The following is a 72,089-nucleotide window of genomic DNA, read 5'->3' on the forward strand; positions in this document are numbered from 1 at the left end:
CCATCTGAATGAATCTGAGCTCCTATTTAAAGGGCATTTTCTCCTATGTCACCTCTCCTAAGTCCTTATATCTACCAATCACAGTAGACGTTTTTCAAAGGACAGACCATTCTTAGTTCATACCTGAGTAGACTAATCTTTTTGAGTAATTCACATCAGGAAAGCTCTGAGTAAGTTTCTCACCTCTTTGTTCCTTGTAAATTCACAAGTTGCTTGACCTTTATAGGTACTTAGCACCCTTTTGTATTAATCCTAAAATGGGCATGGCTTAAGAACTTTTTGTCCCACTCTAAGTATGGGTTTAAGTACTTTTCATTGTTCAGAAAGGAGTTTACAACTTTATCTTCCCCTAAGGCATGCTTAAGTATGGTGAAGTAGAGTTCTCACATTCCTGATCTAAGTAGAGTTCTCATATTCCTGATCTAAGTTACTTTCACTGCCCAAATGGGGAATGGTCCCAATGGAGGATTTTTAAGGGTTACAATCCTAACCTTATGAAGTAGGGTCTGAGAATTTTTAAGGTTCACACAACACAGATTCCTTCTGGGTGTATTTCATTTGACTTGGCTTCTTTTTCTAACTTCTCTTTCCTACATGCCATTTCTACTTTTTCATATAGTACAAGAATATTGAAGAGTATAGTAGAGTACAATGGTGGTTCTGTCTTCAGTGATAATGAAACTACTTATACTAATGGGTCTGGATCTAACTGATCAGGATCCCTCTTCCAGGGATATGGATCTTAACCCTGTAATCTCTGATTATTCTGGGCAATGAATTTCTGTCTTCCTTATATTCATCAATGAACAAACATTGATTAGACCTCTATTTTGTTCCAGGTACCATAGTACCTGTGGCTATAAAGACAAAAATGAAGTGATCTCTGTGTTCGGGGAATTTATGTAATCAAAAAAGGTTAAGTCTTTCAGTATTGAGAGAGAGAAAAAGAGTGGAAACCTCCCTTCTCAAAAGGGGGTTCAGGGGAGATAACAGATGTTTAGGGTTGGCTCAGAGAGAGGAGAGGGTGTTTTGAAGATTTTCCCCCTTCTGCCTTCTCTCCTTAACTATGCATGCACTCCCAGATTTGCTCTTGTCCTCTTGTCCTCTCTCCACTACTAGAGATCAAAGGGTTTCTTCCTAGGAAAATGTCTCTTCCCCTTGATCTATTCACTCACACTTGATTCACAGCTTGGGAAAAAAATGACTACTTTAATGTCAATTAAATCAGAGTAATACAAAGGAATAAATGGCAGGGAAAGAATGGGAAAAGAAAGTGGGAAAAAGGGGTTCCCTGTCTCTATCTAAAACCTTTTTCCCCCTCCTCAAGTTTTGGGGGAAATCAGGCCTTGGCAGCCTAAGACCCCTGAGAGAAAGTCAGGTTGGCTGACCTCAGGTTTGGCCCCTTGGCCACAGTTCAGACCCAGGACAACAGGAACTGAGGTAAAGTCTGACAGATTCAAAATGCCTTTTCTCAGATTTCTCTTCAGTGAGTCTCTTCAATTAGGAAATGTTGGGGGAAGGATTTCCAGTCACAAGCAGGAAAAGTGAGTAAACCTCAGGAGAAAGTCTTATTCAACCTTCTCTCTTTAGCTCTGAGACCAACTGCTCTTCTAGCCAGAAACTTTTGCTCCTCAAGATTCCAATCTCCTGGGGCCCCTCCCTCGATGAGGAGATCAGTTCCACACACTCTTCAGTTTGGCATTTTTCTTATGTGCCAGCCTCTGTCAGACTTAGATTCTTTTTTTTTTTTTAAACCCTTACCTTCCGTGTTGGAATCTATACTGTGAATTGGTTCCAAGGCAGAAGAGTGGTAAAGGCAATGGGGGTTAAGTGACTTGCCCAGGGTCACACAGCTGGGAAGTGTCTGAGGCCAGATTTGAACCTAGGACCTCCTCTCTTTAAGAGATACCCAGCTGCCCCCCGGGAACTTAGATTCTAATGAATAAAATAGAACATATAGATTCTATATAAAGGTCTACTCCTTTATACTCTCTTTGAGGGAAATTTAATAATATTTTTAAAAATTATTAAAGAATTAGAATATGCAAGGTACACTGAGGACATAAAGGTAAAAATGACAGATTTCCTGCCCTTAAGGAGTTTACATGCTACCAGTGAATTGTAGCCCAGAAACAGAATTAATTAAGGGCATCATGGGGACAAATATTTGGAATTATGTGATTTCCTTATAGCCAGGATGATAATGATAATGATGGATGCAATGATAGAGATTTTCTTTTGGTCTTGACCATAAGATTGCAATGATGGTAGGAATTATCAGTCAGAAAACTCACCTTACAAAAGGTTCTACAACTTTTAGTCTTAGAGAATTATTTGGAGGCATTGAGAAGTTTTCATTCTCTGTGTTTATAATAATTACTAGAAATGACCTTGAAATTTATGCTGGAAAACTAGTAAAAGTAAAATTGAAGTTCAAGTTTTTTATATGTAACCAGAGGTAATGCTGGTAAAAGTTTAACAACTGGCCTATCCAAAAAAAAATTTGCCCATGAATAAAAATAAGATGCTGGGAGACCCTTCTGGGTAATGATATGGTTTTATTGTGAGCAGAACAGTTACAGGGCTAGAAATCTGCAGATTCCTCAGCTAAATCTGAGACCCTGAACTGCAAAACACACACTTTTATAGTTTCATGCCTGTCCTCCACCTCCCACAAAAGGTCTCCAACACGTCTCAGAGACCATTTCTGGACCTCCTGGTCTCTATGACTTTTGATGACCTTTTCTTCCCTGTAGCTTCTTACATGAATTAGTTTGGTATAAAGTACATTGTAAAATGGATTTGCAAACTTAAGACTAATATAGTAACCTACTTATGATTAATATAATGCACACACTTAAAATTACTATAACAATACATACTTGAAATTATAACTCAGGTACTACATACACAGACTCTTTCTTGGGACTAAATTCTTATTACAAATCACCTATTTACATCTTATAATTCTAAAAATCACACTCCAAGTAATGATTAAGCTATTAATTGATTTTCTGGTTACAGTTCCTTCTTCAACCATTCCTCAAATTATTGAGGATTGGGTCAATTGCAGACTAATCATAGCACAGATTTTTATAGATTTTTATCCTTTATAGGCAATGCAAAACCAGAAGGGCATTCCCCTGCCAAGGCACACAGATGACAATTGAAGAAGAAAAAAAGAACGAAAAGGAGAGGATACTGGAGACATTGGCATGGAGTTATCAGGTGATAGATGCTGCTGGTATAACAGTTGTTGATTTAAGGTGGTAGCAATGATCTTTTCTTGAGAGTTGTTCATGAGAAAGAGATGGGCTTCATCTAGTGAATAAATGCTGATTCCAAGCAGGAATAAACACCATTGCTGCTAAGAGTCCAGAGTTACAGGAGTGGCCTAGAAAGGAAACTGCAACAATTCGTGCCTATTGTCTAGATGATTCTTCAGGTGTAATGGATGTTATACCTAACCGAGTCACACAGTTGCTGGAACAGTTCCTATGGTCATCAGGGTCAGAGTCAGAGTCCATATATTAATCTATGGACTCGGGAGTTTTGCTTGGTAGTTTATGGTCCCACTTTGGTCACTTTGGAGTGGTAGAAGGTGGTATAGCTGAAAACAAAACTACACAAATGATATGTTGTGAAGTCTATTATGTAACTTCAAGGGAATAGTAGTTTCTCTGGAGTAAGCTGAAAAACAAATAATAGCGAGGGCCTTAGGAAGGATAATGGTGCTCAGGAATCCTATAAGAACAGATTGACAATAATATATTTTCCAAATCAATACAGTATAATTGGCCATGAAGATCTTCTGATGCCTCAGATTCTAATTCTGCGTGGTTGACTTGGAAATTTCTCCTGCTCCCCCTTGTCCTATGAATAAACTGAGAACTATTTATTTCCTTTTTTTTCTTTTTCTTTCAATTTGAGATAGCAGTTGAAAAAATTCTCAACCTCTACCTCACACACATACCCTCTCATAGCCAGCACAATTGCACTTAAAGAGGAGAAACAGAAACTATTAATCTGGGTACTGGCAAATGGGTCATACAAAAATACAGACAGGAGCAATATTAAAGAATATTTTTTCCTAATGTAAATCTTGAAATCAGATTCTCCCCTTATAAGGAGAAGAGACTAGAAGAATTTGCTTTCTCATACCCAGACAAAGATAGGGTAATAACATTGTAGGATTTGATCACACATACAGAAATAAAGTAAAAAGATGAATAGCAGAGAGTTTTATAGTGAGTCAGATTTTTGTAGAGAAATGCTTCTAAATATGCCACTTATAAAAGAAAAGACTTGTAGAGTTATATTTATTATTTGCTATATGAGAAGGAAGAAAGGAGGTATAAATAAATTCCTTGCTTAATCTCTAGCAGAAGGTAGAGAGAAGCAAAGGAATGACAAAATGGCTGAGTCTGCCTCAAAATTAATGTGGATTGATAATTCTGTCAGGATGGAGGTCTATCTGGGTATTTCTCAACTCACTCCCTTGACTGCTCTCCCAGGAATGGTAGAAGCCATCCATATTTTGCTGATATCCTAATTAGTGGTCCAATAGCCTCATAGTAATCATGCCTGAAAGAAGATTCTCAGAAGTATTTTATGATAAAATTCTAAATATTTTATCTCAAATAACAAAATCTTGTCATGGATTAAATATATACACACACACACATATATATATATATATTTATGGTACACCCAACATTATTTCTAACATCTACACAAAATAACAATGTAATTGTCAGAGATCACAGTTACTCAACAAACCACATCTTTTAGGCCAGCATGCAAGATAAAGAAAATAGCAGAGATTGTCTGTAAAGGAGATAGGAACCACAGGTTTTGAACCAAAAAGTATCAGTTTGCATATAGCAAAAGATAGGATGAAAACATGAAGTAAAAAACAATTTTCAAAGGAGTTAGTTGAAAATCTTCAGAATAGAGCTTTACAGATAATATAAGTGTACAATAATTATTTTCTCAAAAAAAGAAAACAGGAAGATCATAAGTTTTCAGAGCAAAGTTTCTATAAAAAAGATTTCATTTTTGGACAGTAATTTCAGCCTAATTACGTGGTACACTTTTTAAAAAAATTAACTCTGATAAGATTTTCATAAGGGAACATTTTAGGCATCATTCTGAAATTTCTCTCAAAGCCTAACTCACTTTTTCCAAGATTCAAACCATTAATTATGTTTGACAGTATCAAATTCCTTTGAGAACTGTAGTTACTACTATACTGATAGATTTTATATTCAATTAATCTTTTGTCATTAACTTATCATAATTTGTTTGATTTATAAATCTAAGATAATTAAATAACATGAGATTATTGAAACATATAACTGAAAATAGGATATCAAAGAACAAAATTTGTTCTATTATCAAACAAGTGGATTTTGGGAGTATTATTTGAATAAACAGCTTCATTAGAGTTCACAGGATCAAGTAGTATCTATAACCCTGCAAAGTCTAATGAGGAGATATTTTGCAAATACTGAATTATAATTTCCACATTCAAAACTTGAAAGTTTTCTAAGTTACAAATTCCAAACACTAAGAACACAATTTAAAATTGAGATTTGTCACTTTCAAAGCAGTTCAATTTTCCTAATTTAGAATTATTAACTTTTAATATATACCTCATTATTTGGAAACACATTAACTTAGAAATTTCCAAGGAGAAATTAAAGCATTTCTCTCTGTCAATTACTTAGTTTCTGATTTTTTCAATTTCTTTCTTTTGTCACAGGCCCCTTTCAACATGGCCAGCTCTGATGGTGGGAGAAAGAGAAAAAAAAACACATTTACGAATGTAAATATATATATTTTAACAATATAAGAAGTTGTTTTTTTTTTTCATGACTTCCTCTCCTAGCTGATCAGGCTGAAAGTAGAGGCATGAGTAATGTAAAGCTTGAAAACATTTGTTAATATGATTTGAAACAGAGTTTACAATAAATAGATGGGAAAAGAAAACACTGGAGTAGAGTATCTCCCTTTTTTTATAATGGAAAAGTAAATTCTAAATTCTCAGTTCCTAACTGAATTTTTCCTCTAAGTAATACCAACATTTGAAGATATTATCAATGTCTATGTGTAAAATTTTAAGGGCAGTCCCCACATATTCTATTACTTGACTATACCCAATAACTAATTAGCTAACTTCTTATAAAAACTCTGTATATATTATCAATCATTGAGTTTTAACATTTGTCATGCCAGGCTGAACAGGAAACCTGCCCTTTCACCACGCTTGCTATAGTTTCCTGAGTGGGTTGTCAGGTGGAATAGAGTTAAGCTTACTTCCCATTTTTATTTCCTAGCAAATTTATAGCCTGTGGAACTAGTCTAAGAATTTATTTTGCATATAAACAAAACAGAAATAGTAAGTTCAGAATCTGTAAATATAGGTGTCTGTGAGTTTGGATAGGAAGCCAGAATCTAACTGACCCTGTATGAGCATATATAAAATATGTAGAGTTCTCTTAGCAATCAAATGAATAATTTTAAAAACTTCTTTTAGAGTAGCACAATTCCTAACAGTTTAAAACCCCCCCAAAAACAGAACAGTGACAAAACTTTAAGAAAAGCAAGTCACAAGTGAAATTATTCCTCCCTGCTGAATAAGCACCTCTCTGTTAGAGTAAAAATTACTTTGAGCCTTTCACTTAAAATATTAAAAGAAATACCCTGTTTTTTTTTCTTTTTCTGCTATTTCATAGATGAGAATAGCATTCCTCAAGGGAAAACCATCCTCTACTAAGAAGAAAGTTTTAATTTTTAAGTACTCATCCAAGTATTCTCTCTCAGAATGAGATAGCTCTTGACTAGAATATGTATGTGTTCCACAACAAAATACCTATTTCCTAAATTTTTCAAAAAAACAAATCAGCAGTCTGTAAAACACAAATAGACTTAACACCAGGACAGTCATAAAACAAACCACTAACGGGCTCCCAAGAGGAAGGAAGAATGATAGGATACTCCTAAAGATAGAGGCTTAACTGAATCCAGAAGAGGAGGTATTTAAGTAGGAGAGAAGTCCAGGACTGGAGTCCCTTGGAGAGGGAGCCCTGGAGGCTCACTTGAGGGTCCCATGTCTAGAGTTCAGGAACCAATCCTGGTCCCATCTGAGGTGCCACTTATAAAATTAGGGTTCTGGGATACCGTTCTAGGTAAAGATCTGGCTTTGTTGTGAGAGAGAAAGGCCTACAGATTCCCCAGCTAAATCTGAAACCCTGAATTGCAAAACACACATATTTTTATATATTCATGTCGGTCCACAACCCCTCACAAAAGGTCTCCAAGAAATCTGAGAGTCCATTTCTGGATCACCTGTTCTCTGTGACCTTTTAATGATCTTTTCCCTGCAATTTCTTACATGAGTTAGTTTGATATAAAATGCATTGTAAAATGGATACACAGTTAGGATTAACAAAGTAACCCATTTATGATTAGTATGATCCACTTAAAATTACTATAATAATATACAAACTTGAAATTATAACAAGTATTATCCTGGGACTAAATTCTTAATCTGGTTACACACACAGACTCTTCTTGCCTAGAACTAAATTCTTATTACAAATCTCGCAGTTACATCTTATAATTTTAAATCACACTCTAAGCATTGATTAAACTATTAATTATTGATTTTCTGTTTACACATGCCACACTTTTTAGTTTGTGACATTTTCATTCCCATTTTTCTTTTCTTTCTTTTTTTTAAGGCAATGGGGGTTAAGTGACTTGCCCAGGGTCACACAGCTGGGAAATGTCTGAGCCCAGATTTGAACCTAGGACCTCCCATCTCTAGGCCTGGCTCTCAATCCACTGAGCTACCCAGCTGCCTCCCCCCACCCCAATTTTTCTTTACCCATTGTTTTATCTCTTTTGTTTTATCTACTGACTGTTGTCATCAACAAGATGCTACATTGAACTATATGTGTCAGAAAATATATGGCCCAAAGTCCAAATAAAAAGATTCCCTGAATACTCCTCTCCCTTGTCTGCATCATACATTGAGAGTTTGGAACACTGCAAAGTGTCATCAGAAATTACACATATTGGTCTAATGTACCAAAAGAAAAAAAAACAAAGTGATGAGAAATATATGTTGACCATATTATAACATGCAGCTAGATAGATATTCCCTCAAATTAATTCATCAATATATATCTAAAGACAAGTGTTATAGATAGCAGGCAGGCAGGCAACAAGTATCATTAAATGTTTTATTATGTGACAATTTCTTTTGTCCAGAGTCAAGTATTCCTGCTAAGAAATTTACAAAATTAGGAAAGGTTTTAGATACCAATTCTCTTTCCCTTCTGCACCCAAGATAGGAGCTAAGACCAGTGCCATAGTCTGGTCTAACCCAACTCTCTTTTATCAACCCATTAGCTCCATTTATATATGCTCCAGTCTAGCTCAGACCCTCATTCCATCATGCCTGGTTTCCCTGGATCTAGTCTTTTCCTTTCTTCAATTGTCAGGCTTGAAAGAATGAGGGTTTGATCTAGGCTGGAGTTTATGTGAGTAGAAATGAAGTATTTAAAAGCTGAGAAGTTGATAGTCTTAAAACATAGATCTGCCATGACATCTCACTATTCAATAATCTTCAATGGCTCCCTATTCTCATAAGATAAAATCTAAACTCCTCAGCCTAGCATTTAAAGTCTCCCATATTCTGTCTCTCACTTTTCTGTCTTTTCCCCATATTATTCCATTTTCTGAATTAAAATGAAATGAATGCTCAGTATCCCCAAGCAACCCCCTTAGCCTCAGCCCCAGCTCCCACCTATTTCACCCACCTTGAGAAAGCTTTGTTCACAAGTTTTCCCAGGATACACAGCACAGAATTTTTCCTTTTGATGATTAAATGAAATGAAAATGTTTCTATTTACCTAGAAGAAAGCCTGGCAGCAGGTGAATCTGACAACAAACTAATTTACAGACATTATGCCACGTTGTATTTGGTGTTCCAAGTGGATTTTTTAGAAATTAAGTTTGACATTTTAAATCAAACATGGGTTAATTTATATAGGGAACTCTTTGAGTGCATAAACTTCCTCTAATAAGGAAGGCCAGTATGTTTTCTGAAATGTAAAATCTTAGACAGTGGTGTCTATAGGTGCCTAGAGCAATGGCATCAAACTTGGGAGAAACCAGGGGTCACTGAACCATACATAAGGATCCCTGTGGGTCACACATTGACTTAATTTTAAAATGTAATATTACTTACGTTTAATTGTATTTTTATTTATTTTGTTAAGTATTTTCAATTAGGGCAGCTAGGTAGAGCTGTAGATTCTGGGTCTGGAGTTGGGAAAGACTCAACTTTCTGAAGTCAAATCCAGCCTCAGACACTTTATCAGCTGTGTGACTGAGCAAATAAATCACTTCACCCTATTGGCCTCAGTTTCCTCATCTGTAAAATGAACTGGAGAAGGAAATGGCCAACTACTCTACTGTCTTAGCCAAGAAAACTCCAAATGGTGTCCTGAAGAGTTAGACACATCTGAATAACAATTTCCAATTGCATTTCATGCTTCACTGGGGAGTTTTGTGGCCCTAGATGAGCAGGGGTAGAACATAATTGATGGCCATCCCAATTTCCAGGTAGAAAAGGAAACTTGCGTTTATTAAGTGCCTACTGTGTCAGGTATTGTGCTGAGCATTTCCTACAGATGTTATCTCATGTTCAAGACAGTTCTCTATTAACCATGCTGCCTTTCGGTTTAGCTCAAAGCAGTCACTTAATAATATGTAAAGTAGGGCTTTTAATTATAGCTAACACTTGAACAGCGTTTACTTTGTGCCTTACACATATTATCTCATTTGTTCTTCACAACCTTGGGAGGCAGGTATTATTATTAGATCTATTTTGCTGATGAGGAAATTGCGGCAGACCAATACCATCATCAAAAGTCTCAGGCAGCATTTGAACCCAGGCCTTCTTGATTCCAAGTTCGGTGCTCTACCCACTGCATTACTCAATGGCAGTTCCCTTAAGGCGTGACTTTTCCCTTTCGTTTTTTCTGCCTCGTCTTTCCAGCTCTTCAAAGCCCGCTGGGACCTACCCCAGCAGGGGGTAGGCGGAGGTGGGGGTGGGGTGGGGTCAAAGAGGCTTTCACCTGTTAGCTTCAGAGCATGCGCAGGAGCCACTCTTTCTTCATTTCCCCCAGCCCTCTCGGCTCGGCCCCGGGAAGGGGAGAAAAGTGGCCGCTTCGGGGACGTCTGACGTCACCACGAGGACGTCGGGCGACGCCGCGTCGAGACATATGACGCGCTTTTGGAGCCGTCGTCTCTTCCTTCGCGCCTTATCCATCACCTTCAAGCCTGGCTCGAGTGGTAGCGGGTCCGAGGATAACGGGACCGAGGGCTCTAGGCCAGGCGTCTGTGCCGAGCACGGTCTATACGAAGGGACGTAGGGATTCGGGGTCCGGAGCTATGTGGTAGGACGGCTGCCGTGGAGGCCTGTGCTCCTGAGGGTCAGGTGACTCTGATGCTTTTCCTGTTTGTCCCCAGCGGAAGGCGGACGGGCGGGCCCGTTGCTATGGCGCCTCAGGCCGCGTTTTTGGAAGATCGGTGGGGCCCGGGTAGCTCTGGCTACCTCTTTTCCTGATGCCGACTAGAGAAACCCTCCCCTCCCCCCGCCTTGGTCGGGTCTGGGAACCGCTAGCTCTTTTTCTTTCTTCGGCTTAATGCCTTTTTCCCTCTTGTTACTTTTCCCATCCTGCTCCCAATCGCTCTTTCCCTTCTCAGCCGTCCTCTTTTTCCTCTCATTACCCAGGTGTGGCCTATCTTACATCTGGAACCGGATTTCAGCTGGGAATTTGGAGAGCCGTTTTTTAATATTATTGTAAGAGCTTCGGTGATCCATAGTATAGTCGGAAAAACAGTTCAGCCTGGAAGGGTGACCCCACAGGGGATTAGGTTGTTGGATGACTGGTCGTAGAGACTCTCTAGTCAACCCTCTGGTTTTACAGTGTTGGAAATTGAGGCCCTGAAAAAAGATAATTTTGCTTCCCGACTATGGGGCTTTTCACTCACCGTCTCCCCCACTATGTGCAATACTCTCTGTGCCCTCTGATGGTTTTTAGAATCTCTAGCTTCCTGCAAGACCCAATTCAGATTCCCGCCCTGCAGGAAGCTTTCCCCACAGTTTAGGGCCTTCTCTTTGAGATTACCTTTTATTCGTCCTCCAGGTATATGTATGTAAGTTGTACTTTAGAATGTGAGAACTGGGATTCCAAGCACCTGTTTGTGATTAGTTCAGTACCTGGCACTTACAGATTGTTAAAGTCCTTTCAGTTGTGTCTGATCCATCCAGACCCGATGGACCTCTCTGCCTGTGAGATTTTCTTCGCAAAGATACCCAATACTAGAGTGGCTGGCCATTTCCACCTCCAGGAGCAAACAGAGGTTGTGACTTAAAGAAGGTCCACAGCTATAATGTTTCTTATTAACTCAAGGCTTCCTGATGCCATATTTGGAACCCTATCAAGAGTCCTTTAATTGCTCTGACACACATATACATACACACAGGTTTGTTTGTTTTTTTAAACCCTTACCTTCCATCGTGGAATCAATACTGTGGATTGGTTCCAAGGCAGAGGAGTGGTAAGGGTTAGGCATTGGGGTTAAGTGACTTGTCCAGGGTGTTAAGGGGTTGTCATTGTCATGTGCTAGCATATGTGGTCATAGGCCATCCTCCTCACAGTTAATCCTTAAATGGGGGTGTATACATTCCTTGGCTGCTAAATTTCTAAGACTAAGCAAAATGTAGAAAATCGAAAATTCACAATAGTCACACAGCTGGGAAGTGTCTGAGTCCAGATTTGAACCTAGGACCTTCCATCTCTATCCACTGATCTACTCAGCTGCCCCCTCACACATATATAATAACTGTTTAATAAACACTTCACTGAAGATGAGAAATGACTTCTTCAGAGATGTTTCAAATAGACACATTTATTAAGCACTTAACTGTGAGAAGCACTGTGCTAACAGCTGGGAATGCAAATGTAACCAATTTCCCATCCTCAAAAGAGCTTACATTCTATAAGAGCATACAACACACAATTGGAAAGGAAGGAGGAAAGAGGGACTGAGGAAATGCAAGCTTTCTGAAGCAATTTAGCCATCCAGAGAGCAAAAGTAGGAATGAATCTGAGAGAGAATACAGGAGTGGGGTAGTATTGTTGGATTCCTTTCTAAAATAGTGGACTTGGAGAAAGTCTTCAAGTGGGAGAGGTCCAGGGTATTGAGAGGCATGTTGGTTGCAGTGGTAATTAATTGAATTAAGGTAGGCTCCAAAGCATGAACTCTACCCCACCTAGAATGACTTCTATCAATCCCTTGATGGCATTATTTTTTTTTACATCTTGAAGGATAGGTATAGAACTGGACTTGTGATTTTACTAGTGTTTTCTAAAATTTAATGTACTTAAGTAGTTGCCTCAAAAACATTTGGAGGATAAATGACCAATTCAATCTAAGTTACATAGCTTGACTATGTCAGAGTGTCAGAGTGAATTTACAAGGTGGCCTAGCTATGTGGGCACCACTCCATCCGCTGGGTCTCAAAGCTAGAGGAGCTTGGAGAAACCTTAGAAATTCTGTTGTCCTGCTCCTTTCTTTTTTTCTTTATTTGAATTAATTTATTTAGTCAATTGATTACAAGAATCACATTATTTCCCTCCCTCCACTAACCTCCCATCCTTCCTGCAGCCAACACACAATTTCACTTGGTATTACATGTGTCCTTAATCAGAATCTATTTCCATGTTGTTGATGTTTTCCCTAGGGTGTTCATTTAGAGTCTACCTGCCCAATTGTATCCCCCTCGACCCATGTAGTCAAACAGTTGTTTTAATTTGGTGTTTCTACTCCCACAGTTTTTCCTCTGAATGTGGATAGTGTTCTTGCTCATAGATCCCTCTGGATTGTTCAGGATCACTGCATTGCAACTAATGGAGAAGTCCATTACATTTGATTGTACCACAGTGTATCAGTCTCTGTGTACAGTGTTTTCCTGCTTCTGCTCCTCTCACTCTACATCAATCCTGGAGGTTGTTCCAGTTCCCATGGAATTCCTCCACTTTATTATTCCTTTGAGCACAGTAGTATTCCATCACCAACATATACCACAATTTGTTCAGCCATTCCCCAATTGAAGGGCATCCCCTCATTTTCCAATTTTTTGCCACCACAAAGAGCGCAGCTTTGAATATTCTTGTACAGGTCTTTTTTTCTTATTATCTCTTTGGTGTACAAACCCAGCAGTGCTATGGCTGGATCAAAGGCCTGCTCCTTTATTTAAAAATTAAAGAAACAAGATTAAAAGGATGAGGTGACATAGGTCACAGAGCCTAGGATAACAAATGAATTGTGAAAAACACCTTGTAAACCTTTTGGCACTGTATACATTCTAGCTATTATGTGTCAATGAGTTCTAATGTTTTGGTTGGTGGTTTAGGTCTCAGTGGCATTTGTAATTTTAATATCATTGTCATTGAAAATTTTAAATGAAATCTATAACTATTTGGAATATTTTGAAATGCAGTGTAGTGCCATGGCGAATATGGAGATCATTTATCCACTTTAAAAATACTCTTTTAAAATTAAAATTAAAATAATTAATATATTTTAAAAGAAATATGATCCAGGATAGACTGACACTGACATCAGGGATACATTGGGGCTAGACAATTTTCTGAAACTTCTTAGTAGTTATTGACGATAGAAAGAGGTGATTATTCTAAGTGTTTTGAAATCAAGAAGAAGAGCATATTGCTTCTGTGAAAAGTTAGAATAAAGCCTATTTTAAAGTTAGTGCTTATTTTAATATTTTTTAAATTTTTTATGCCTTTTAACCAACAGAATTATTTCTTAATACACTCCAATTGAATCATCCTCCTTTGGAGAAGTCAAAGAAATTTGAAGAATATTCAAAACAACAAAAGGAACTTCATAGCATTATAAACAACTTTCTGTGACCATAATTCTTCCTTCATAACTCCCAGATGTTAGCAGCATTTTAGTGACATTTTCATTTACCTTTTTGTGGTCTTCTATTTCTTGAATCTGTATAATGCTTTTTTGGTAGGTCAATCCTCAAATAGTTTGTGCATTTTATGGTTATTTGGAATGGGATTTCCCTATTTATTATTCCTTGTTTGGTTTTGTTATTGTCATAAATATTATGATAGAAATACATTTAATTTCTGAGGGTTTATTTTGTAGCCTCCCAACTTTACTGAAGCTATTTAGTCAATTAGTATATTTGCCAGTTCTCTAGGCTTTTTCCAAATATACTATCATATCCTCAGGAAATAGAGACGGTTTATCTCCTTTTTTACCTGCTTTATTTTCTAATTGTTACAACTATTTCAGATAATAGTGGGGAGAGTGGGAATGTTTGCTTCCCTATGTTATGTTAGAAATTTTCTATTATTTCCATTGCAAATGGTACTGCTTTTGGTTTAATTTTTTATTTTATTTTTGAAAAGAAAAAAGGTGGGGGAGGTGGTACCTCTATTCTAGTATTTTGTAAGTGATTTTTTTTTTTATCATAAATTATTGCTATACTTTGTTAAAGGCTTTTTCTTCTTTTGAGATACCATGCAATTTAGGATTGGATGATCTTTATACACTTAATATAAATCCCACTTTTGTCATAATGAATTATTTAGTAAATCTGACAGGATTTTGTTAAAATTTTTGAGTCAATACTATGATATTGGCCTATAGTTTTATATTTCCTTGGTTTAGGTATTAAGTCTATATTTGTCTCAAAAAAGGAGTCTGGTAGGGTGCTTTTCCCCTCAGTTTTTGAGAGTAATTTGTAAAATATGGGTACTTACTGTTTTAAAGTTTGATAGAATTCATTTGTCAATAGATTAAGACCAGAGGTGTTTCCCTTCTCCCACTTTATCAGTTCCTTTACAGTTAGATTGATTTCTTTTTCTCAGAGTCATTTAAGATCTCTTATCTCTTCTTCTAGTAGTTTAGGTAGTTTATATTTTTAAAGATACTTTATTTCTTTTGTGTTTTGTCTTGTTAGCATATAACTACATAATATATTCTATTATTTCATTTAGTTTTGTGATTTCACATTACCCTTTTGTTATTTAATTTATTTGATTTTATGTCCTCAAATTAGGTAAAAGTATATCAATTTTATTAAGTCTTTTCAAAGAACAAGTATTAGTTTTATTGTTGATATTTTTTGTTTCCTGTTTTTTTACTTAATTTCATTTGTGTTTATTTTAGGTTTGTTTCTTTTTTCTAATTAAAAAGATACGCATTCAGCTCCTTAATCCTCTCCTTTTCTGTTTTGTTATTGTATGTTTGTAGGGATATGTTTTTCCCCTGAGAACTATTTTAGATGCACCCTAGAAATTTGGGTGTGTTGTTTAATTCATCATTATCATATTTTTTCCACATAATTGTTTCTATGATTTTTTTTGACCCACTTGTTATTTAGGATTTCACTGTTAAGTATCCTTTTGGGGTTGGACCTTTAGTTCATGGTTCCTGAACCAATGCTATTTTAATTGTATTATTTTCTATAAGGGATATATTTACTATTTCTATCCTTTTACATTTGTTTTTGATATCTTTGTGCCCTGACACATCGCAATCATGTTTTTTTGTAAAAGTTAAATGTGGTGCTGTGAAATCCCTATATTCTTTTTCAGTACCATTTAGAAGATTCCCTAAGTCTTTCAGATCTAGTCTCCCCAGCAATTTGTGTAGTCCTCTGTTTTCCCTTATATTTATCTTTCTGATAGATTTAGCCAAAACTTAAATAGAGATGTTAAAGTCTCTTTTTGCTATTAGTGTTACTTGTCTATGTCTTCTTGTAACTTAATGTTTTCTTTATAAATGAGCGGTTTAAGGAATTTTATCAGTTTATCACTGATAATCATTTTGTTGTCTCTAGTTCCTTTTAGCATATTGTAATTTCCTTATCTCTTCATTTTTTGATGCTTTTTGCTTTGTCAGATGACATGATTACAACCTTTTTTCATGATTGCTTCTTTGGATTCACTTGGTATATTTCCCCTTCCTTTAGTGTTTTTTTTTTGGTATATATATTTTTTTAATGTTTCTTGTAAACAACTGATTATGGAGTCTTTTCTATCACTTTTATTGGATCATTTAATCCATTCACATTTAAAATTGTGAGTTTAGTTTATATTTTCCTTCATTGGTCTCTAATATCAAGTTTTTTTCAGTTGATATAAATTTTTTAATCCCTTTTCCTCTGTAAACACAATACAGTCCCTCTTCAGTTATTCTAACTTCTTTTAAGATGACCCAATTTCCACTATTTCTCTTACTCTCAACACCCTCACCCACATTTGTTATCCTTTGCCAGTTACCTCAGGGAGCCATAGCTCTGCCTATCCCCCCCTCACCCCAGGTAGGATGAATGGGCTTTTCTAGCCCCAGATACCTTGCTTAATACACACCCAGCACAAGTTCTTGTTCAGATAGGACTTCAATTTGGAGTCTCTTAGGCTAAGTGGTCCTTAGGAGCTTGCAGACAAACTAGACTTTTTCTTTTCTACTTTTAGTTCTTTTCCTTGAGTCATTCTACTCCTGCCATAGTTTAGGTTAGACCCTCTCACTAGTTTGCCTCCTCCCTAGCCAAACTTTGCCCAAGCCTGGTATCAATAAGGAACCCCAAGAATTTTTCTACCACATCCGACTTTGATTAAGAATGTCCATCCTATGTCTAGCACTGATTACCTGTTCTCAACCAAATCCATTTGGGGTATATAATCTTGTCATCTGAATCCCAACTTTGAGTCTGTTCCCTCCCTAACACATCTCCCTCGCCCTTCCTCTGGGTTGAGTTTATTGCATGCTGGGACAGACCTCTTTATATGGCAATTCTGTGTGTGTATGCTTTGTTTATTTGCCTGCTACATGACATAACAATAAAGCTTATGTGATTGTATCATTTCCCTAAGGACTAATTTAAAAACATTTTTTGAACCTAGGTATTTGCTTTTTAACATTGACCTTGAGAGGTCAAATAAATGCACATTTCTTCAGCCATAGGAACATTTCAGCAGAGGAATCCTATCCTACCACAATATAGCCTCCCTCTTCCCTGCCTCCTTTCCATTCCTCCTCCCTTCCTCCTCACCTTCTACCTCACCTTATCTGCTGGCTCTTCTCTTCCTGAGAGACCATAGGAGTCATCTTTCATTGCCAGTCTTTCATTTGACCCTGACACATCATCTGCTCCCTTCTATCCTCCTACTTCCTTCTACTCTTTCATTTGCCTTTACATTTCTTAACCGAGGTCCACAGAAATCACCAAGTCACCTGTAGGTGGTGTACCACCAGGTTCCATCTGGGTTCCAGCCTTCGCTGTTATTTCCTTGTGTATGTATCTTTGGAAAAATTATCTTATTGCTTTTTCTGCTGTTGACTGCTAGAGTTAATTCTTGAATTTCTGTTGTTTGAAGTGTTCAAAAGGAAGTAATTTCTTCAGGCTTGATATTCTTTCTAAGAATGTTTCAGATGCTTCTTTATTATCGAATACTCATTTTTTTTTACTTATTGGCTAAGTCAGTTTTGCAAGGGAAGGTACCTCTTGGGCTTTATCCTGAGTTCCTTGCTTTTGGAAATATATTCCATTTTCTCTTGTGTTTTCTAGTGGGTGAAGAAAATTTTGTCTTATTCACATTTCTCTGTCTTGGTATTTGAAAAACTTTACCCAGGTAACTTGTTGAATTTGTTTCTGAATTAAATTGCTAAATTTAGCCATTATATGTTTTGGAGTTAGTAACTTTGGTGTTTTTTTTTCTTTTCCTTTTTTAAGCAATTTGAATTCTTTCAATTGGTATTTCAATTTCTGAATTTAGAAATTTTCATCAGTTTTCTTGTATTCTACTTGTTGTGGTGCTTAGGTTTTTTGACTTGTTTTCTTTTTCTGGGAGGCCTATAATTTTTAGGTTATTTATATACATCCTGCCATCTTAATCAGTATGTTTTGCTTAGAAAAAGCATATTTTCTTTTAATGTTATTGATTTTGTTTCTCATCTAGATTTCCCTTTACTTCCATGTATTTGTTTTCTTCCTTTTTTTTTGGTGAGATTTGTTATCACAGATTTAAGTTTTTGTATTAGCCACTTATTTTTCCTTTGCATGTCATAAATTCTGCTTTCAATTGTCACTTCTCTTTTAAACTACTCAAGAAAAATGTATTGTTACCAGCTAGTGGATACGAATGCTGGTCTGAAGTAAAGGAGGACCTGAGTTCAAATTTGGCCTCAGTACTTAGGTCTGTCTCTCTACCTGATTTTCCTGAACTGTAAAATAGGGATGCTAATAGTATCTACTTCCCAGGGTTGTGCAAATCAAAAGAGAGTTTTGTAAAAGTTTTTAGTATGTTGACTGGCAAATAGTTAATTCTCCCTTCTTTCTTATGGATCTGTTACTTTAGTGTCTTGCTACTGTTAATAGACTTTTTTGTGACTAAAATAATTTTTTCTTAATTTCAGGAGCCAACTCTAAGAAAACAAGAATGCAGAAATCAGAGAGTCATGGAAGCCTCCAGATGAGAAACAGAGTGACAGGTACATTTGGAACACACAGGAATAATTTTGGCACATTTTCTAATGGTATCATTTTTATGTACATAAGGGTACAGTAGTTGAACCTTATTTTACTCTTTTTTTCAACACATAGGAAACTATGAACAAAGAATATCATCAGGTTCCCAAGAAAAACATAGATCTGTAGTACACCAAAACAAGTTACTACCTTCCAAGAATTCTCCAGATTCTGTAAGGAAACCTCACCCTCGACCAAGTGATAAGCTTAATCCTAAAACTATTGACCCGGTAAGTGGAAAGAATACTTTTAAATTTACATATATATATATTTTTTTTTAAAGAAAAAAATTGAATATGGGACAGTGTTATCTCTTTGACATCTTGATTTTCTTCACCCCGTTTTAAATAGAATATAATAGGGGTATTGGAGTAAAGAGGAGGAATGATTAGGAATACCAAAATAAAATATATCTCAACAGGTTTTATTGATTACCTTGGAAATCTTTTATTTCAGTTCTCTACTGGTTGCATGAATCCTTTCCATACCTGTAACCAGTTGTCATCCAAGCCCTGGGGCTGCACAATTTTAATCATCTGTATATTCTTCTTTATAGTAAGCAGAAATTTATCTCCTTTTAACTTCTCAGTTCTACTGTTATAACAAGTTATGGAACCAGCACAGTTTTTTGGAAGAATGAAAATTATTCTTGTCATGTGACCCACTTTTTGTCTGGTCATGAATTTATCTAATGACATCTTTTATGTCATTTCTCTTTTGCACCAATTGCTTTGGTAATGTGTTTGATTCATACCCAATGTGCACTTCTCCACTGCCTTTGGTTATTTTTCTACCTTAATTCTTCAGAGATTGTGACATTTCATAACTCATAGCCATTAAACACCACAAGAAGACAGATATGAGAGATAAATCTTACTTTCAGACGGAAGCTTAAGGTCCTTAAAAGTACTGCATTCTACAGGTCAGTTTCTTATTCAGTTAAGTTCATTACCATTTTACATAATGATTGGGCAACTCTTTAGGTTGTGCATATTGAATATCATGTATGTATGCCCTATCTGAACTACTGGCATTTGTTATCCACTTGTGTTTTTTGTGTATATTTAGAACAGTTTCTTGAGCAATTATGAATATGCTGTAGGTAGCTATATACTATTTTAGAGCTTGATTCTGTGAAGAGTGAATCAAACTCTCTATCAATCAGCAACTTTTTTCTTTATCCTTTTCTTTTCTTTTCTTTTTTTAAATAAAAACCCTTACCTTCCGTCTTGGAATCAATACTGTGTATTGGTTCCAAGGCAGAAGAGTGGTAAGGGCTAGGCAATGAGGGTCAAGTGACTTGCCCAGGGTCACACAGCTGGGAAGTGTCTGAGGCCAGATTTGAACCTAGGACCTCCCGTCTATAGGCCTGACTCTCAATCCACTAAGCTACCCAGCTGCCCTCAGAATCAGTAACTTTTAATCAAAACCTTCACAAGTCACTTGCTTCAGTGGGTGAGAGGCCACTACCCACTCCCCCACCTCCCAGGCAGTGCTAGGCAAATTGAAAGATTGAGATTGGTGCCCATAAAGTGGGGAAGGGACAGGAAGTGACATGGAAAAAAGGACTATAAAAAGTCCTAAACTTCCTGTTAAAGGGACTTTTCCTTAAGGCTTCTCCTTTGAAGTCTCTGCTCCTTGGATTTTCTCCTTTGGATTTCTTCTTTGGAGGACAGCTCCTTCAACTTCGACTTGGAACTTTTGGGCCTTTCAACTGGAATTTTTAACTTTGGGACTGCAACTTTTGGCTTTGGAGCTTCTTGGAGTCAGGGACTTTCTTGTTGGGTTCACTGCTGCCTCGGTGAGCTTAGCTCATGAGGGTTTTTCTGCATTGATACTTTACCTGGATCCTGCCTGGCTTGCTGGCGGGTGACTTGGATTTTGAGGTGGATATTGGAACTCTGTTGAGGAGCAAACTTCATTTCACCAGATCAGCATTTAGGGTAGGCTAGGCAGTCTACTTACCTCTTTCCCTTCCACATTTCCCTCTTTTTACTAATATTCCAATTAAACAAAATTTTTAAAAAGCTGCTAATAGTTTTCCTGACTTAAGGGATAATAATTGGTGACCACGTTTTAGAATTCTCTTATTTAGTCAAAAATCCCAATTTAATCATAATAATACAATCAGCATAAATGCTTTCTGCAAATGGTAACATCTGATCAATTTTACCACCTATCAATTTCAACTCTGCTAAACAGACTCCCTGACAGTGGTAAACATACATCTTCACTGTTATGGCTGGCTTAGTAGTCAGAATCATACACAACACACACACACAAAAAGTATCCATAATTACAGCTCTTGAAAATAGATACTTTTGATGAGATTATTCTCATAAAATTTTATAGAGATAGTAAAGCAGGTATATAATTTGGATTTTAACTTTATTATATTTAAAACTCATCATTGCACTCCCCAAACATTCTTTAGGGCCTCCCAGATTTTTCTCTAAGCCAATATTCTTCTTTGCTTCCATATTTCTCCAGTTAGCATGAAGACTGTATTGTTTGTTGGCTGAAGTAAGTTGTGGGTTTTATTTCTTTTGTGTTTTGTGGATATAGTAGTTTTGTCTTGACAATCAGCTTATGTTGGTTAGATTTCTCAAGGAAACAGTGGCGCATAAGTGGTTTTTTTTTACCTAATTTCCATTTTTATTGCTGCATACTATTTAAATCAGTCAGGTTATAATTTTACTTTTATTGTATTTTTAATTTTCTGATTTGATTTTTGCTTTGATATGTCTCTCATATAGTAAATAGTTTGTAATCTGCTAAAATATCCCAAAACTCTTTTCTTAGAAACTAGTAATGATATATAGTCATGGAGTTTCTCTATAATATGGAGGCTTCTGACCTTCTTTTTCCTAGTCCTGTTTGAGAGAGAGAGAGAGAGATTGTTTTTTTCCCATCTTTGCCTTGACTCCAGGTTAATTTGGAGAGTCTTTAGCATTAGTCCTTCTCTGCAGCTGCAGATGTTGGTAAACTGCAGTTATTCTTACGGTTGTCTTAGACATGCTCATTATGTGTATTATGATATAAGATATTTGTTTCCTATGAAATGTTTATTTGTTCCCTTGGATGTACAATAAAATGAATAATTCCTTTATTCCTCCAACAAGAACCTGTGAGTAAACCTTCAATTTTAATTGCTTTCAGGCCTGATAATAATTTTTTCCAGTTATATGTTTACTTGTTGGTCATGGTCAAAGATCTCACATTTATTAATAGTTATTATTTGTAGATATTCTATAGGCTATAATAATTATCACTGTGCCTCTTTTTCTACTACTTGATCACACTGTCAAATACATTAGAAAGCCATTTGGGACTGAGTTGAGCAATCTTTGTATTTTTCTTTTGTTTTATGTGTTGCTAAAGAATTCAGGTATCAAGTGATGACTTATGCTCTACTAATAAACTTTCTTGTTCTTAAACTGGTTCTCAGAAAGGAGATATATTCTGTTGCCTGCACGATGTGAAAAAATGTTGTTTAGGATGAATTTCCTCGAACTCTGTCTTGTTTGGAAAATTAAAATGTTTTTTTTTTTTTTGTGAAGTATTATATTTCTTCCCTCTAGGTGACTAGAAAATGTGATTTACTAACTATGTGCCTTAATGAGAAGAATTCTTTTAAATTAAGCATGTATATTTATACTGCATTATACCTAGTTCACATGAAGGGTAGACCCTGGAACTAAAAAATTCATAGCATGGTTGAAATAATGGAAAACTAGAATCTAAATGTTTTTGAAAAATATAAAACCAAGAAAAATCAGCAAGTATTTTTTTAACCAGTGTTGTAAATCTGAAGTGATTTTTTTTCCCCTCTGTTCCTATATATAATCCCTTACTACCTAAGAGGCCAGGCCTTCCTTACATATCATGAAGCAGCAATAACATGATTATCATATGCAAAATTTTGATACGTATATTTTTTTCTTACTTAATTTCATTTTAGTTTGGTGATCAACCACGAGCTCCGTCTGCTTTTGCTGCTATTTACTCTAAAGGAGGTATTCCTTGCAGGTAAAATAATTAGAAAATAATAGACCATATTTCTTACTTCAGTGACATTAAATAATTTTTGCAGATCATATGAAGAATAGCAATTACCTTTGGAATTTAATGTCATCTTTGGAAGGAGTTTTCTATTGGAGTATCCTAGTTACTTGTGCTTGCCTCCATAATATTTAACTTATTTTTTTCCAGTGACTTGGACAAAGATATAATTGTTTCATTCTTATCCAATTTGTTGCTATTATACTTGTAAAATGCCATATTCAGAATCCAAAAAAGGAGCAGGATGTGCTAGAACTTTTCAATGTATTTAATACAATAAAGTTTAACAGGAGTTAATGTAGGTTCTTATATTTGGATTTAGAAAATGAACTTCATGTTTGGGAGGCATAGCAAGAGAACAAGATATCTAGACATACTGTAGAGACTGGATTTTAGTGGATTATGGGTTTTGATAAGAGTCAGCATTGTGATATGGCAACACAAAACTTAAATGAATTCTTAGGCTGAATGATGGAGTAGTATATACCTAAAACCATCAGCAAGTATCATCTGCAGTGGAAATAAGTTAGAAGCCATCTCTATAAGATCTGGAGTGAAGTAAGGATGCCTATTATCACCACTATAATATTTTATTAGAAATGCTTTTTTAGCAATAAGAAAAGAAAAATAGAAACTGAAGGAATTAAAAGTAGGCTATGAGGAAACTAAACTGTTACTCTTTGAAGATGATATGATGGTATACTTAGAGAATCCTAGAGAATCAAATAAACTAGTTGAAATGAATAACTTTAGTAAAGTTGCAGGATACAAAATAAATTCATATAAATCATTGGCTTTTCTATATATTATGAATTAAGTTCAGCTTCAAGAGATAGAGAAATTCCATATATCTAGACAAAATAAAATACTGGGAATCTACTTGCCAAGACAAATTCAGGAATTATATGAGCACAATTACAAAATACTTTTCACACAAATAAAGTCAGATCTGAACAACTGGAAAAATGTTAATTTCTCATGGTTAGGTAGAGTTAATATGATAAAAAAAAAACCCTGACAATTTTACCTAAATTAATTTACTTATCCAAAGAGCTAGAATAAATAACTAGAAAAAATAACAGCAGAATTCATCTGGAACAAAAGGTCAAGAATATCAAGAGAACTAATGAAAAAAATGTGATGGATGGTGGCTTAGCAGTTCCAGATCTCAAACTGTACCTTAAAGCAGTAATTATCAAAACAGTCTGATTGGTACTGGCTAAGAAGTAGAATGGTAGATCAATGGGATAGATTAGGTATACAATATACAGGGGGGTAAATAACTTTAGCAACCTAGGGTTTTATAAACCCAAAGACCTCAGCTTTTGTTATAAGAACTCACTGTTTAACAAAAAATGTTGGGAAAATTGGAAAACAATATGGTAGAAACTAAGTATAGACCAGTACACCAAGATATGTGGTTTAGATAAAAAGAATGATACCATAACTAAATTAGGAAAACCTAAAATAGTTTGCCCTGGCAGATCTTTGGAGAAGGGAAGAACTTATGACCAAACAAGAGATAGCTTTTTAAGATGTAAAATTAAGTAATTTTGATTATGTCAAGTTTAAAAAAAAAAACAAACTAATGTAACCAAGATTAGAAAGGAAACAACAAACTGGGGGAAACATTTTTTAACAAATTGATATGGGTCTAATTTCTCAAATTTATAAAGAACTAAGTCAAATTTATACAAAGAATACAAGCCATTTCTCAATTGACAAATAATGATCAAAGGATGTGAATAAGCCATTTTCACATTAATAAATCAGTTATCAATAATGGTAATATGAAAAATGTTCTAAATTCTGCTTGATTAAAACAACTCTGGGGGTACCACCTCACACCTATCAGATTAGCCAGTATGGCAGTAAAAGATAGTGGTAAATGTTGGAGGGGATGTAGCAAAATTGGGCCATTAATGCATTGTTGGTTGAGTTGTGAACTGTCCTAACTGTTCTGGAGGGCAATTTGGAATTGTGCCCAATGGGCTATAAAACTGTGAGTACCCTTTGATCCAGTGATACCACTCCTGCATCTGATTCCCAAAGAAATCATAGGCTACCTTAAACACTTAATGTCTAGAACTAGAAAGGCTATAATCCAACTGTCTTCTACCCTGGTCAGACCATCAAAGAAGTATTCAGTTCTGGGAATCACATTTTAGGAAAGGACAATGAATATGGTGCTAGACTTAAATCTTGCCTTGAGTATTTAGTAATCATGTGACCATAGATAAGCTACCTGATCTTTTTTATTCCTCAGTTTTTTCATTCATTTGTAAATAAGAATAATATCCATAGTACCCCATATCACATGGTTGTTATAAGGTTCAAATGAGAAAGTGCTTTGCAAACTTAAAATGCACCATATAAATGTCAGTTGTTATTAATGTAATTATTAGCTTGAGAGTTTGCAGGGAAGGGAATCCATCATCGTGCCATATGAAGCTTGGTGTTGGTGGTTGTTTATACTAGAGTTGATAAGGCTCAGGAGGGACATATTAGATAACATCCCTATTTGTAATTAGCATTGTTACCTGTCTTTTCACCATATACCATGGAGATCCCTCAGTCATAGATAAATATAGAGCAACCTATCAGGATTGTACATTTATTGTTTCTTTATGCTCTTTCCAACAGCCATGAGGATTCACTCCCAGGTTAATGTAGTTCGATTCTAATTTCTCAATACCTGAAATTTTATTCTTTGCCATATTTCTTAACTGTTTCATTATCCCTCCCTTAAAGTCAAGTAATCATAAATTGGGGGGGGGGAGTAAATAATGAATTCCTTTTTGTAGTAGTTGGCTTTTTTTTATTATTGTCACTATTATTAGCACAACTGTTGCCCTTGTAGCTGGACAGATGTTCAATTCATGCAGATATTCTTCTTCAGGTTCATATCTAGATCTTGCTGACTTTGTTCATGATCAATAAATATCCTATGGTCTGGATCTTCATATAAAATCCTTTTCAAGTGAAGGCCTACTTTAAATCTTTTCCCTGTACTTGATGGTTGATTTTATTTGAAACTTTGCATTCAGTTTTTATTTAAATTACCAACTTTTTTTGTATCCTTGAATAAAATATTTTTACATTTTTGCTGGTTGTAACAGTGATTTAAATGTTAAAACAAATATTAAGGTTAAGACATTAGGTTAAGGACCCTCTATTTAATTGACTGGAGTTCCTTTATGGCATATCTTAACATCCCCTACAGAGATAAAATTTAGTTGACTTAAATAGTCCATAAGATTACAGATTCAGAGCTTGGAAGTAACCTTAAAGGTCACCAAGTTTCAATCCCTTCATTTTTACATGAAAATGAGGTCTAAAGAGTTTAAATTTCCTGCCTAAGATTACTTAGTTATTTAAACTGAACTCTTTTACTTTGAATCCAATGTACTTTGTACTACAACATAGTACCTCCTCTATTAAATCAGTATTACTTGATCATGAACCTACCAAAAATTTATTAAGGGGGAATTTTATAGTAGAGGGAAAAACTTCTTTGAAAGATGCTCCAAAAGTTCTTTATCAGGGGCATCTGGGTAGCTCAGTGGATTGGGAGCCAGGCCCAGAGATGGGAAATCCTGGGTTCAAATCTGGCCTCAGACACTTCCCAGCTGTGTGATCCTGGTCAAGTCACTTAACCCCCATTGCCTAGCCCATACCACTCTTCTGCCTTGGAACCAATACACGGTATTGACTCCAAAATGGATGGTAAGGGCTTTAAAAATAAATAAAAAATAAAAGTTCCTTATCATGTGATAGCATTACTATATACTAGAAAGTTACAAAGTAATTGCATTTTGTAGAGCCTCTGTGATAGTTAATTGTGTTAAGGAAATTTACAAATATCATTTTCTACTTACCTAATTCACTGCCTTTTATATCTTAGGTTGGTACATGGTTCAGTAAAACACAAATTACAGTGGGATTGTCTTCCTGAAACTCTTCCATTTGATCCTCTTCTTATTACTTTAGCAGAGGTAAAGTACTTTCCCTCAATTATTAGGGAAACTTTTTAATGGTATAATATTTGTTAGGTAATGAAATAAGAGAATTTCATGGAGTTCTTTTGGTCTTTTTGGTATTTAAATAGGAAACAATGACATTGGAATGCTAATACCTTTACTCATTGCTGAAGGATTAATTATAAACTGTTTCATAAACTATAAGAAATTCATTTCCTGTGTAGACATGAATTTATTATAGATGAAGAAAAACAATTTTAAATAGATTTTTTTAAAAATCCAAGTATGTGATTTATAAACAGAAGAAAATACTTCAACTGTACTAAGAGAACTTTATTTAAGTGTCAGGAGACATACTTGATTTGTTTAAAAAACATATGTAGAATTTTTTTGTCTAATGTACCTTATGAGAAACTCATTCATTTAATAAATTAAAAATGTCATTATTCTTTCATAACAAAACTTATAGAAGTTTTTCATAAGATTTAAAGACATTTTTGCAAACTTTTTTGGGGAAGGAGAGTATAAATGCATTTTAGTTAAATTTTGTTTATCTTTTGGCTGGTTCCCATGCCTAGAATTCTTCTTCTCGGCCTCTTGGTCTCTTTAACCTTGTCTTAACTTAAACGCAACAGAAGCAGGAAGTCTCCTTTCCCTCAGAGATTTTTTACTTCCTGTCTGCTCTGTAAGTACCTAATTATTTACATACAGTCTCCCCCCTCAGAATGTGAGCTCATTTAGAGTAGAGTCAGTATTTTTTCCTTTTTTTTTTAAAATATGTCCTATCTTACAGTTTAGCACACTGCCCACTATTAAAGAAGAGGGAATAAATGCTTTTTAATTGATTGACTTACTATAATCATTTTGAGTCAGCTCTATCAGATTAATTATGTGTGATTTTGGAGAAGTCACTTAGCTTCCATGAAATCTGTTTCCTGTGCTTTAAAATGAGAATAATAATAGGCCACTTATGATTATTATGAGTATTTCTGAGTAAAACATTTTGAGGACTATACAAATTATATGTCAGTTATTTTTTACAGTTTAATATCCCTTGTTAAGCAAATGATTAGTCTTAACTTTATGCCTTCAGGATGTAAATATTACTATGTAATACTATAATAAGAAATGATCAAACAAAGAGTTAGCAATCAAAAGATATTTTCAAATAAAAAAGCTTGCCTTTCTATTATCATATTAATGGAAATAAGTGGAAGGCTTTGAGAGGGGATTTTTTTTTTATTAGATGTTTACTATCAAGGAGGAAACTTGCTGAGATGCTCTACTAAATGCTTATAGGCTTATAGAGTTGCCTGCAGCAATGAAAGTTTAAGGGACTTGCTCAGTCACACATACTGGAACTTCAACTCCCAGATGAGTTCTCTCTATTTTACCATGTTGTGCAGGGAAATAGACTGGGGGAAAATGCCTTCTCATTTTATCTATTCTGTAAAGATAATAAATATTTTGTCTCTTTTATGTGTCTGAGAAATTTGCATTTTCATATGAACATCTGTGACAGTCTTTTTTTTTGTCTCCTTTCATGGGATCTCTTTTTGTAAAGTATAACAGAATATGCTGGATCAGTTTGTATTAAAAGTCTACTAAAATAGTTATAGTGTAGTATTTTATAGTGCTTTATATATAAAAAAAATACTTTCCTCATAGCAATCCTAAGAATGGGTAAAGTAAGTATTAGTTATTCCTATTTTAAAAGATGAGAAAACTATTAAAGGTTTAGTCCTTGGTCCCATAACTTTAGCTATTGTACATAAGTGGTGACACTCAAAGCCAAATCCTTTGAAAAGAAATACTATTTCTACTATATAAGATTGCCTTTTTTTTAAACCTAAGAAATGTGAAAAACAGCCATCTTTCAGAAAACTGTTATGAAAAATGAGAATTATAACATTTCATTATTCCCTCCCCAAAGAAAAAATTGTAGTCACTTTGAAAATTTGTTAGTAGAATTTGAACCGTACCAACCTTGGAATAGGTTGGGGTGATTCCTGGAAGAGCAAGAGGTTAAAGTAGCCCCTGAAGGCTATTTAATGATTAATGATAAGCATTTCATAGCTATTGGAACCTGCTCCTATCAGCACTTTCATACATAAAAAAGACACCTGAAGAATTGACAGTTGAAAATCCCGTAATTTCTTTATGTCCATTTTCACTCTTTTTCTGAATTGGAAGACCACCTCCTCTTCCCAAGGGAATATTGTGAACTTAGGGTCAGAAAAAGAGGTGGAGCTGGTAGTAATTGATTCCTATTTTCCTTTTTTGGTCCCAGTTTTAAGTGTAGTTGTATCTAGTTTATTAATAAAATTGTACTTTTTGAATAGGAAGGCATAATAATGATTTCCCTCTCTCCCCCACTCCTCCAAGGAAGAAGAGTGGTAAGGTCTAGGCAGTTGGAGTTAAGTGACTTGTTCTGGGCACATAGCTAGGAAGTGTCTGAGGCCAGATTAGAATCGAGGATCTCTATTTGGATTTGAATCTCCAGGCTCTCTACTGAGCCACCTACATGTCCCCATACTCTGATTTCTGTCATATTTTTTAGTATGACTTTTTAAGTCACATTTTTATATATTTAACAGGGACTAAGAGAGACTAAACATCCATACACATTTGTTTCAAAAGAAGGTTTTAAAGAATTACTTTTGGTTGAAGGTGCTACTGAAAAAACTGTGCCCCTGTTACCTAGACTGATTCCAGTATTGAAGGCAGCTCTGGTATGTTTTTTTTTATTTTCTCTTTAATTTTTTGTTTCAAAGACTCAGAAAATTGAATCAGGGGTTAAGTTTTAATGTTTTTAGCATAGTTGGTTTTCTTCAAATTTTACTTTAAATAATATATATAAGAAATACTGCTCTACCTTTGCACTTGGCATATACTTGATGCTTTCAGAATTACAATCTGGTTTTGAGAAGGTATTTTTAAAGGTAAATAATACTTTTCAGTTAATTTTTAATTTATATTCAAATAGTATTCTTAAGTATTCTCAATGGAAAATACATCACATTTAATAAATGCATTTAATACTTATATACACTTAATACAATTAAAAAATTTGCAGTCTTTTCTGGATTATAACTTTAAAGTCTGTATGTTTGATTGGTAATTAATCTGTAGTTAATGATGTTGATTTTATTTCATCATCCTTTCTTTTCTCCCCCAAAGACACATTCAGATGGTGAAGTGTTTGAACGGGGATTGAATGCTTTAGTACAGTTGAGTGGTGTTGTTGGGCCTTCTCTAAATGATCATCTGAAGCACTTGCTTACAAGTGTAAGTAGCAAAAATATTTGTAATCATATCCCTTTTATGTGCTCTTCTCTAATCTTTTTAGTTCTTTTGGGGTTTTTTCTTTTTTTAACTGACTTGTGATATTATTGATAAAATTTGATTGATTAACTTACACTGAAAATATTCTATCTGATAGTGAAAGTTTATACTTGCCTCTGCCACAATTTTACCTGGGATATTAAGAGGTTAAATGATCTTAGGGTCACATATCTGGTATATGTCAGAGCAGGGACTGTATCCTAGGTTTTCTGTACTCAAGGTTGTCCAATTTTAAATTCTAATCTGTACCTTCTAATACTACAGTAATGTATTTTAGATTTCTGTTCAAGTTAATTCTCAAGAGAAGACTTAAAATTACTTCTAAAGAAATTGAGTGCCTACATGCTTCATAAAATCTCACTGGTATCTTTCCACCCCCTATCCCCCCAGCCTATTTTTAAGGAATGTTGTGAAATTTGGAAAGTTTTTATACAATCAATTTCACTTTTGTCTTTGTGTTCTTCAATGTCTTATACATAATCTGTTGCTTATTGGATGAATATTTTGTCATTTTTTTAAGCTTTCAAAGAGGCTAATGGATAAGAAATTCAAAGAGCCAATCACCAGTGCTTTACAAAAGCTAGAACAACATGGTGGAAGTGTGAGTAGAAATTTATTTTTTCCTTTCATTTATTTTAAGTAATTGTGAACTTCCATATCTTCCATCACTATTTAAAAAAAAAATTGTTTTAGTCCATTTTAGTCCAAAATCCATATTCTCACCCTCTGTCCTCATTCTTTCCCCCTCCATTGAGAACAAAAGAAAAACAAAAAATCATTAGAAATATGTATAGCCAAAGTAAAAATATTTGTCTCATTTTGAGTTTTTCACTTCTTTCTGGAAATAAAACATGTATCATTAGACCTCTAGAGTACTAACTGATAAGAGTTTAGCACAATAATATTCCATCACATTTATATACCATATCCTCATCCATTTCTCAGATGATGACCAGCCCCTTAAATTCCAATTCTTTGCTAACCTCTAAAAAAAAGCTGCAAATGTTTTTGTACATACTTATTTTGTTTTGCTTAAGACTAATCCCTTCTTTAATTTGTTGTCCTTCTAATTTCCTATTCCTTCTGATTTCCCTTGAGTGAAATGTATTTCCATATCCAACTCTTTGTGTATGTGTGTATATCCTTAATATCAAGATATAACCATTCCCAAATCTTGTCTTATTTGAACTCTCTTTGTGAATCCTGATGATAGGAGATTCAGTTTTTATCTGTTTATTCTTTTCTCATTGTTCATTTGCTTGCCTTTTAATATTTTACTTCACTCCTATGTTTGAATTTCAAAGTTTCTCCATGGCTCTGGACTTTTTTTTTTTTATCAAGAACATCTTCTATTTCTTCAAAGTTCCATTTTTTTTCTCTCTCTAGCATTATACTTACTTTTGGGGGTTAAGTTATTTTTGAACAGAGAACCCATATCCTTTTGGAATATTGCATTTCAAGGTCTTCTAAATGGTGGTGACTGCTAAATTTTGGGTCCTAACTATGGCCTCATAGGACTTGAATTCTTGCTTTCTTCCTGCTTGCAGTATTTTTTTCTGACCTTAAAACTCTGGAATTTGGCTATGAAGTTCCTGGGAGTTTTCTTTTCAGGTTTGGGAGGTCACTGATAGATCCTTTCTATTTTTACCATGTCTTCTGGTTCTAAGCTTTCTTTTAAGACTTCTTGAAATATGCTGACTAGACTTTTGTTTTGGTCATGTTATTGAGATGATTGAATAATTCTTAATCCTTTTTTCCTCCTTGTTCTTTTTTACAAGTTGGTTATATTTTTTCTTTTTCAGCCTTTCATCTTTAATATTTCAAGTTACTCTTTAATACTGCATTTATCTCAAATATCCTTGCCATCATAGATAAACCTGAGTATGATGCAGTTTTTTGTTTACTCCTAGCCTGCTTCCTGACTTCAAACTTGATGTGTGAGGACTGGGCTATCATTTCTAAAGGGAAAGTGTAGTGTGATTCTATTGTTGCTTTCATAGGATATTGAGTGTTGTGTCATTCTAGGAGCTCAGGGACTGTCTAGGGACCTGCAGGCTTTCAGCACTCCCAATGTGGTCTGGTCTGAGGTCTGTGCAAGAGGAGCCTGCTGGTAGCCCATTAGCCACTGGGAAACATTCTTGGTTCAGAGTGGCTGAATTGTGGGCTCCCCTTTGGCCTGGGATTTCTGCTTTGGTTATTCTGCAGGCTAATCTAGGTGCTGGCAGTGAGACCCACTCTGAATCACACCACTGTTCTTGCTACTAGCTTCCTCTTTGGGCATAGTACACCAGGACCTTTCTGCCTAGGAATGCTTCAGTCCTTCCCACATCAATGCCCCTGCAAAGGTCTAGGGTCTCCCAATGCTAAGCCTAAGACCTTTTATTTCCTACTGTATTGCCTCTCTAGGCTTCAGAGTGCTTACTGTTGCATCCTTCTGGCCCAATCCTTTTCCCTGTATCCTTACCCTGGATAAATAAATAAATAAATCCTGCTGGGCTGGACATCCTCATCAGGATTTGGTTTGGAGAAGTTTACAGCTGGAAGCTCACCCTGCTACTTCCTGCCTTTCCTCCATCTTGGTTCCACCTCTCATTCTATTCTATGCCTTTTCCTCACTTCTTCATGCCTGAAAAACTAGTAGCATTCCTGTATGATGCCACTTTGTATTGCTACATAACTTTAATTTTTCCAAAATTTCTGTTCTGCCACATTAGAAAAAGAAATAATGTTCCTATATAGAACCATGTCAGATGTCTTAATAGTCACCTTTTTCACATTAAATTATAGTTTGGGATATTACCTCTTTTTTTTTTTTTAAGAGTTGCAGAAATCAGTTGTTATATAGTTAAGTGTGCAATTGGCCTTTTTATTTATAATCATGTAACAATTCAATTGAACTCATTAGAAAGATTTTCTAAATGCTTTTCAAATCATAGGGTTGGCTCATAACATTTTGATGATTGTTATTCCATTTAACTAATAAAACTGAGTTTTGTGTTTTTGAACAATTTAAGTGGTATGTTCAATCTTAAGAGATGCTCCTCTAAAGAAAAGAAACTGGATTCTTTTTGAGATAGCATCCTCAGTTTCCTTAAGGACTTTCCTCAATACTGAACTCTGACTCTTTAACGAAACGTAATACAAGATAAAACGTGATGTAACCATGTAAATTTAAAAGATGGAATTATGAATGTCCGTAGAATCATAGCTCTGGGTGTGTAGGAATTATTTCACCTAATTTTTAAAATACATTATTTTGTATTTTTCTAATCAAAGTTTAAGATTAGACCAGAGGAACTTATGAAACATTGTGAATAACTTTCTTTATTCTTAATCTTTTTATGATTCTTAATGTTCTCTATGACTTAGTGATAATTCCATGAAATTTTGTCTCCTACCATGCCCTTTCTAAGTAAGCATAAAGGAAAAATTTCCTTTACATGGAAATGAGTTCACTGCCCTAGGAATTTAAAAGCAGAGTTAATTTGATACTTGCCCCATACTTAAAATCCAAATAATTTTAGTGATGGTAAAGTATTTGAAGAACTGTGGCATGGAAGTCAAGATTCTCTTTATTCTGCTTGCCTTTAATAGTCAAAATTGTGGCATTTTCATATGTGAGTTCACTGTAAGGAAAAAACTTTGATAAAACTCTTCTAAAATGGAAAAACTGGACAAATGATTATAACTTCCCTCTAAATGAAAGTCTTGAAGCAATGGCTGGATTTAGCTAGTTATAAATGTAGAAAAGGATGCCTTATCAAATTCTATTTAGTTTGTACCTTGGAAAGGCCTTTTTATGCTAAAGTTTTCTATGATTTTGACTTTTTCCCCCTTTCATCTATTAATTTGTTGGGATGATAGGAATTAGACCTGTGATTTTATTAATAGAGACAACTCTCAAGTGAGAAAATTACTTCTGCTATCCAGATCATCATCTTTGCTGCTACTCCTAGCCTTTGAAAGTTGCCTAGACCACTGAAAGGTTAAGTGATTTGCCCAGCAGTCACAATCAGGTGGTATCATAAAGGTGGTCCTTCAACCTCAGTCTTTATGAGTTAGAGGCCAACTCTGTCCACTTTACTAATATTAGGATGGTATCCCAGCTTAATTATGAGATACTTTGCTTTCTTATTCTTGACACTTTTTTAGTATGAGTTTCTTGTGGAAATGACTTTGAATCATGTTTTCCACCCCGCAGAATACCCATCTGTGCATATAATAGCACAGAATAAAGAAATGAATTTTCTATTCTGCCACTACTTCTAAGATTTGTAAGATAAATAAATGTACCTGGTTCTTTCCTTATTTTTACCCCAAATGAGATAAAGGAATTTTGAAAAATATTCTTCACAGGATTACATTTGAAACTATATTTAGAAGGGTTGGGTGCTTTGTAGCAGAATACTCAGAGAATTTGTCAGTTTTAGTTGCCTTCATAAATCAATTGGGGACAGCTGGGTGGCTCAGTTGATTGAGAGCAAGGCCTAGAGACAGTTCAGATCTGGCCTCAGACACTTCCTAGCTGTGTGACCCTGGGCAAGTCACTTAACCCTCATTGGCTAGCCCTTACCACTCTTCTGCCTTGGAACCAATACACAGTAATGATTCTAAGACAGAAGGTAAGGGTTTAAAAAAATCGAGTTTCAAGACCTCCTTTCCTTACCCTTTTTTATGCCTTAAAAATAGTTATAAAAGTTGTTTGAATTAACTTTGCTATTTCAATTATGCCAGTGTACTGCAAGCTTTTGTAATGTTCTCTTAAGCTGCTTCGGTTTTTAAATATAGGCTCATTACCAAAAAGATTAGACACCAGCTGTGGACTTAAAAAAAAAATATCACAACCATTCAGGTGATTTGAAAAGTCATGGTATTGGTTTGTAATGAGTCCTGATGGTGGGAGCACTCATACTATCAGAATCATGACTTCTTTGAAGATTAAAAAAGAAGTGATTTAAGTCCATTTTTTCCCCTCTCTAATTGGGTGTATATTATAAGTTAAAAGAATTTTTTTTGTATGTGTGTGAGAAGCTATAATTTTCTCAAAGATTTTTGACTTACTATATTTGAAGAAAGGAGGCATTAATTGAAATCTGTTTTTGTGACTTTTCTCTTAGGATGATCTTCATGTTGTTTTAATCTTAGGTCATAGGAGAAGGAAATGGCAAACTGCTGTAAGATCTTTGCCAAGAAAATCCCAAGGCCAGCTATGGCCTATGGGGCCATAATCTAAGTGTTCCATATATTTTTTCCCACCTATATCCAAATTCCAAGTTTGCAAGAGCCAACATTGAAAGAACCTACTTTGATAAGATTTGTTGTTCATGATATTTGACTCATATCATAGCTGATGGCTAATACTGCACATAATAGTCAATTCTTTAAAAGAATTAAATTTTTCTTTTGTTTCATTTACATTTTTAAATAAGATTTTGGTAAATGTCTCAGAAAAGTATACTAAATATAGAATCCATGTATCTATCCCGATGAGTACAATAACACTAATGATATAAAATCTTTTCTACCAACAGGGCAGCCTTATGATTATCAAAGCTAAAATTCCAACCTATTGTTCCATCTGCTCTTAAACCAAAGGAATGATAAAACCATTTGACTAAGTGGTGAGAGATGTCAGAAGCTTGTGATGAACATCATAGGATCCCTTTTGGATGTGTTTTTTTTTTTTCACAGCTACTCATTTGTTATTTACATGATAAAAATGCATTCACAAAATTGATTCCACTGAATCATAGTCAAGGAGCATTTGTCAGCATGGGAAAATGGTTAAATTATGGAAAGCTATTAAAAGGAGTTCTATAGTGCAATTTTGTGGGTTTTATTATGCACAATTTTTTTTTCTTCTATAGTTGGTCTGTATTAAGAACCACAATTTAATTTACAGTTTCAGACTTGATATTTATATTTCATTGATTTTTAGTTATATCACTTAAGTGATTGCACTAATTTTTCATAACTACTCTGATACTTGGTAGGGGTTTTTAGACCTATCAGAGTCATAGAAATTAGTAAGAATGGTTAAACTGTTTAGTATCTTAACTCACTGATAAATTATTGCTTACAAACAGGTATTTTTATAATGTTGGAATGCTTGGTGAAAACATCCAGAACATGAATTTTTCAAATAGTGTACATTTTGTTATAACATGTAAATTATTATCATAACTTGCTACTATTGTATAATATGTTATTTTTTCTATTTCCTCAGCTAAAAGAAATGATTTACAAATTTGGATATTTAAGAAGTCATCTCTTGAAATTTGTATTCACATTTTTTTTAGTACTACTTTGTTAACCTTTTTTCCCCTTAAAAATACTTAATAAATATGTTATTGTTCTCACCTATTTTCTGCTTAATTTCCCATGTCACCTACATTAGGCCAGGTTGTAAGAAGAGGTTAAAGAACGTATTGAGAGCCAGGCCTAGTGATGGGAGGTCCTAGGTTCAAATTTGGCCTGACACTTCCTAGCTGTGTGACCCGGGCAAGTCACTTAACCCTTATTACCTAGCCAATAAGCAGTATTGACTCCAAGATGGAAGGTATGGGTTAAAAAAAAAAGAAGAGGTTGAAGAAGCTCAGCCATACTCCAGGGAGAAAATATTCCAGTTATTTCTTTGATTAGAGTTGCCACTAGTCAGTAACCAATTAATGACTACTATGTGCCAGCACTATGCTTAAGTACTAGGAGAGACAACACAAAGAGCTGACTATACCACATACAGGATAAATTTGAAGTAACTAACCAAAGGCACTAGAAGGAAGAGGGTATGTAACAAAAGGCAATCTGTGGAATTTTAGTTGGGACATGAAGGAAGGCAGGATGAGGTGAAGAGGACATTCTAAGGGGAATGCTCTGAACATGTCTAGAGTTCAGAAGTAGAGTGTCTTGTTTGAGAAAACACAAGTAGGCCAATTTTACTGATTTGCTGAGTCAAGGATGAATTGTAGTGGGGAGAGAACTGGTGACAGACTTAACTAGCAGGTTTATTCCAGTAGTCTGTAGGAGCCTGGCCCAGTGTTTGGTATCAGAATTAGAGTATAGAAAGGGACTATGTGAGAGATGTGCAAAGGTAACATTGATGGGGGGAGGGGGAAAGCAGGATGAGAAAATTAAGGTAATACCCAGTTTGTAAGCTGTGGTCATTCAGAGGATGCCCTTGAAGAGTAATAAGGAAGAACTTGGAGGGGAAAGATGAAGACTTCACTCAAGTATAATAGTATAGAGAGGAGAGGGCCCAAGACAGAACTGGGGGACACCTATGGTTAGTGGGTATAGCCTTAAAGGTGTTACTTAATCAGCTGCTTAACCTTCTCCACAGCATTTTTAAGTAAAAAGATAAAAAGAAGTAGGTTTATTACTATGCAAAGATCCTGCAATTTAGCTTATAACAAAAAACACAAATGAACATATATAGATAAGAACACTTCCAGCAATAATGAGAGAAAATGGGGGATTCTCCCAACACATGAGTATTCTTAGCTGGGAAGTTCCCTTTTATGGCATTTCAGGGTCCCATTGACCCACCAAGGACCTTAATTCCAAGAAAAAAGTTAAGCAAAACATCTCAAAATTTTAATCAAGAATCATGAAGACAACAGATGAGAAAAGGGTTAATCTCATAAAAGTATATTTAGTGTTACTCATAGAAGAGAGAATCCACAAGAGGGTAAAAGACAGCTTCAAAGTTTATTAGAGAAGTAGAGAAGGATGAGGATTGAGAAAAAGTCATTGAATTTGCCATTGAAGAGATTATTAATAACTTCAGAGAAAACAGTTTGGGGCAAATGAGAGTAAGAAGAAGTGGAAGCACTTATTGGAGACTTTTTTCTTGAGAAAGTTAGCCCTAAAATGAATCAGATATAGGGTAATAACTAGCAGAGATGGATCAAATGAAGGTTTTTTGGGGGAAGGGGGAAGAAGAGCATTTCTGTATAGGAAAGAAAGCACCCTGTAGTGGGGGAGAGAATGAAGATAACAAAGAATGGAAATGACCAGGGGCAATTTAAACACTCTACCAGGTACTATGCTAATTTCGAGGGGGGAAACACAAAACACCATTCCTATTTCTTCCACATTTTAAAGGCTACTAGGTGGAATGCTGCTGGGCCTGTGGTTAGAAAGTCCTAAATACAAATCTAGCCTCAGTCACTTAACCTTTCCTTCAGTTTCTTCAATAGTAAAACTTCCCAGGGTTGTTGTGAGAATCAAAGGAGATAGTGCTCTGCCCAATATAACTGTGGACATTGAAGATATATACAGAGTTAGTTGTAGTGGTAGGGAATTCCTGTAAAAAGTGACAAAAATCAGAGGAGCCAATGGGAAGAGTTCTGGAAGAAGAGCACGAGGAACAGCCATCGAAAAGACACAGAATTGGTAATTGTGTGGGGAAGACCAAAAGTGCTGAGTGGCTGGATCATAAATAGATGGAAGAGAGTAAAGTATGAGAAAAATGGAAAGAACTATAGGAGTAGGTTGTTTTAAAGGCTTTAAGTACCTTATTTGATCCTGTAAATGAGTCAGTGAAGTCTATTGAGTAAACCAGTACTTTACCTGATAATCATATCTTGCTGTCTCAGCAAGCAAAATTCTTTAAAAGTACCACCAAGGAAATGGAGGAAAACAAACTTGATTCATGGCTTCCAACTATGACTAGACCAAAAAATTCAAAAACATGAGTTATGGAAAACAAGAAAACCCCCACAATTTTTTAGAGGTAGAACACTAAAAAAGCAAACAAATGAGAGACTAAATAATTATGCATCAAATACACCCCAAAGAGTTGAAATCATCTTATTAGCAAAAATAAAAACCAGTAGAGAGGACAGCTGGGTGGCTCAGTGGATTGAGAGTCAGGCCTAGGGACAGGAGGTCCTAGGTTCAAATCTGGCCTCAGACATTTCCCAGCTGTGTGACCCTGGGCAAGTCACTTGACCCCCATTGCCTAGCTCTTACCACTCTTCTGCCTTGGAACCAATACACAGTATTGACTCCAAGATGGAAGGTAAAGGTTTAAAAATAAATAAAATAAAAACCAGTAGAGAGAAACAAGGAAATGATACTTAAAGGAACCATAAATAAGCTATTTATTTCAATGTCAAATACATCTTCCTGAACAGAATAGTCAATTTTTAAATTTAGCTAACAAATATACTCAATATAAATTCAAAAGAAAAAAAATCTTAAAAATTGTAAGAGAAATAGGCAAGTTAGAAACTAGAGAAACTATAAAAATGATAAAGATGGTTCAATTTTTAGCCAAACTACAGAGCAAAATCAAATTAACGTAAGATAAATCACAAGTAGAAGAAAATTCCCAGAATCTACAGCTATGTTCCAACATTCGACTGAGAACTTACAATGTATCCACAAAAAAAAAAATAAATAAATAATAAAATGGTCAAACAGTAAAAACAGAATATAAACAATCCAGTGGCAGAAAAGAAAATTTAAAAATAAAGGACCTACCAAAGGGAGGAAAAAAAAAATTTGTCCAAGTTTGTAGCAAAATAACATCAAACTTTAGAAGTGATTACTGATACAACACAAATGATTCTCAAAAATTGAGAAGGAAATTATACATTTTATGACAAATATAGTCCTAATTTAAGGAAGCATGAAAGCAAAGGCAGACTAATATCCTCTACTCTTGAATCTCTTGCCCTTGTTTTATCTCCCTATGATCCATCCCTTCCCAAAACAGCCTTGGATTACTCTCATTTCCCTCCTCTGTGTTTACATTTGGGTTGCTTAAACAGTTAGAGGAAGCCACTGTGCAGACTTGGGTACTTTAAAAATTCATGTTAACCAATTTCACTACAGTAAAGCAATCCTTCCCCCTCCCCCTTAATTGATCCCATATCTGACTCCCTGAAAAAATTTAGACCCTCTGATCCTAAACTCTTGCTGTCTTCATCTTGACATCCATGGATACCCTACCTCTTCCTTTCCAAGAAGCTCTTAACAACAAAGGGACCCTTCTTGCTGAGGCCAACCCCTCTTCATGCGTTCTTGGTTTGACCCCCCCCCCCCCAAGAGTGGATTGCAAACTTCATCATCCCCCATCCCCTCTCAAATCATCATCTCTATATTCCTGGTTCCTTCCCTACTGCTGCTAAACTGTCAAATCTCCCTCCAACATCATTAAACAACAAATCTTGAGTAGTTTTCCTGCTCCTTTTCTATATCTTGCTTCCCTTTCTCAGTGAAACTCCTGCAAAAAGCTATATCCTCTAGGATAAAATCTAGGGGTTTAGATTTTAAAGCCCCAAAGGTCTTTGAAGCTTGAGACTACCTTTTGCCTTTCTTTGTCCCAGCAGTGCTTGGCACATAGTGGACACTTAATAAATACTTATTGACTCACTCAGCAACTGATGAAAGTTTTTATAAAGTGTGAAAATCAGCCAAAGCATTGTACGTCACACAACAGTGGTTATGTTGAATTTTTTTTAATCCTTACCCTCTTAGAATCAATACTGTCTATTGGTTCCAAGGCAGAAGAGTGGTAAGGGCTAGGCAATGGGGGTTAAGTTAACCTCCCTTCTCTAGGCCTGGCTGTCAATCCTCTGAGCTCCCCAGCTGACCCTGGTTATGTTGAATCTTAATGAGAAACATCAATATTTTAAAATTTTAAATAACTAGTCTTTCAAAAAAATTTCAGTAAGTTTGTTACATTTATACTTCTAAAGTTATTAAAAGTTAAAATTTCACTAAGACTTTTGAAGCATCCTATATTCAATGACAAGACAGCAGAAGCTTTGCCATTAAATAGAGGGATAAAGCAAGGATTCTTTCTGGTGTTGACAGATCTATAAGTACTTGAATCACAAGAAACAAGGTAAATTAAAAGGCATAAAATAGAGATCAAACAACACTATTCCTATTTATTGATGATATTTTACTTGGAAAATCAGGAAAGTAATTGATACAATTTATAGCTTCATTAAAGTTACAGATTATATCATAAATGTTAAAAAATCAGTATTACTATATCAATGAAATCTAGGAAAGAATAATAGAAAGGGAAGTCTTTTTCAAAATACGTACAAAATTCATAAAGCTCATGGAAGTCAGTCTGTTAAAGTACACTTAATACCCACATAGTTTTACATAATGTGCTTTTTAAAGAAGTAAATAAAAACCTAAATATTCAGTGCTTATGCTTAGGCCACACCGAAGTAATAAAAATGGCAATACCATCAAAACATGTATAAGATTTGATCCTATGTCATTTAAAATACCAATTTAATATTTTACAGAGCTATAGGAAATAAAACAAAAATTATTTGAACAATAATAGTTCTAGAATACCTTAGAGAAAGGTAAAAAAGAACAAAGGGTAAAAAGCAAGCACTTCTAGCTTTCAAATGGTATTATGAAGCAGTAAACAATAAAATTGGTTGGTGTTGGTTAAAAAATAGAAAAGTAGGTCAGTAGAACCAAATAGAATAGGAAGAATCAGAAATAACTCAATAGCTCTTTTTGATAGACCATAAAATAAAAATTATTTGGGAATAATCTTTTTATTTAAAAAATTTTCTTGGAAAACTTTGAAAAGTAACCTGGTATTAGAACAACAACAGATAGCCATCATATACCACAATAAATTCAAAATAGGTATGTGATCTGAATAAAGATAATATTTTAAAATTAGAAAGTAAATAGATCAGATATATTTATAGCTATGGCTGAGGGGAGGGAGGAATTATTAACTAAAAAGTGAAGAGATGACTGATCATAAGAACTAAAATAGAAAATTTTAATTATTTGAAATTAAAAGGCTTTGAGTTCAACTAAAATGAACACAACTAGGAACAAGAGAAACATCTAACCAAAAAAAAAACCCAAACCATTTTTGGACCAAATATTTCTGAGAGAAGCATAATATCCAAAATGATGAACTGGTAAATGTGTTCATGATACACTTTTAAGTTTGATCTGTATTATTTACATTTTCACCATCATGTTTTAAAATGTAGATAGCCAACAAAATAATAAAGGACTCATTTGTAGGTTTGCTGATTTCTGAAAAGCATAAATACAGTGAAAATTTAACAATTGTCTCCTAAGCTGGCTCCATCCTACCCGTTTGCAAGCAATTAACAGAAATTTATAACCATATACCATTCCCCAGTATCTAAGAGGTCACAGCATAAATATGAATATGCTGTTCTCCAAAGAAGAATTATAAACTAGAAAAAAAAATGAAAAAATGCTTGAAATTACTAAGAAGAGAAGCACAAATCAACAGAACTCAGATTTTATCTCAATTCCAGAATGACAGCAATGACAAATGATGCAAATAGCGAGCTTGGCAAAAATGTGGAAAGAAAGCTAGATATACTCATGCACGTATTATTGGTGGAGCTATAAATTAGGGTAATTATTTTGGAAAATGACAATTTGGAAGACAAATTGGAATCATATGATGAATTTGACTTCAGAGCTTCTACTGCTATGCAGAATATGCCAAGGAGATTAGAAACAAAAACAAAGGTCACACATACTCACAATCTGAGTTTTGGTTTTTTGTAGATAAAGTAGATGCCATTCAATCAGGGAATGGCTAAACAAGTTGTGCTATGTGAACGTAATGGAATTTTCCTGTGCTGTAAGACATGATAAATATAATGAATATAAAGAAATGAAAAAAAAAAGGCGATGACCATATATAAAGTAAAATAAGCAGAACCAGGAAAACTTACTGCAATGGAAAAACACCACTAAAATAACTGAATCTGAATGCTGCAAAATTTAAGTGACCAAACCTGGCCCTAAAAAAAGTGTATGAGAAGGCACTTCATCCTCGTCTTTGCAAAAGTTGGAGATGATGGGTTTACTATCATTTTACACCTTGTTCAATGCAGTGGTTAATCTTATATAATTTTACTTTCATTTTTCTTTTTTTTATAGTAAGGAATAACTTCCTGAAGTATGGTGGGGAAGCAAAAGGATATATTAAAAGATATATATTGCTTTCACATAAATATCTATTTAAGGAACAGCAGGATAAGTAATATCTTTCACCCCCTTAGACTTCAGGCCAGAGATTTTTGCCACCCCAGGTCAGGATCTTGCCTTGGGAAAACGTTAAGAGAATTTATGGAAATAGTTAACACTACATGCATTTTGATAAGGCTTTAAAAGTTATAGAGGTTTGTTGGTTTTTTTTACTTCAAAATGATCTTATGAAAGAGGTGAGAAGCAAAAAGACAAGAGCATCTCCTCCCCTTGGGGATTTTTGCAGTCTGGAATCTTGGGTTCTGGAATGGAAATTTTACCAATTGTGCCTTAGGTATAAGTGCTCCTGCTCTTGTCCCCATTTTATAGGTGAGGGAAATGAAGCAGAGAAGAATAAGCATTTGCTGAATTCAGGTTTCCTGACCCCAAATTCAATGCTCTTCAGGTCCGTACACAAACTGGAGGCAGATATAGAGGGGAAAGCTATGGATTGAGAGTCAAACTAAGTTCATGCCTTGCTTTTGTCACTTATTTATTAACAATCCCTGTGAGCCTGTTTTCCCATCTATAAAATGGGTTTGATAACAATAATAATGTTAATAACTAGCATTTATTTAGTACATTAAGGTTTGCAAAATGCTGTGAAGTAGTATTCCATTTTAAACTCACAACCACCCTGGAAGTTGGGCACATTTATTTATTTATCCATTCATTCATTCATTCATTCATTCATTCATTCATTCATTCATTCATTCATTTTAAAACTCTGCCTGCTTTAGTAACAACTATAAGACAGAAGGAAAAGAACTAGGTGAAAAGGGTTAAGTGGCTTTCCCAGGATCACACAGCTAGGAAGTATCAGATTTGAATCCAGGTACTCTGACTCCAGTTTATGCACTGGGATACCGAGCTACCCCTAGTCACTAGGTAGACAGAAATTTAAGCAACTTTCCCATTTATCAAACAGCTAGTAAATGTCAGAGATGGGATTTGAACTCATATCTTGCTGATTCCAAGTTTAGCACTTAATCTGCTATATCACCTAGTTGCACTATCCATCTCACAGTTATATTAAAGATTAAATGAAAAAATATAACTTAAATAAGTGCTCAATTTTGTCAACTTTGTAAATTTCATCAACATTTTTGGGTCCCTATAACTGCCTAATTGCCCTTTGTGTGCCACGTATGCATTTTCTAGGTTTATAATGCCTATTTCACAGATGAGGAGAGAATAGTTCTTTGACTACATGTTCTGATTTTTTTTGAATATATAATGACTGTACTTATGTTCCTCCTTAAGACAGTTTAGGGAGCAAGGCTGGAGAAAAGTCATGTTGATGTTCGCAACTATATTTTAACTGTTGCCATGCTGTGAGACTCTGTTCAGGTATCCCTTCCATATCATTGGGATTCTAGGCATAGACTGGACAATCTTATACCAGAGAAATAGTCTGAATTTTTTTCCTTTTTCTTTTAAAATTTTTATGGGTTTTTTTAGTGTTTTATTGTAAAATTTGGGCTAAGTACTTGGCTATAGACCATAGAGTTTCTAAACCTTTTCTTTGTCATCCAATGACTTTTGTGTATAGTCTGCAGCTTCCACATAACATCACCCAAATTCCCATTTTAATTTCTTATACTGACCAGTGGAGAAAGTCGTGATGTGGAAAGGATACCTGTTTATGCAAAAGAATGGGTGTCTTTTCCCTCTTTTCCATGTTAACTTCAGAGATACTGCCTCATTTATCTGTTTGGATGGGAGAAAATTTTTGTTTTTAAAGATGCCTTTTCCTATTCTACTCAATGAGTCTGGAATATAAAAGTAGGGTTTTGAGAGAATGAAGAAGAGCTTACTTTTGTAGTTGATGACTATTTAAACCAATATTTGATTGTTCTTTTATTAAATAGAGCAGATTTACTTTAAAAAAAATCCTTATCTTCCATCTTGGAGTCAATACTGTGTATTGGCTCCAAGGCAGAAGAGTGGTAAGGGCTAGGCAATGGGGGTCAAGTGACTTGCCCAGGATCACACAGCTGGGAAGTGTCTGAGGCCAGATTTGAACCCAGGACCTCCCATCTCTAGGCCTGACTCTCAATCCACTGAGCCACCCAGATGCCCCTGAGCATATTTACTTTTAAAAATTATCCTTATATTGTTTGGTATCATTAGTAATAAGTAAATATTTAAAATTAAAATAAAAATTTTAAATATTTAAATTGACTTACCATATGTGTGCTTCTAGAATTTTATTTACAGTTAAGGGTTCAACAACTGTGAAAAGTTTTGAAGTACTGTTCTTGATAACAAAATTGAGAATATCCTGATAATATAAAACTGAATGAATTAGCTGGCATCCTAGAAAAAGTGTTAAACCACTTCTTATATATTACAGAGGCTCAAAAATGTTGATGAAGATGACAATATCTTACAAAATGCAGCTTATGTATACACATTTAATTCTCATTTTCTAGATGGGGAAACAGGCTCATAGAGGTTGTGACTTAATTGTTAGTAAATAACATAACCGAGATTTGAACCCAGATCTTGACTCCCAATCCATAACATTCCTCTACTAAACTGCCCCCACTTTGTGTTGGGACCCGAGGAGACAAAAAAGTGCCTCTTCCAATAAATCTATGAACATTAAAAAAAATGAATTAGTTATATTTTTAAGGGGAAAAAGAAGACCTAAAACATAAACATTAGGGTTATAAACATTCTACTTTTGTTTATTTTTACTTTTTAAAATACAAAATGTATACATTGAGCTTACACACACACATACTCTAATGGCAAATTTCAGGTGTACAGGTACTGTACTACTCTTATTCCTACACTGGTGATAGCAGAACATCCGTTAACATCTTATCTTTACACCAGAATAGGTCCCTGATTTATTTATTGCAAAACAAAGTTGCAAAATTCCTTCCATCCACAGAAGCTTCTTTGTCTTTGTGATATTTGCAGAAAAACGAGGATGGGTGTATCGTTAGTATTACGGTGAAACTTAATCTCAGTTGGCCCAAGATCACTGAAAGTGACAATGGTACTCCACGTTGGGGGCTTGTGTGCTGTTAATCCATTTCACATCATCCATTTCAATAATTGCAATAATAACTCATTCTCTACTGTCTGATTATTCTAGTTGTTAATATAATCATTTTTCCTTCAAAATGAAATTATGCTAATGTTCTTCCCCATTGTATAGTCAAGTGACTTTAGTCTTTGCATGTTTGTGTCACAGAAAGGCAAGGGGCAAGGTCAGACCAGAGAGGAACCTGATCTTGGGCTGATTGTTCTTAGTCATTAATGGGCCCATTAATGGGTGCTCACTTAAGAGGGAGCCGAAATTTGAAGCTGAGGGAGAGGAGAAGTCCATGTCTTCAATGCAGACAATGAGGACATTTAGGTAGTGATACTCATTAGATCACTCATTTTCTTTCTTTCATGGGAAATGTGAAGCCTAGTTAGGGCTATCCTATTGAGCAAGTCCCAAATTATGCATGTTATGTGGGATTTGGGTTCTAATATGGAAAACCAACAAATGCTTATTAAAAAAAAACTCACTAGAAAGAAGTATGCTGTCATCTAGTCATAAATAATTTCAGTTTTCATGGTAGAAAAATGCCAAATAATTGAATTAAAGGCTTCAACAAAAGGAGACTTCAACAAAAAAGAGGAAAACCCACAAAAACAGGGACTGCATAGTCATTTTTTAATAGCGGTAATTATTTTTGTTTACTCAAAGTATATAAATGGGATTACAGCATACAAATATGGAAATGAAATCTAATTTCTATAAATTAAACACTGATGCCAATATTTTAGAAAAAAACATTTATAGTCCTGGGGCTGGATTCCAATACAAATGGGTAGCAAAAAACACTATCATAACATCACTTTGATGTCCCAAAGCCATAATAATCTCAGGGTTGGAGTATCAATAAAATTATGTGTGTGTCAGGTACCATTTCTTTGAATAGCCTCATGGTAGGAAAGTTTTAGAACATCCCATCAACTCAGTGGCATAATGAAAAGAATGCAAATTGATATCTTAGAAACAAATGATTTTGGAGATGGCTTTATAATAAAACAAAGCTTATTTGCATAATATGCTTCAGTGTAAAGCTGAGCAGTCTATGCTAAAAGTGGTAACTCCAACTTTAAGTATTGTTTTAGAATAGTTCACATTTGTCTATTAAATTCAAGATCTAACCAACACGTTAAATCACATTTTCAAAGAGTTGCATGGAGCGCATTATATTTTCATCCTGTAAGGAGACAAAAATACAGAGATGAAATTCGAATAGTTTCAGTTAAAGATAAACTATTGCCCTAACTGGTCATCCCCTCACTCAAAGCACACACTCACATACAAGCATACATACCCAAACACACACACATATACCAACAAGTTAGACAATGACATAATAATTGCTAAATACTGTTTTTGTAAACTGCTAATACACTAATATAAAAATATAGTTTACCCACAGAATCTATTTATAGTAATACTTTAATTTTCTGTTAGATGTGATATGTTATCAAGACTAGTTATTTTTTGATGAGAATGGAAATCTCCCCAAATTCAACAACATATAAAAATGTAATAATAGTAACAGTAGGAGCAAGAGTAGCAGGTCTCAGCAAAGAAGTCAGGTCAGAGAAAAGCACAACGGGGCAAAATGCAATGATGGCATTGGATTAATTACTCTCTAAAATCTCTTGTAGATCCTCATTTATTTAGGTCTGCTTTTATAAATAAGTGGTTTTACAGTGGCAGAGGATGATTCTTTTTTCTTTCTTTCCTTTTTTTTTTGAGAAGCCTGGTATGGGTACAGAATCTTTGGGTAGAGTTTCATTCTAGGGATTTTTCTCCACATAGGAGAGAACTAGCATGGTGAAGAAAGCTTCCCAGAGAGCCACAAAGCTCTGGGTTCAAGCCTTATTTCTAGTTTACTGGCTACAGGATACTCTAAGAAACTGGGATTTCAGTGAATTTCACTGAAACTGGCGGATTGGTCATTTTGAGGTTGTTTCTAGGAATAATCCCCGTTGGCTTCCCAGCTGAAATGATCATGGTTTCCATAGCTAGTGAATTTTTATTAGGAGATAAATTATATTAGAAGTGGGCATCAAATATTTTTATTTGCCTGGTTATTTTTTGTTGTTTTTTTCATTCATAAAATGTTGAAATACATTAAAAAATGAAATACATTTCTCCATTACTGGAGAAAATTTGGAATTAAAAACAAAATCCCATTTTAAATATAGAAATTCATTTTTTTTTTTAGGTAAATGGGGTTGATGTCACACAGTTAGTACATGTCCAAGACCAGAGTTGAACTCGGGGAGATGCGTCCTCCTGACTCCAGATCTAGCACGCTAGCCGCTGGGTCATCTATCAGTCCCTCAGGAAATCTGATATTCAGTGCCTGAAATAGGCTCATCATAGGTTCACGAATTAGAGCTGGAAGCATCCTTGAGGCACATCAATTCTATGTCCCTCATATTATAGAGATGAGGAAACGGAGGCTCTAAAAGGCTGAATGACTTGGGTTATGGTCATGAAGCTAGAAAGTGTCTGAGATGGGCTCCCTAACTTTAAGACTAGTGACCTCTCTCTTCTACTACACCACCCCTCATTCATACTTAAAGACCAAATAACAAAAATGTGGAATTTTCCCCATTTAGCATTTTCAGAGCATTCCACCATAATTAATTTATCTATAAGCCCTTAGGTGAAGTCGTGACAAATGAAAATACATTTTTATAGAGAACTAATTTTCAGCTCTTGCGCTTGCTTTGCCATTGATCAACATTGAACAAGTTTGTTTGCTTGTGTGTTTCTCCAATGCAAATGAACTGTGAAGCTTGTATTCTTTTCTTAATGCTCACTCCTCCTTCCCTAGCTCTCCCCAGCCTATGGCTTGATTGGGATGCAGAAATATCCACAAACTTAAAAAAATAGCACTGTAGGCAGAGATTGCCCTGCCTAGTGCCATGTAATCAGTCCTGTCAAGGTTACTTGAGTGTATCGTGGTAATAAATAATTATTTACCTTCTCTGTATTGAATACTGCACCCATGAAGAGGTCCACATGCTTTTTTAAAGGTCACTTGCTTTTAAAAATAAATCACTATTCATTAATAATGTCTCAGAAGTTCCCTCCCTTAAAAATGTGGGAAACAAAGGCTGACAGGCAAAGGGAATTGCCATCTTTGGGCTCTTTGTATCTCAGGAATTGGTACAAAGGGAAGAAGTCTTGGGTAGAGGCTTATATCAAAATGCTATCTAAACAAATGACAACTATTTTTGGTATAAACTTGCTATTTCATTCATTCTGGCATGGAGCATCACAATACAGGTCAGCAGCACTTAACTCTGAGATGATCTCTCCACTATACATTCCTGAAAAATCTGGTCTGATTCTTCATGACCTCATTTGGGTTTCTTTTGGCAGAGATATGGGAGTGGTTTGCCATTCTTTCTCCAATTCATTTTACAGATGAGGAAACTGAGGCAAACAAGGTTAGGTCATTTTCCCAGGGTCACAAAGCTAGTTTCTGAGGCCAGATTTGAACATTGTCTCTTTTTTTTAATGAGGCATCAAGCCTTAGAGACCAGTCCCTAAATGAATGGGAATATCAAGTTTCAGGGTGGTTAATTGACACAACTGTGTCTAATTTAGGGTTTGTCTTTACTTAGGATGATACTTACTTTTTGGCAGCTTTCGATGAATTCATCTATGGTAACTACCCCATCTTTATTTTTGTCCATTTTCTGTTCAGAAATAAAACACATTTGTGTTACAAAAGGAGTAACACTATTTGAAGATGTCCAGTGAAAAGAAATCCACTGCTTCCAAAGGCAACCCAATTCACTTTTGGAACTCTCTCCATTTTATCTGCAATACTATGTATATTTCTAAAGCATAAAAATACTATGGAAGTATATAGGGAAGGAGTTCCTAACTCTGCACCCCTATTTTCCTTTTCTGTTCCTACCTGGAAAAATGTTTCCACATGTTGTCTGGGGGCATCCTCTTTAAGAACAGGGTATGTGCATTTACCCATCATATCGTATATCGCTTTCATTATGTCAAGCATTTCCTGAAAAGAAAAAGGTGCTTGAGTAAGACATTACATGGATGGGAGAAGTATATCCCGATTCCTTATTCCCTATTTTTCATTTCATCTCCTGTCCTTTTATATCTACACTATATTTTATTTGACACAGACATTTTCCAACACCCAAAGTATATGTGTCCCCTACAAAGGACATTCCTTAAATATAGTTAAGTAAAAATGATTAAGTTATTACAATGGATTATACATGCTGATTTCCAGTTTTGTAATTTAATGTTCATAGAAGTGAAGAATAAATATTTTAATTTGAATTACCTATAATTTATCTTTGAATTTTGTTACCTTTTAGTCTTATCATTATTAACATTTTTATAGACATTGTATATATTGTCTTTTTGGCTTTGTTCACTCTGTCTCACTTTATATTTGTCATTTCTTTCAGAACTGTAATATCCTCTTAACATCATATTTAGATTAAAATTTATTCACTTTAAAATATTTCATACATATTTTGTTTCTAGCTTTCTATTGTTACAAATAATAGGACTACAAACATTTTTGTACATATTGACTTTTTTTTTTAACAGTTAATTTCCTTGGGGTATAAATCCCAGTAATTGGATTTCTGGGTCGAACAAGTGAATGATTCAGTAACTTTTTGTATAATTCCAAATTACTTTCCAGGAGAGGTGAACCAGTTTACAACCTCTATAAGAGTACATTGCTATGTGTGCCTCCCTCTAGCACTTCCAAAATTGAATTTCACTCTGCTCCACACTTTTTTTCTTTTGCCATCTTTTTCAACTTGGTAAGTATGAGAGTTCTTTTATTTTGAATTCTCAGCCTTGTAGAATCCATAGCTTCCTTTCATAGCACAACTCAGTTGCCTCTTCCCAATTAGTGTTTTTTCTCCTCCTTCAAATTAATTTGTATTTACCATGTATTTAATATATATTTATTTTGCAACCATTGTTTCCTCTCAGGAAAATCTAAATTCTTTAAAATCAGGAATTGTTTCATTTTTCTTTTTATGTCCCAGGTACCTAGCACAGTGCCTGGCACATAGTAGATACTCAATAAATACTGGCTGGCTTCATTTCCATTCAGATGGCAATTGATAGTTTACTTTTCTTCTTTTGAAAATTTTGTTCATGTACTTTGACCACTTGTCCATTTGGGGAATGATGTTTGGTCTTAGTTTCAACTCTTAGACATTTTTTATGGCAGAATTTACCCAATGTGAAGTGCATATATCTTCCCCAGCTATATCTTTTCTGCTAATTCTAGCTGCATTGATTTTGCTTAATTATATATCAACAAAATAGTTTATTTTGTCTTTTATAATCTTCTTTACCTCTTTCCTGATTAAGAATTCCCCCTTTAATGATACTTCTGAATGAATGAAAAATAATTTAAGGAGCAGTTATTTATTTTGTTTGTCTACTAAACTTTTAAGTGACTGCTGCTTTGCTAAGTGCTAGGGATACAAATAAAAATGGAGAAAGTCCCTTCCTTCTAAGAGTTTTCATTTTAATAAGGAAAGATATACAGATAGGTGCAAGGTAACCAAAGAGGGAACTCTGGTCTGGGGATTCACTGGGATGATATATTCAACCAAAGGGTGGTGAATTGGCATAAACTTTCTAGAAGGAATGGCTATGTTGACTTGATTGTTGAAATCAAAGCAAAAAGTAAATATCAGGGGGGAAGTCTGCAAGCTCCTTGCTTGTAATAGTTCCTGCTGCTGTTGTGGGAGAGTGTGGGATTAATTCATATCTTTTTTCTAATCATACCATTGTATTGTCAAAGCAGACGACTTGGTGTCCCTAATAAATGACATTCATCTCTTACCTCTTATTCTTTATTTAGACTGTTCTCTGGGCTAGGAATGTGCGCCCTCATCATTTCCCACTTTTAAAATTCCTGTAACTTCTGCTCAAGCACTCTCTTGCACAGTGCCTCAAATCACATTTTGGAGCAGTAGAGCCAACAAAAGGTCAGAATGAGATATTTTTCCTGCCTATGGAAACTTAGGAGGTTGGCAAGAGAGGTCTGTGACTGGGGCAGAGGTCTGTCTAGAGCTTTCATGATTCCCTCCCACTGCTCCATTGACAGTGTTTCCCCAAAAACATGACTTTGGATTTTAATGTGTATATATTAGATATTTATTTAAATGTGTACATTATAGAATGTTATTCCTGACAGAATCTAAAGCCCTTGGACTTACAGGAATTGAGTTCTATGTAAACTTAAAAAAATAAACATGATTTTTTTTTTTATCAACAGATACAGAAAAAGTCTTCAAAAAGGGAAAACTACTTTACAGTAAAATCATTAAAATGTATTGGCATAGAAGGGCTTTTCTTAAGTATAATCTAAAAGCATTTATTGAAAACTAAGAGGTAGTATAATATATAATGGAAAAAATTCTGGAATTAATTTTTAGAGTTCAAAGATCAAGCAAGCAAATGCTTTTCCCATTACTATTTAAAACAGTGATATAAAGAATAACTATAGCAATAAGATGAGAAAGAAATTAGGCAATAAACACTGAAAAAAGTAGAATCAAAATCACATATGTTTAGACATAACATGGTTTGCTTAGAAAATTCTAGAGAATCAATAAAGAAGCCAATAAAAATGATTATTATATAATTAGTAGAATTATTATATTCTCAAAGCAGAAAAATATTTGTAAATCTGTAAAAACAATCACTGGGAGAAGGAGGAAAGGAGAGGCAGAATGGGAGATAATTCCTCAATAGAAGTGAACAAGGAAAATTTTTGACAGTAGAGGGGAAAATGGGGGAAACATGTGGGCAATGCTTGAGCTTCTCACCAAAATTGGCTCAAAGAAGGAAGAATATAAATGTGTGCATGTGTATTCATAGTTATGATTTCCGATTGGGTATTTTCCTCCATCCTGTGGAAAGCTAATATTAATTTGTATGCCTTTTTGGTCCCCAAAACACACACACTTAGTTGGGTATAGAAATCTGTCTCATCCAATAGGGAAATAGGAGGGGAAAGAGATAAGAGAAATGGAGGGAAAATTATAATAATGAGGGCAGATCAAGAGAGGCAGGGGTCAGAAGCAAAAAAAGGCTGGAAGAGGGACAGGATAAACAGAAAGATAGAACAATAAATAGAAAGAGTTAGGATGAAGGGAAGTACACAGTAATCCTAAGTGTAAATGTAAATAGAATGAACTCATTCATAAAATAGAAGTAGACAGTAAAATGGATTAGAAACCAGAATTTAACAATATGTTGTTTATAAAGTGACATACTTAAAATAGAAAGACACTATAAAGAGTTAAAATAAGGGACTGGAGCAGAATCTAATATGCTTCAGCTAAAGTAAAAAAGGTAAAGATAGCAAACTAATAAGGGGATATTCTTTTCTAAACAAATCAAACTCATATGGAGGAATAAAAGTTCAAGAATATCAAGGAAGATAAAGAAAAGTGTAAACTAGCTCGCCTTCTAAAAGAAACTGCCAGGAATATTACAACCCAAATCTTCTAGGTCAAGGAGAAAACTGCAAGTAGTCAGAAAGAAAGAATTAATGTCCTATGGAGCCAGGGTCAGAATCATATAATATTTTGTAGCCATTATTATAAAGAAAAGGAGTACATGGAATATGGTATCCCACTAGGCAATGGATCTAGTGTTACAACCAAGAAAATTTTACCTATCAAAACAGTATAATCTTATAGAAGAAAAATATTTAATGAAATAGAGGTCTTTTAAGCATTTCTTAAAGAAAGACTAAAGCTGAAGAGATAATTTGACATTCAAATATAAACTCAAGAGAAACATAACAAAGTAAAGATGAATGAAAAATCATAGGGGACTAAACTGCTTGCATTCTTATTATGGGGGAATAATACTTGAAATTCTTTGAAAGTTTATCATCTTAGAAGGTATCTCACTGGACAAGGAGGACTTGGTTATTTTATTGTCTGAATGATCTGAAAAGAAGAATGGGAGGGTGGGCAAGAGGGATATATTAGGAGAGAAATAAAGGGAGAGGAAGAATTGTGAAAATTATGATAAATGGGGTGCGTGAGGAAGAATTTTTACAAAGAAGAGGACAAGGTGGGCAGTTTGTAACACTTAAAACTCACTCTCATATGAACTGGTTCAAGGAGGGAAGAATAAATATTAACACACAGTTGGGTACAGAGACTCATCTTACCCAACAGGGAAATAGGAGGGAAGGGGGTTAAGAGAAAAGGAGGAGAAAATAAAGGAAATGTAGATTAGGGAAGGCAGTAATCAGAAGCAAAACAGGCTCTTTAAGAAGGAACAGAATAGACACAGGAGAATAGGATTGCTATAATGAAAATTCTCACATGACTGACTGTATCTTAATTTTATAATTTTTATTAAATGACAAAAACCAGACAAGAGAGAGAGAAGCATGAGCCCCCCTTTCAGCTGCCTCTGCTGTGAGTGGTGTGAGCCAGCCCTGCATCAGAGCAGGTGCCTTCCTGAGTCCCTGGTTCCAGGAAAAAGACCCCACTTCCTGGTTCCTCCATCAATTGATGCTTCTTTGTGATGACCCTTTCCAAGGCCCCTCTGACTGGGGAACTCAGACTCAATCAGGGCAAGGCGTCCTCTGGACATCAAGATCAACCTGCTGGAGCTAGGGTTCATGTGCACTCTTTCCACACATGGCTCTGCTGAGCTATTTTAGTTATTTCACTACATAAATCTTTACTAAAGACAAAAGATCTAGACAAAAGAAGGAAGGACTCTGCCTGTGGTTTGGGGGAGATAACAGTTTCGGTTTCAGCCCTAAAATCAAACTGAGCTTTAAAACCAAAAGTTTGTTTTGGGAACCAAAAAAGGATAAAAATTAATATTATAATTATTAATATATTAATAGTAAATTATTAATATTACAAGATAGAGGAAAATATACAATTGGAAATCATAATTATAAATATGAATGAATTAAAATTACCTATAAAATGCAAAAGGATAATAGAATGGATTAAAAATCTCCAACATTAAGTTGTTTATAAGAAACACATTTGAAATAGATTCACAAAGAATTAAAATAAGCAGCTAGAACAGAATCTATTATGCTAAAGTAAAAAAGACAAGGGTAGAAATCAACAAAGCAAAAGCAAAAATAGACCAAATTAAAAGAGAGAAAGTGTGAAATTGCATTTTATTAAGAGGTACTATAGACAGTGAATTAATGTTAATACTGAACATATATACATCAAATAACATAGCATCCACATTCCTAAAAGAAAGAATAAGTGAACGACAGCAGGAAATAGTAAAAATTGAATAGTGGGTTTTTTTCTGACCTAAATAAATCCAACCATTTTTTTTTACTTAAAGAGAAAAACACAAATAAATTATGTCAGTAAATATTTAAATTATTAGGCACTGGTTAAAAAATAGAAAAATAGATTAGTGGAGTAGACTATAATCAATACACAGCAGCTTATAAATGTAGCAGCCAATTGTGTTAGAAGACCTTAAGAACAGTGAATGGTTAGGTAAGAAGAAGAATGAATCTGAAAACTAAAAAGTTGTTTAGTAGAAAATATTTATAAATCTTATATATTCGATACAATAAATTCCAAAGAGACAATCAATGTAAATGAAAAACTGTACATTGTAAAATACTAGAGTATAATAATAAAGCTAGCATTTTTATAGTGCTTTTAAGGTTTGCAAACCCTATATTTTGTAGATGATGAAACTGAGGCAGAGAGAGGTTAACTAACTTGCCCAGGATCATATAGCTAGTAAATGTCTGAGGCAGGATTTGAGCTGGTCTTCTTGACAAAATAGATAATTTTGAATATGTAAAATGTTAAAGCTTTGGAATGGATAATATCAGTTACTCAACAACCAGAAGAAAAGCTATGGATTGTACATTCCATTTATTTGTGTGTGCCAATGTTGATTAACCCTCCCCATAGTAAGCATCCTGACTCCCAGCAGTTATTTTAAATCCTTACCTTCAATCTTAGAATCAGGACTGTGTATTGTGTTCAAGGAAGGACTGTAAGATCTACATAATGAGGGTTAAGTGACTTGCCCAGGGTCACCCACCTGGGAAGTGTCTAAGGCTAGATTTGAACCCAGGACATCCCATTTTTAGTTCTGGTTCTCAATTCATTAAGTCACTTAGTGCCCCCCACCCCAGCAGTTTTAATTACTGCTTTTATCTCCAGAACTTGGTTTGTACTTTTTACCAGAAAGGTCTATGGGAAGACCAAGCTGTCAATTCTGGAGCTAGCATCTGCTCCAATTGTTCAGGATAAGAATTTGGAATTATTTGAGAAAAGTTACTAAACTTTTCATGCTTTATGTTCCACTGATCCTATTACTGGATATATATCACAAAGAAGGTCAATGACAAAGAAAGATCCTATAGATACCTGCAAATGTCCATAGTAGCATTATTTGTAATAGCAAAAACTGAAAAAGAATTGATTACCCAGGGACTAGGAAATGAACTAAATCATGACATATACATGTAATATGCATGAAGAAACAAAGGAAAAGAAGAATTCATAGAAAAAATGGAAAATTGACATATGTTGGTGCAAAGTGAAAAAGTAAAATCACATGAACAATATCCACAATGACTACAGTAATGTAAATGAAGATAACTTTAAAAGAAAACTTAACTCAGGTCAAACATAGGAGTCCATATTAATTCTGTTGATTGAAATTAAAATACTTTCCTTTTGGTCAGGAAATGGTAAAGTATAGCATCAGAAAGTTACATGTTCTGTCAGCTGTAATCAATGTATTAAGATAGTTTTGCTTAACTATTTTAAAGGAAAATTATATGGAGAAATTTTATTGGAAAAGAATTGTATCAAAATAAAATGTATTGATATCAAAAACAAAATATCAAAAAAAGAAATATGGCAAGGCAATCTATATGTCATATATACGTAATATACTTTATAATTGAAAGCAATCATATGTCCAGAATCTTTTTTTATGAAGAATTGAGCTCTTTTGTTGATCTATAAAACTATCATAAGACCACACACCAAATTCTTCTCAAAATGTTTTTCCCTAAGTAAAATTATGTCAATACAACATTTTTGATTGCTTGAATCAGGTATAAATTCTATGACTATAATTGTATAATTTTATTTAAAATTCCTTAGTGTTGAAAATGAAATAGAATCTAAATAGAAAATATGAAACAGCTATGCCTGGAAGGCAAGTATTACCTCTTTAGTTATATATCCATCTTTGTTTATGTCATACAAATTAAATGCCCAGTTGAGTTTTTCTTGTACAGTCCCTCGAAGCAAAATAGAAAGACCCATCACAAAGTCCTAAAGAGGGAGAAAATTATGACTTAATACTGAGTATACAGAATAACCTACATAAACTAATCAATCAATAAGTATTTTAGTCCAAAGAGATCAATAACAATGTGCCAGGCACTGTACTAGTTTCTAGTGATATATATATATATATATATATATATATGTATATATATGTATAAATATATGTATATAAAGAATGAAAGAATTCCTACTCTCAAAAAGCTTATATAAGGAAAACAAGTCTACATACAAATATAGAGTATAAATATATGGGTAATAAATTCAAATGAGATAAATGAAATGCAGTTAAGGAGGGAGAGGACTGACTGGTAGGGGGATCAGGAAAAGCTTAAATTTAAAAAATGGTGCTTGCATTGTGTCTAGAAGAGACAGAGTCTATGAAGTAGAGATGTGTAATGGGTACATTCCAATCATGGGGCATGGCAAGTGCAAAGGTGCAGAGATAGGACCCTGGAGAAAGAATAGAGGTCAGTTTGATCATAGAGTTTTGGGGGGAGAGCAGTACACTATGACAGTGGAACCATAGGCAGGGATGAGAATAAGAAGGAGGGCTTTAAAAACTAAGCAGATGCATTTATCTTTCATCTTAGAACTAATCAGGAGTCCCTGTGAAGGGTGATGGCATGATCAAATTTTATTACTTTGACAGCTAGTGGAGGAATGACTGGAGTGGAGAAGTTTAAAGCAGAGACTGTTGCAGTCATCTAGGGGAGAAGTGATAAATATTTAACTAAAGTAGTGACTATATGAGTAAAGAGATGGGGTTAATGAGAGATTATTAATATTAGTTAATTAAAAATTATTTAGTTAATTAGTTAATTATTAATGAGAGATAATGTGGAGGTAAGAAATAGCAATATTTGTCAGAAGACTGGAAGTTTGATAAGGAATTGAGGATGATATTAAGGTAGAAGAGAGGGTGCCTTTAACAGAAATAGTGAAATTTGGAAAAAAGGTCAATTGGAGGGGAGAAGATAAGGGGTTCTTTAGACAGAGTTTGAGATGTTTTTGAGCTATTCAGTTTGAAATATTCAAATAGGCAGTTGGTTATTTGAGACTTTCAAAAGAGAGCTATACAGATCTGTGTATCATCTGAATAAAGGAAAAATAAAGATGTAAAATTCATATCAGCTTTCAAATTCTAAAAACCAAACCATTAAACTCCTCTATGTAACTCTGGACAAGTAAGATTCACTTAGTAAAATGGATGCTACTCTTAGATTTTGATTTCTCAGAGGTTTTTGTTAATACATTTAGCATCTTCTGATCCTTCTGACCTTCAGTGGGTCATTGAATGTAAATAAGCAACATAACTGGTGGAACAGGGAATTATAGAGGAAAAAGAAGATTGGTCAGTGTCATTCTTTTACATACATCTAACGTCTTTTTCTATATAGCCTCTAAGTCATAATATAGAATGCTGAATGCAGTTCTGGAGGAGAATTGCAGAGGAGAGAAGAGTGTGTATGGGTGATGATCTAAATTGTGAGAAGGTGTATACACTTAGATTTATGTGATCTCTTGAAATCTAGAATAAACCAAAATAATGAGGAATGGCAGTAAATATGGCAATGAGATATTTATAAACCACATGTTGATTAGAAGTATTTAAGCATCATACTACATTACAATTTCTAGTTGCAAAATCTGTATCTTTACTAAATTGTTCAGTTCACATTTTTGGTTCATTTGATACCATTTCTTCACTGTTGTTCATTAGAATGTAAACTCCCTTTAAGTAGGGAGTGTTTCATTCTTTGTATCTTGATTTCCAGGGTACAATTCCTGGAACAAAGTAGGCACTTAATAAATAATTCTTGACTGAGTTTAAAAGGAAGGCTTCAAATCAAACAAAACAAGGCAAAGAATATAAAGAGATGTTGAATCATTTCATTTGGGACCAAAATAATATTTTTTAACATTATATCCTAAGGTAAAATCTATTTTTTTATTTTCTTAGTATCTTTTTTTTCTTGCAGTAATTAATAAACACATACTTCTCAATATACTCTCTTCTTAGTTGTGATTGTGCCAGGGACAGAAGGCTCAGACTAGTCATCTCAGAAATCATAGTACTCTCATTGATTCAAATCCCTTCCTTCAAGAAGAATCTAAAGGAGTGCAGCTGAAAACAGTTGTTGGCCATTAGCACAGGATAAAGAATACTGAGAACCAGAAATCTAAATTATCTAAAATATATTGTTAATTACTTAAAAATATAAGAAAATAATGGAAAACTGCTCAACATTCAAACAATGACTAATATTTGCATTGCATTGATCCATATTCTTGTCCTGTCATGCAAAGACAAATTTAAAAGTCTGATAGTGCTCTCTGAAGGAAGAGGTGGGTCAGACCATATCTATCCATGCTCCCACAGGCTACATCTTTCTATTTAGATAAGCTCCATCCATAGTCTTTTAGGTGAATACATATATTATACTTGAAAATCTGTAAGATTTCCAAACTGAAAAAAGTATTCATTGGATCTAACCAGGTGCCAAGTATTGTGCTGACATGAGAATACAAATGCCTTATCAAGAAATTCCCTGCCCTTATTTAGTACATATAAAGGGGATATGTGTATGAAGTAGCATGGTTTGGAAATGTCTAGGAAATGGTATGTTTGCTTGATTCTAAGCAAGTGTCAGAGAAGCTCACTTACTGGAGTCCAGGATTGCAAGGGTGGGAATATGAGTTCCATTGGTTAAAACAAAAGACCTAGTTTACTACTTCTTCAAGTGCCTTCTTTTTCTGTATGCTCTGAAACTAGTTACTCCAGAAGACAAATGTGGACTTCTTAGCACTAACCAGATTTTCTCTTATTTTAATGACATCTGAGGTTACACGGTCTTTTCTGCATGATGCAATCTCCATTTCAATAAACAGTTACTTAAAAATGAATTTCTACCTTATTTTGTGCTGATGTAAAATGGGAACTCAATGTAGCCTATCTCATTTTTGCTCCTAGCTTTTCTGCATGGTAATTGAAATCTGTCAAGCAGGAAGTTGCAAGCACTTGCCAAAAACTCAATTTGCTTTCAAGAGTACTTGCATTTGTACCTTCTTAGTTTTATCTGTGAAGGGACTGGTTCATTTGCTCCCTGATGCACAAAACTGCTGAAAAGCTTTTGGCATCAACTTTACTGAATTCTAAGTTTAATCCCATATTCTTAACCTATAGCATATTAAATAAAAAGGGGAAAAAGTGTGGGGGACTATTTATATAGGTAGAATTGTGGTTGCCCTTTTCTTTTTTGAAGCAGTAGTGAGCATGAATCACTCCCTTCTCTTCCCTTTGAAGGGCAGCCCAACTTGCTTTTCGGAAGCACAAAGAGGTTAAAAACTTTCCTTCTGCTCACTTTTCAGGTTATTCATTCAAACTGGTCTTCTGCCTCCTCATTTAAGCAGAAAACTATTTACCTAGAGAGAGGTGTAGTTGTGTGTGTGGGACAGGACAAGGGAGTATCTTTATCATTTCCAGAAAACACAATAGGAATTAAAAACAAGATATTAGAGAAACTTTTGTTAGAATATAGAGTCTCTGTGTTATAGCCAGCAATATTTCAACAACTGAAGAGAATGTTCCATTAACATATTTCATTGTCAGTAAGTCAAATTTCCTCTCTCTACAAATGTGGCTTCTCTAACATCATGACATGGCCTAAACTCCATCCCCTTTGTAAAGAGCCCCCAATGGGCAAGGTTTGTATTGAAAGTCTCACAAGGTAAAGGTACATAATGGCAGAGTATCTTGAGATATATTGTCAGCCCTCCTTAATTTCTGGAAGAAGAGAGAAAGAGAGGAGCAACTGTTTTATGGTTTACAGAAGCGATGGTAGCCAGAGAGATGATGGAGAAATGGTCCTGACAGAGGGAGTAGGATGGTGGTGTCCAGTGGACGTCTTAGTCAGAAGCCTAATCCACCAGGGGCAGATCAGTCATTAGCGAATGGTCTGAGGGAGGACTCTCAAGTATTGATGAATGTTTTCCAGCTGTGAAATTCAGCAGCAGTGGATTGAACTTTTTTTTTTTTAACTCTTCCTCCCAAGTGTTGGTGCACATTCCCTGGCTGTGAAATACTATGGACCAGTAGAACTCCATCTTCTTATTTCACTTTCTCCTCTCATTCTACATCTTTTTCCATCTCTCTTTTTTCATGCAGATATAAAAATAAAAACCCTTTTCCATTTTCCTCCTCAGTTACTTCCTTTTATCCCCACTACTGCTGCTGGTAATGTAGATGTCTGATTCATTATTATAAATGACTTTATTTCCATTGTCTGCAGTTAAGTCTTCAGCGATGATCAGGAGGTGTGCGCTAGCCTGGGAAAGGCAACTTTGAAGTGATTTTTATTTTATACTGTATTTAGTCAAGAATTTGTCATTCTGACTTAGGAAAAGACTACCTGAAGTCATCACAACCTATATATGTTATAATTTTATATCCATGTAATATATTATATTTATATGACATATATTTTAAATTAAATTTCTATTATATCTGATTTTCTGTGTCATTTCTTTAAAAATCATTTACTGAAGGTATGTGTATGCATGGGGTGGTGGTAGTGGTGGTGATATTTTCATCTCCAGAAAACACACACTCACAGCAAGAGAAGATTCCACTGCCCCTCTGATTTGGAGTCTTTCAATTCTATTATTATAACTAATAGTTGTGGCACACTAAAAGAGTTCCTTAGATTCTAAGCTCCTTCAGAATAGGTCTTTCATCTCTCATTGGATCCTCAGCACTTACTTCCTACACTTAATAAATACTAGTTGACTGAGTGAGAGAGATACCTCACTCTAAAGTTATGCCTAAATCTGAACTTCCCAGACCCAGGAAAAGGGTAGAGGATAAAAGAAGGGGCAGAAAATTAGGAGGCTCTAGAGAAGAAAGCCCTGTCTCCCAAGTCAATCTAGTAGGCATAGAAAGGAATGGCAAATGAATTTTTGATCCTACCTCCTTTTCTGGTTGGGAGGGAAGAAGTGAGGTGAACCTGGAAAGCAGTCAACACAATGACAACTTTGGTTGTTATAAATGGTGTCATAAATATCCCTACAGCCCTACTTATTTTCCATGCCTAGAATGTCCTTCTTTCTCTTCATCATTTGATGAATCCCTACCCAGCCTGTATTTTATTATATTTTATTTTTTTAAAAACCCCTACCTTTCATCTTGGAATCAATAGTATGTATTGGTTCCAAGGCAGAAGAGTGGTAAGGGCTAGGCAATGGGGGTTAAATGACTTGCCCAGGGTCACACAGCTGGGAAGTGTCTGAGGCCAGATTTTAACCTAGGACCTCCCGTCTCTAGGCCTGGCTCTCTATCCACTGAGCCAACCAGCTGCCCCCCCCCCCACCCATCCTTTAAAGACTAACTCAAGTAACATCTTCAGGAAGCATTCTCTGCTTCCCATGAAAGAAGTTCTTACTTTGTTTTACAACTTTCTCATGTTCTAATAATAGTGTGGTGCATATCTATATCTATATCTTTATCTATGTCTATGTCTATATCTATTCATCTCCTTCTCCCGACTAGACTGTAGATTCCTTTAGGTCAGATGCATACACAAAAAGTATTAATTCATGTCTTGTATTGCATTTCAAAAAGTTTTCATTATAGGAGTGTGATCAGTATCCAAAGTCAGTCTATATCTGGATCAATACAACAATATAGGTAGCATTAGAATGTATTCTCTGTCCCATGCATGCAGTGGTGGCACTGCCATTTTTTCCTCCCCCAGCTCTATCTCCATCATCACGCTCCTCCAGCATCTTTTGATTTTGACTGTCAACGTTTCAATTGCTGCCAAGCTCTTGCTACTGTAACCTCCTCGACTGTCATCACCTCCCCAGCTGCAGCTCAGCTCCTGGAACCTGGAATGCTTCCTTGTTTCATCGAGCATCCACGTGTTTCAAGGCTTCGTGCCCTTCACAAATGAAGATATCTTTAAAGATTATGATTAACTTTACCATGAAACTTCAGGTGGAGGGGACTCATTAATTGAGGTTTTAGTATTCTAATAGGAGACTTCTCTCAAATTGTTATTACTAATAAAATTGGGAGACAATGTTTTTCCATGCCAGAGAGATCTGAAGTCCTAGGAATCTAACTAAATGTAGGTTGTAATTTTTATTGCTGTTGAGTGAAATATCCTTTAAAAGTATCTTGAATTTCAGTGCTCAAAAAGAAATCTCTGCATGTCGTTTTCCTTGTTTTTACTTTCACAATCAAATATAGTGAAATTGCTGAATTACTAATACTGTTAATGAATTTTTTAAATTAAAACAACAGTTGTCAGTATCATTTGTCAGATGAAGACCTTACCTCAAAGCTCACAGATCCATTGTGATCCGTATCAAATGCATTGAACAGAAAATGTGCATATGTTGTTGAATCTGAAATTTAAAAAAAGAAGCAAGATAATGCTTGATTAGGCAAGTTTTGAAAATATATATTACAGGACTTTTTTTTTCACTCATACAGTATACAGTGAATCTGTCAAATTTTTTTCTCCTTAACCTTTTAAAAAAAGTCTGCATTATATTTTCAATGAATATTTCAAAAAACAAATAACTAGAAAATGGAGGATTTGGATTATTGAATTCAACCAGGATCCCTTTTAATTGTACCATGTGTAAAGGAAAATCTTTGTAAGTTGATTCTAGTAAAAATTTGGATTTAGACCTGACTAGTGATTTCTTTGGTATAGGGAACTGAGGCAACTCCCTCTACAAATGTAGACTGGTACCTTCTTTCTAGTTGATTCTGCTTTAATTCCCACTGAAGCAATTTCTGAATTGGTCTTCTCTCAAGCTCCTTTATCTCTATATCTCAAAACCACTTGATATCATGATTCATTGTCTTCCTTTTGGTTTATGATGAATGGTTGGCCTTTCTTCTACAGACTCTGGATCCCAACCCTGTTTCTTCCCACTCATTTCCCAATACTTTGCTCTCTGGTTTCTGACTTTATCATTCAACTAAAACTGTTCTCTCCAAAGCTATAAATACGAAATCTGATGGCCTTTCCCAAGTTCTCGTCCTTCTTGACTTTTCTGTAACATATAACACTGTTGACTACCTAATCTCCCTGGATAATTTTGCCTTTCCTGGGTTTTGATGATACTGTTCCCTCTTGGTTCTTCTCTGATATGTATAACTACTTCCCAATTTCCTATATGATGAATCATCATCCAAAATGCTCACTCTAACTATGGATATTCCCCAATGTTCTATCATGGACCCTCTTTTCTCTTTTCATTGTCTAAAAACATAATTAACTAATTAATTTGTTTGTTATATTAAAATATCCAGTTAACTTCTCTCCCTTCCCTCCATTAGAGAAGGTATCATTTGAAAAAAAAAAGATATATGTCGATGTAAATTATGTCTTACTCATTTCTATTCATCACCTTTTTCTCTAGAAGTCTGCATATACAAGTCATTCGATCTCTTAGTGATCTTATTCCATAGGTTCAGTTATCATCCATATGTGCAAAAACACACATGTATGCACATGTATATATATGCATATGTTGTTTCTTTCCTGAGCTCTATGATCCAAGATCACTGACTACTTAGTAGACATTTAAAACTAGATGTCCTACAAGATATCTCAAGCTTAACATAGCTCTATAAATATTATTTCCTTCTTTATTTCTGTCTATGCTGCCATCACTCTAATTATCCAGGTTTGCATTTGTGACCTTAAAATTCACCAACTTACAAACAAAACAACTGAGGCAAAGATCTGAGTCAGTAACTATTTATTAGAGGGACTCAGCCCCCTCCAAGAAATAGGATCCCAGACCTTCCTCACAGTCTGGGATCCCTTCCTTCTCTGGTGTAGCATCCCAAGCATATTCACATCTATGAAATATAAATGACTGTATGATTACTGTGTCTCCAAGCATAAGGTTATACCAATGAGGCTTGTGAATGTAACCTTGAACTGGCCATGTGGCCCTTGGCTAAGACAAACTCATTAACATGCTCGGACTCAATTCCCCAGGAAGGCACGGTTTGCAATCTACATGCCCAAAGGTGTTCCCTCTACCTTGCCACCCAATCTTAAGTGTCTATACTTTGTGATGTGGGTACTACGTCCTTGGGAGTACCGCCCAGGCAGGACAGGAATAAATTCAGAGGCAAACCCATGAACTTCCTCTTGGCCTTTCTCCCCTTCCATGGAGCTCCACTGGGCTCCTCAATGACTATGTCTCTCTCTCTCCTCTTGACCTTCTCCTTCCCGGAGGTTGTAACCATCTCGGTCTGCATTTCCTATCTTAATCTCCTCATCCACCTCCTGTTCCTTTGTACTCATACTCTCCTATCAAGGGAGTATCATAGGGATTGCCTGCCCTATCCAACCACTGACTTGTCCGTGTCTTTCATTTCCACCCTGGTTCTTGGTTCCTACCTCTCCCATCACAAAGGTGAGCCCCTTCCCTTGTGGACCCTGCTGGTCAGGGAAGTCCATTAAGGAAAACCCCACATCTGGAGTACAGCTTTTATTCCTTTCAGGGTCCACACTTGTCCTTACATGCCTGGTTGATCTGGGCACTGGTGCATCATCTCATTGATGGATTCTCAGTTCTTAGTGTGTGCCCTCGGTCATGTTGCTGCCAAACAGCAAGGTGACATATAGCTCATCCACCCCACTTTTATGACACTCTCTTTAACAACATGCTGACACTCTCTTTAACAACATGCCCAGGGCAGCCCAGGGTAGTCCAGTCATGGGCTTTGCACTGACATTATTTGGCTCTTGTCTAGGTGGCCAAGCTTGCCCAGTGAGGTCCATGAGGGAAGCAATACTGGCTGGAGGTTTTTCTTTTTTTAATGCATCATGGGACTTTCCAATGAAGCTTGGGACATCTAGGTGGAGGTCCCCTTCAAGTTATGCTGACAAGTTAAAGTCTAACATGGAATTTATGAAAGATTCTTAATTTTAGAAATTATTCAACAATAAAGTATAACTTGAGCTATGGCTAGTTGCTTTTGATTACTGCTTGTGAATAATCACTATCTTTATGGAATTACATTAAACTAGAAAATAGTGATAATAATTAACTAATCACTTCCTTTGGAATTGTATTATACTATATAATACTGAAAGAATAAAATAATTGATTTAAAATGGACCAGCATCTACTAAAACAGGGTAGGGGTCAAATAATTTCTCACACTGTTTTGTAATAAAGCTTGACTCCTCACTCTCATACACATTTACTAATCAATTTCCAAGTCTTATTCATTTTATATTCATAGCATCCCTTGGATCCATCTACTTTACTCATGGGTGCTAATGAAAGTCCTACTAGTCTCCCTGCCTCTCTCTTGCCTCTTTATAATTCATTCTTCAGCTTCTGGAAAGATATTTCTAAAACACAGGACTAACAATAACACCCTTCTACTCAGAAACCTCCATTGTCTTCCCAATACCTCTAAAATAAAATAAAAACTCTCACGTTGACCATTAAGTTGTTTTTTCTCTTCCAGTTTTATTTATATAATGATTCTGTTTATATACTCTAAGGTCTCACCAAATTGGCCTTCCTGTTCTTTACATATGACATTACATTCTCCCACCTCTGTGCCTTTGCAAAGACTGCTTGTTTCCCATAATTATAATACAGTGACTGCCCATCTGCATCTTAGAAACTGCCTCAAAATTCCTTCAAAGCTCAGCTTAAGTGTTACTTTTTTCATAAGATTTATCCAAAAATAATGTGTTTATTTCATTTGTATCTTCTATATCTTTATAAATATACTTATCTTACCACTAGATAGAATATAAACTGAGACTTTAATTTTTGTCTTTGTAGCCTGAATATATTGTAGTGCCTGGCATGCAGTAGTTACTCAATAAATGCTTCTTATTTAACTGACTTGAATCTTGTACAATCTTTTGTTGAATCACATTGAATCATAAACCCAGCACCTATACATGCACTTAAGGACTTCTTTACAAACCATGAACTGAATGAGGATGAGCATCCTTGATGAATGAATGAGAATGAATGAGAACTGATGTGTTTGATGTGGGGTGAGAATTGTTGAGTCTCTACAGTAAGAGACACTTGGTACAGGATTTAGAGATCTGACCTCAGGAAACCTGTATTCAAGAAAGCTTCTGATATATCCTGATTTTGTCACTCACTCTGGCAAATCATTTAACCTTTCAGACTTCAGATACCATTCTAAGATTATAATTGTGTCAAGGAGGTAGCAACCTAGATGAGTTTGCTTAGGCAAAAGTTCCCAAGATCAAAGCAATTACAAGTCCAATCCCAGGTCAATGCAGAACTAAGAAGAATTGTTAGATTATGATCTATTTGAAAAGTTGTAAATAGAATTGTAATTGAAAATTACAAAACTGTAAATAGGACACTGTACATACTGGGGAACTACATCTCCCAGCATGCCTCAGGGGTCCTTCCCCTCTACTTCTTGGTGTGGGATTGGTCTTGAATGGACCAATCCCATGCTGGGGGAGGGACCCATCCCCCCCCCCCCCCACTCCCTGTCAAGGGGATTGATCTCTATAAGGAACAATCCTGGGCCTGGGAGGGGCTTTTGAATCTGACAAGATTGAGAGTAGGGGCTCTATTGAATTTCAGCTAGGGGACTGTGGTGTTTTTTCTTTTCCTTTCTTTTCTCTTCTTTTCTTTTCTTTTCTTTTCCTTCTTTTAATAAAGTTTTTTTAAAAGATCAGAGAATCAGATATTTTTTTTCTATTCAGTCTTCTCAATACTGATAACAGCTGCTGTGATTAGAGGGTGCTCAGTCATGAAATTGTGAAGGGATGTTTAATGGTACCCCAAAGAAGACATGCTCTCCCCCTTTCCATGTACCAACTACCTGGCCCAGTTACCAGTTCCAAAGCTTAACAATAATGACAAAGTTCTGTATTCAAGGTGCTGAAGTTCCCTTAACACAATGCTTTACTGATTTTCTTTGGCTGAATTTGAAGAATAAAATCTAGACAGTCTTGGGATGGACTCTATAGAAGAGGCCTTGGAGCTCATTCCTCATTTTATAGACAAGGAAATCGAATCTCAGATAGGAAGTGACTTGGCCAAAGCTACATAATAACTTATATTTCCAGTTTTCTTCTACTCCTAGATGTTAAAAGCAGTTCATGTATCCTTTGAAGAAATACTGATACACACATACAGATATTTGCAACCATACATTTCCTAATTATGGATTATGGACAGTGCTTGAAAAAATTAGACTGTGGTCTGCTATCTGCTGTTAGTGTAAATAGCAAGAATATTAATAACAATTGATATGGAAATTTAAAGCATTCAATTCAATTGAATTGAACATTGAACTAATATGGAACCAAGAATGTTTTAACTGTTAATATTATGATGAAAGTTCATACCTTCATTCAGTTGTCTATGTGTTAGGTATTGGAGATATAAAGATGAAACTATAGAGTTTTAAGCTTAAAATTGCATGAAGAATTTTGGAAGTACAATTGAAACATGTATTTAGATAAAATTATATATTTTGGAAAGAAATGGATACACATATTATGTTCATCAAATATACATATATATCACATTGTAAACCTCAAATTTCCTTAGACTTATAAATGTTGGAAATTTCACCATTGGGATATTTCATACTTGGAAAATTTCTTACTGATAGTCTATTGGAATGGGAACCCCATTGGCATGGGAGGTTCTTTCTCTTCCCTTCTTAAGATTACTTTAGGACAGAAACCTTTTGCTGAACAATGGAAAGGACTTTGACCTATGCTTAAGCATAGAACAGGAATTTCTTTGAATCATGATTGATTTTAGAATTGATACAATGGAGATACTTGGAATCAATCTCCAACCTATTCAGTCCTAACAGGATTGAGTAAGGGCTGCAGCCTAGATCAAAATTTAATTATTCCAATCTCTACCCTACTCAGGTTAACAGGATTTAGAAAGGGCTGTAGCAAAGGAGCAAAGATTTAATCATTTGAAAATATGACCTTCAACAGACATGTGCAAAGCCTCTGGGCGGTCCTGGGTTAAGCTAGTGCCTCCATTGGCACAGGGAAATTGATGGACAGGTGATTGGTAGATGTGAGGACTGAGGGGAGGCAACTTGGAGGGTTTCCTTAAAGATAGGGGGTCTGAAGACTCCAGGGGAGGTTTGAGTAGTTGGTCGGTGTGGTTCGTGTGGGCTCTGAGAAGCTTGCGCTGAAGGAAGCTGAAGGTGGGGGCCTCTGAGACTGTTTCTCCATTTTGGTCACGTGAGTAATAGGGACTGATCTCTTTACTTTGCCCCAGCTATCTAAGGGCTTGGGCCTTTTGGCCCAGCCTAAACAGAAGGGGTATTTAAGCCCTATTTCCTTCTCTCCCTTTTTCTCTCTATCTCTAATTACTTCCTCCTATTGTAATTAAACTCCATAAAAGATTGACGGCTGACTTTAGTTTTCATTTAGGAATTACATAGCTGATTCCTTGGCGACCTTAAATTAATATATATCAGTCTTTTAAAGTGATTCCCTTGTAACAACATATCTATATATACTGTATAATATTCACTATATACTATATATATACATATATAATTTAGAGACATTTTACTGTGAATAATTCTTCCTTCCTTGATTCTGACACACTGGACCAAGAACTGATAAATAGTTCATAAAAACTATTCAAAGAAGGACTTTTAAGGGTCAGGGGAAAATGATTGCCACTGAAATTTTCTTTCTTAAAACATTTTTTTTCCTTCATTACCATCATGGAAAAATATGGACATGTAGTATCAGTTTTTTAAATTTCAAGTCAAGAGTCTTTCAAAATGTATAGTCATTAGTAATGCATAATACTTGTGAATTTATGTCTTTTGATTAACACAATCAAAGAATTTGTAAAAGAAAAGAAAGTAATTTTCTTCTTAACTATTTGGATTTTTTAATATGAAACTCTTTGCCAAGGGAATATATTTCAAGTAGGAAGTCCATAATATAAAAATAATGTTTTTCAAAAAAAGATGAAATTTTAACATGAAACTGGATTGAATTTGTTTCATTTAATAACCTTCATAAATTACTATGATTAAAAAAAGGTTTCAATTCGTGTTTGTAGCAGCAATAATTTCTAGAATATAGATGTGAATATACAAGTTGAGAGTATATACTTGATTCTTTGAATAATTTTTGAGTCTAAAACAATTTCAAGATTATATGTGGAAATGAAAGGATATTTTTAAATGGAGGGAGCTCACATTTCTCCAGGGCTTTAGAATGTGAAAAGTGCTTTCCTTGTAAGAATAGTAGATGAAATTTTGGATTTTGAGTAATTGAAGCTCAAGGAAGTTAATTAGCTTGCCTTTGGTCCCTCAGTTAAAAAAAAAAAAGTTTGGAATTTGAACCCAAATCTCCTGATTTAAAAATCCTACCTTTCAGTTTACACTAACTAGAGTCTATACTAAGGCAGCTAAGTGAAGTTATAGTGAACAGAGCACTAGGTCTGGAGTCATGAGAGGTGAGGGCAGATCAGACCTCAAAACCTAGATATGCATGACCCTGGGCAAGTCACTTAACCTCTGCTTTTCTGGATTTCTTCAAATGAGGATAATACCACTCACCTCCAGGGTTGTTGTGAGGACCAAATAAGATAATATTTGAAAAGTGCTTAGCATTGCCCCTGGTGCTATATAAATACTTTTTCCTTCCCCCCTCACCCCCATTCCTTTTATGTTGGTATTGGAAAATATGGGCTAACCATTGTCAGAAAACTAATTGTGTTGCATTGAAATTTTATTGCTTGCTTTAATTTAGGAATACTAGATTTCAAAGGATTAAATTTATTGTTGCACATACAGCTAATTAGGGGCATGGCATGCTAGAACCAGTTCAAATTGGCTCTGGAGAGCTGATTGTTAAAATTTCTGTGTGAACATTTACAACTTGGAAATTGGCAAATGCTACAAATCAGAGCTTGATTCATTGTTTTCTTAGTGACTAGATTTAAGAAAGTGATAAAGAAAATGTTAATAATGCCGATGAAGCTTGAAGTGTGGTGTAGTAAAACAATTTTTTTTCAGTGAGATGGTTGTAGTTAATTAAACAATAGTAGCACACTGCAGTCAAATGTGCACACATAGGAGCAAGTTTCTGTTAGTTAAATCCTACTAAAATCTAATTAGAACATCTAATTGGAAATATCTAATAGGAAATAAATGACAAAAAAAGCAAGTCATATTCAAAGGAAAAGTCATATTAGTGCTACATTTACTCACTATCATCATTATAATAAGCCTAGTTCCTGATAAAAAGAGTTCTGCCCCTTGTTTTTAACAAAACCAGTTGGTTTCAGTTGTGACTCCCTTTTATTATTTAAATATACCAATCTTTTGAACAACCAGAGGCGCTTGAGGAAGATTAAACTAGACTCCAAATTACAGCTGGAGAACATGTTAACAACTTCACATTTGTACTTACCTCCCTGTGGAAAGAACTGAGAGTAAATCTCTTTGAAGGTATCTTCATTAACAACACCACTGGGGCATTCCTAAAGAAAGTTACAGAGAGGCAATATGAGTGAATCATCCTTAAAAATGAATTTTTGCATTTTGGAGGGTAGGGCACAGAGCTGTCTAT

The 72,089-nt window shown here is 35.1% G+C and overlaps 2 protein-coding genes and 1 long non-coding RNA gene across 10 annotated transcripts in view; 1 reads left to right on the top strand and 2 right to left on the bottom strand.

The window, feature by feature from the left end:
* Window positions 1–2,538: 2,538 nt before the first annotated feature.
* On the bottom strand, window positions 2,539–10,291 carry LOC103101198 (uncharacterized). The gene is made up of 2 exons (XR_469124.3): window positions 10,152–10,291; window positions 2,539–3,690 (listed from the first exon to the last, which is right to left on the bottom strand). It is a non-coding gene; the product is annotated as an uncharacterized LOC103101198 (long non-coding RNA).
* A 79-nt stretch (window positions 10,292–10,370) lies between these two features.
* On the top strand, window positions 10,371–36,404 carry PACRGL (parkin coregulated like). 4 transcript variants are annotated; one of them, XM_007496672.3, is made up of 9 exons: window positions 10,371–10,508; window positions 18,547–18,621; window positions 18,734–18,888; window positions 22,620–22,687; window positions 26,625–26,715; window positions 29,298–29,432; window positions 29,881–29,988; window positions 30,566–30,646; window positions 35,577–36,404. In XM_007496672.3, exons 2-9 carry the CDS (start codon window positions 18,570–18,572, stop codon window positions 35,631–35,633), a joined length of 747 nt encoding a protein of 248 aa, XP_007496734.1. In that variant the 5' UTR covers window positions 10,371–10,508; window positions 18,547–18,569; the 3' UTR covers window positions 35,634–36,404. The 4 variants fall into 4 exon arrangements, with proteins under 4 accessions (XP_007496734.1, XP_001368406.1, XP_007496733.1 ...); XM_001368369.5 differs by having other exon boundaries at window positions 10,376–10,513; XM_007496671.2 differs by having other exon boundaries at window positions 10,473–10,605.
* Window positions 36,405–45,728: 9,324 nt separating this feature from the next.
* Window positions 45,729–72,089, bottom strand: part of KCNIP4 (potassium voltage-gated channel interacting protein 4) — a 1,185,503-nt gene continuing 1,159,142 nt past the window's right edge. For all 5 annotated transcript variants that reach the window (XM_007496665.2, XM_007496663.3, XM_007496664.3 and 2 more), the window contains 6 exons: window positions 71,931–72,000; window positions 63,797–63,867; window positions 57,340–57,447; window positions 50,034–50,138; window positions 49,747–49,809; window positions 45,729–47,297 (listed from right to left, as the gene is read on the bottom strand). In XM_007496665.2, the coding sequence (XP_007496727.2) occupies window positions 47,250–47,297; window positions 49,747–49,809; window positions 50,034–50,138; window positions 57,340–57,447; window positions 63,797–63,867; window positions 71,931–72,000 (465 nt within the window). In that variant the 3' untranslated portion in view covers window positions 45,729–47,249. The remainder of the gene's footprint in view (window positions 47,298–49,746; window positions 49,810–50,033; window positions 50,139–57,339; window positions 57,448–63,796; window positions 63,868–71,930; window positions 72,001–72,089) is intronic.

Source organism: Monodelphis domestica, chromosome 6 (assembly GCF_027887165.1).
Source record: "Monodelphis domestica isolate mMonDom1 chromosome 6, mMonDom1.pri, whole genome shotgun sequence".
NCBI lineage: Eukaryota > Metazoa > Chordata > Mammalia > Didelphimorphia > Didelphidae > Monodelphis > Monodelphis domestica.

Excerpts from the sequence above, each read along its gene's own strand:
- PACRGL (XM_007496672.3), top strand. The coding sequence starts at position 18,570 with ATGCAGAAATCAGAGAGTCATGGAAGCCTCCAGATGAGAAACAGAGTG. Across the intron at positions 22,688-26,624 it reads AAAGGAGGTATTCCTTGCAG|GTTGGTACATGGTTCAGTAA; the intron begins GTAAAATAATTA and ends TTTATATCTTAG. Across the intron at positions 29,433-29,880 it reads CAGTATTGAAGGCAGCTCTG|ACACATTCAGATGGTGAAGT; the intron begins GTATGTTTTTTT and ends TCTCCCCCAAAG.